The following is a 60,948-nucleotide window of genomic DNA, read 5'->3' as shown; positions in this document are numbered from 1 at the left end:
GTTTTTGGGATCAAAGCTATATTGGTATGATTGATTTGTTTTAACAATTTACCACTCCTAAAGAAATTCTGCACTGCTTCCACCACCTCCTTTTTTATAATACTCCAGTAAAGCCGATAAAAAAGTGTTGTCATACCATCTGGGCCTGGTGCTTTGTGGTTCGGAATTTGTTTCAAAGCACTGTGAATTTCTTCCTCATTGGGTACTGCTTGGAGTTTCTCATTATCTTGGTCTGTAATTTGTTTCTCAAATAAATTCTCCAAATTTTCTGGGAAGCTTGGGTTTGTTGAAGTGTATATGGATCGAAAGTGGTTAATGAAAGCAGATTCAATAAGAATAGGATCCATAGACCAGTTACCTGGGCCCAACTTAATGGTGTCGATTGAGTTTCTCCTTCTTCTGATCGTTGTTGATAAGTGGAAAAATTTGGTGTTGAGATCTGTTGAAGTGAGCCACTTTATCCTTGATTTTTGACGCCACAATGATTCTTCATATTCTCTTTGTTTGTGAAGGTTGTGTTGTAGATATTTTTCCCTTTCCTGATTGAATTCGTCCATTGGCCTACTCTGAACCTCTAGCAGCTCTGCTTCCAGGTTTTGGATATTTTTTTGAATGTGCCCAAAGTGATTTTTATTCCACAGCTTAAGAGCTTTTTTTGTTTCTTGAATTTTCCGACAAAGTATATATGCAGGATTGCCTTGAAAATATTTGCTCCATGCTTCTCGGATGATATTCTGACTGAGCGGCTCATGAATCCAAAATTCTTCAAATTTGAAGGATGAAACTGGTTTCTGGTTGTTGGTCGTGTATAGCATGAGTGGGTGATGATCCGAGGCTGACGACGCCAAATGCTGTAACGAGGCATCAGGAAAGAGTAGTCTCCAGTCTTGATTTGCTATCACTCTATCTAGTCTTTCTCTGATTAGTGCCAGTCCATTTCTATTATTCGACCATGTGTATTGTGGTCCAGAATAACCAATATCTATGAGACCATGTCTATTCATTAGAGCTTTGAGTCCTCGGTTGTGGTTATTCAGAATTGGACGTCCACCATGCTTCTCTTGTTGGTTTAGCACATCATTGAAATCCCCCATACATATCCAAGGACCTTTAAAAGCTTGTTGTACTGAGTCCAGATGACTCCAAAAGTTTTCTTTGAGACTTTGTTGCATAGGTGCATAGACATAGGTAATTAACCATGGATGGTGGGAAGGATCCGAATACAACAAAATAGAAATTGCATTCATATTAATATGAACCGGTTCCATATCTATACCCGGTCTCCACATTAGTAAAAGTCCCCCTTTTTTACAGACTGCTGGAAAGCTTACAAAATGGTGGAAACCTATTCTATTTACAATAGCTATAGTGTGTTCATCCGACACCATGGTTTCCGACAAAAAAACTACATCCGGGTTAAACTTTTTAATATTAGCCCTTATATTTCTGATTGCTTTGGGGCGGGCTATACCCCTGCAATTCCAAGCCATTGTCCTCATTTGAATGGGGGAGGCATCTTGAAGCTTGCCTCTTCAGCTTGTTTGGACTTCCCAGGAAGGAGGGGTGTTGGTCTGCTGTAAGGAGTCTTGCGTGCTTTGCTTTTATTTTTGGATTTTCCCAATTTGCCAGACTGCATTTCCAATAGGGTAGTAGCCTTCGATGATTCTTCCACAGTTAATTCAACAATCTGTTCATCTTCTTTTTCCATCATTTCAATTTTAACTGTAACTTCCAGATTCTTTTTCTTAGGGGGCTGAGAATATTTCTCAATGATCAGATCACAACACCTCTTTTTTGAGCTTCTTTCTTTCCCAGTTAGAGTTAAGGATTTGCTAGTTTCCTTCTGACTATCAGACTGATTTCCAGGTAATGGGAGTGTTTTCAGATTTGGATAACTGGTTTGTGGCTCCACTGGTTTGGCTTGAGAGATGATGGGAGAGATAGATTGCAGGATTTGAGTTGGAGTTGTGGTGAAATATCTGAGAGAATTTTCCTGCATGGTTACGGTAACGCCAGTAGATGGTTCCTGTATGGTAGAGATGAGTTCACTCTGTGGTAAGGTTTCAATTGAAATTTGTGTGGATGAGGAACCTGTTGGATGGCTTCTCTGGAATTTGCCCCCCTCATTAACCTCATGGAGGGAGAGACCGGTTGTTGTGACTTTGTATTGATCTGGGAGATTTAAGAGTGAGTCTGGGCTAATTTCGTGAGGAATGTGATTCGGGGGAGGGGCCCAATTACTAGTAAATCCATGAGAGGAAGGCTGTTGAGATATTAAAGGGGAAAATTTGGAATTGGGCTCACCTAGTTGGGCCGCCAAAATTCTGCTGCATTCAGTTGAGGTTGTGGGCCCAAGTTTGCTGCTTTGAGTCTTAAATCCTTGCATGGCAGTGTATATTTGTCTCCATTGTGCTTTCCATGGAGTATACTGGCGTGCTGCTTGTGAACTAGATGATCTGTAGCTTGGAATTGACTGTTTGATACTTGCTGACTGATCAGAGATTTTATTCTCAAATCCTAAGGAAGTGAGTTTGGAGTTATTACTGCCAGCTTGTTGTGACACTTCTGAGTTGGAGGTTGGTTGTACAGTGTTTGCAATTAAAAAGGTTGGTGTCGACTGCAATAATTCCTTGGAACTGTAGCTGAACAGTGATGAGGATCGGAACCGCTGAGTTTCTGAAGATTGGCTCACCTGAGTTGGTTTCGACGGTGGAAAAAACTGATGGAGAGAGGGTGCATTTGCTTCTATGTCTTCGTTTCCCTTGCAGGTGAAATCACTTGGGTTTGAAAATTTGACTTTGTAGTTTTTCTGTTGAGCGTCGTCATAGATCATCAGCTCTTTTCCTTTTGTATTTTGCTCTGTGGATGTTGAGTCTGTGTTGGGATCATCTCCTTGTTTTCTGACATGTTCATGTTGACCAGCTGTTTGACAAAAGTTCTGAAAGGGATCCAGGCCAATGTATTCAGCCCTTAACCATGGCCCAAACACTAACTTAGTTGGGGGATGAACTTGAAAGCTACAAAAAATCTGGGAGTGTCCCAACCTCCCGCATGCATAACAAAAGTCAGATAATCGTTCGTATTTCAGGGCAATCCAAGTCTCTGTGTTAGCCCATCTGGGCATCATGAAGCCTTGTTTTAGTGGATATGTAACATCTATTTCTACCTTTAATCTGATGAATTTACGCCAGGCTACACCAAACATAGGATCTTCTTCTACATGTATCAATTTTCCAAGTGCATTTCCTAAATTGGTGGCATTTTTAACAGTCATATGATCTAGTGGAAGACCATGAATTTGCACATTGAAAGTAGAGTGTTTTAAGCTAACTTCTTGTAGTGTAGATCCAGGAGACCATGTTTTGAGAATAAGAAGATGACCTCTGAAATTCCAGGGAGCCTGATGCATAACTCTGAGCTTGTCTTGTGGAGTTTGGAATGTGAAGAGGAATGTGTTAACCTCGATATCTTCGATGATGAAAGTTTTAACAAAACTCCATGCTGATTTAATGTTTGCGTGAAAGGCTTGCTTGTTTAATGGTCTGTCTGCCACCAGTCTTCCTACAAGTACTGTTTCTGAAACTTTCTTTGCTGTTTCTGGTTCGGATTCCATATCCAAATCCTCCCAGTTTAATGCTTCTGTTTGCTTGATAAGAGTTTCCATGTCCATTTTCTTGCTTTGTAATCTGCACCTGTCTTGGATTTTGCTTGAAGATCAATCTAGCGATGTTTGATGACGGAGAGTGGAGGTTGGAGATGAAGTTTTGAGACGGAGAGACACTATATCGCGTGGAGAGACACTATATCACGTGGAGGTTGGTTTTGTCTCAATTTGATTGGCAATAAGCAGGAACTTCTGCTCTTTATGTTCTTTCTATTCAATAGCACTATATTTACAAAACTTAGATTCCATATGATTATCTCTGTAAGTTAATTTTCATGTTTTTATTTTCAAATTGGTAATCTATTGATATTGAAAAGTTTTTAAAATGTCAAAATTAGTGTCTGTTTTTCAAAATTAATTTTCATTCTTAACTATTCATAAGACAAAAACAGAAGAAAAAAAAAAAGAGATACTCATAAAAGTTGCCTATTTTTGAAATAGAATGAAGAGCAGTTCCATATAATTATTTTATTCTACCTATTCAATAGCACTGTATTGACAAGCAAAAAGTCTCAATCTTGGGATAAATAAAATGTATATAGTGTTATTTATTTCTTTTACTATACTTTAATATAAAAGATACTCAATATTTTTCTAGAGCATCTCATTTGTGAGAATGAAACAAATATACAATTAAAAGTGATGTTCTGTGCAATTCTTACCGTATTTTCTTCTAGTACATGGCGGACATCTTCATAAAACCATAATCTACTGCGTTTGCCAGGTTCTTTAGGTGATTCTTCGCGAACAAGTTCCCTACCCATTTCTTGCAGCAAGTCATGCATCTCCAATATGTTATGCTTATCAATAGTTATGAGGCACTTATCCACAAGTTTTCCTAAACCAATATCAGGAGAGAAACCACAATTGTCTAATATTTTAATGACATAATCTGCACGCTCTCCTTTGAAGAAACATGCAATATCAAGAAAAATATTCTTCTCATTCTCATGCAACCCATCATAACTTGTTCTTAATATTTTTTGAATATCTTGATGAGGAACCCTTCTGTAGTCATTCAAAGCACTTATCCATTCAGGTATACTTCTACCATATAGATCTGACCCGAGCACTTTTAAAGCTAGTGGAAGGCCTCCAGAATAATGTATAATATGTTTTGCAAGGTCTGCATATTCATCATTTGGTTTGTTTCTTTTGAAAGCATTCCAGCTAAAGAGCTCACAAGCTTCTTTTCGATCCAATCTCTTCATCTCATATGTTGAATCAACTTTATGATTAGTCAATAAACTCTGATCTCTTGTTGTTATGATGATTCTGCTTCCTAAACCAAACCAATCATGATCTCCAACTAATTTTTCCAATTGCTCCAATTGATCCACATCATCAATAACTAAAAGAATCCTTTTACATTGAAACCTCTCTTTTATCACATTGATGCCTTGGTCATCAGTGCTAACATTCAAACTTGAACCTCCTAAGATCTTAGAAAGAAGTGTCTCTTGCAGTCGGAGTAGACCGCGTTTACGATTTGAAGTTTCTCTAACATTTGGAAGAAAACAACTTGTTTCAAACTGATAAGCATTTAGATTATAGACTGCTTTGGCGATGGTAGTCTTCCCAATTCCACCAACTCCAAATATCCCTACCATGCGTATGTCCTTGATCTCAATACTTAATAGCAAATTGATATCTTGTACACGAGACTCTATTCCAACTGGATATTTGGCAACGTGCAACTCAGTATGATATATAATTTTTGAGTCCACCCATTGAACGATTTCATGAATAAATCTTGATTCATTCCTTTGAATAAAAACTTTAGCTGAGTTAGACATAATAAAAGCCATAGAAGCCATAGTCTAATAAAGAGTTTCTATTTTTTCTGTAATAAAATAACATTGGTAGGATACGAGATAGGTTAGGAATTAGCTTTCCACTTCCCAATCCTTTTATGGTTTGTTCACAATTCTTCTCATATTTTTCAATCAATTTCTATGCATTATTAACTTTATAAACGTTTTTATAATCCCATTCTCGAATCTAGTTATCCTCTTAATTGTTTTATAATCATTGCCTCATTTGCTTTCACAACTCCTCTAAACTCATCCCTCCTCTATCTCATCTAATTATTACAATTTTTCTAAATTTTCACACAAAATAAAATAAACAATTCAACTTTTTTCAAATCCAAAAAATAAAAAATAATATTAAAAAAATATGAAAAAAGATATTTGCAATCGTGATTTGTGCAACTGCCGCGTAATCACTTTGAAAAAAGTGAATAAAAACATGAGACTTATATGAAAAAATTAATTTTTTAATAATAAACCCTTCTCTTTTTCAAAGTGATTATGCGACGTTTATGCACTTCACAGTTATATGTGGAATTACTCAAAAAATATATTCTAACAATATTTTATTTAACTTTTAACTTTAATCTCAATTCATCTCATCTGCGAAAATAAATTACCAAAAACTAGATGTATTTCGGATTTTAATTTGTTTTTTTTTAAAGATGGGATTAATTGTCCCTTCTCACGAGCTTAATGTAGAGATCAGAAACTATATTTTAGTACCAAACCAAATTATAACTTGACCATAAACATGCGAGATAGTGTTGAATTGTGAAGATTCTTGAATGAAAGGCACAAGAGTTAGAAATACAGTACCCTTTAAAGAGAAACGAACACAAGCTGTTTGACACGATGTCTCACAAAGCGTGAGAGCATATTGAGAGCCTTTCACTATATATAATTACCGTACATATGTGTGAATTTAGAAATTATAGAGTAACGTTACAAATGAGGAAGAATAGGAAAGTATATGAGTTTCCATCTTTGTATTTAGCCGTTGGGTATCTTTGTTTCCATGTGTGGTTTTGTAGCCATTGGGTGACTTGTGTATGACTGGGTTTCCATGTGTGGCTGGGTTTCCATGTAAGGCTTAGTAGCCGTTGGTTTCTGAGTATTTTCAATAGTCTCCAGCAAACTGTGCCGAGATAGAAGGCCAAGTTTGGTGCGTAAAGGATAAAGCGCATGACGTTCAAGAGGCTTGGTGAAAATGTCTGCAAGTTGAGAAGAGGCCGGAATGTGCCGGGTATGAAGAAGACCAAGAGCAACACGTTCTCTTACATAGTGATAATCAATCTCAATATGCTTGCTTCGGGCATGGAAAACTGGATTGGCAGTCATATGTAGAGCACTGAGATTATCACAGAACAAAATAGGTGCCGCTGGAAGTGTAACACCAAGATCACGTAATAGAAATGAAATCCAAGTAATTTCTGCAGTGGTGCTCGCCATGGCTCGATATTCTGCTTCAGAGCTAGATCGGGATACGGTATTTTGTTTCCATGTGTGGTTTTGTAGCCGTTGGGTGACTTGTGTATGACTGGGTTTCCATGTGTGGCTGGGTTTCCATGTAAGGCTTAGTAGCCGTTGGTTTCTGAGTATTTTCAATACCCTTCCTTCTTTAAATGAAATCCAGACAACTTGGCCACTTCTTTTAGGGATTCCTTCCATTTCTGCATCTTCATATGATCATCCTTAAATCTGTCTTCATGTTTAGTCAATGCTTGTCCAAAACTCTTTCTCTGATGCCATACCTTCGACGGATCTACGAGGTAAAATATCGGTATAACAATTTGTTGTCTTGTTCTCTTACACTCAAGGATCTTCTTAAGCTCGGCCAAGCACCAAGTGGACGATGCATAATTTTCCGATAGCACAAGAATGGAAATCTTCGACTCTTCAATGGCTTTGAAAAGTGCTGGTGAAATTTCCTCTCCCCTTCTAAGCTGCTCATCTAAGTAGGTATTGATTCCCCTTTGATTCAAAGCATTGTGAAGGTGTGCAGTAAAGTTGTTGTGAGTATCTTCTCCTCTAAAACTCAAGAATACATCGTAAGTTGAAGGGGACGAGGAGGCGGCTCCGGAGGTGGCCATACATGGAAAAAAGGTCCTTGTGTATGTAAATCTGATTACTAGTTATTGGAGAAGGAATCTCCTTAAACCTTGAAGTCAATGCCGCGTTCCCCACAACACCTGTAATAGGAGATGAAAGTTGTAATACTATAGTGAATGCATTCCCATTTGCAATATTATATTAAAGGATTACACTTTGGTCAAAGAAAGCAGAGAAGCTTCTTGCCTTGCCTTGCCTTGTTACAAGAACATGCTGTCATGTGTAGGGAGCCCGTGGCACTTCTTTGGATTTCAGTACTTTATACTTGGAGTGCTGAAAGGGTGAAGGCAAAATTTTCTTTTTTAATATTTTTATTCATATTTTTTTAATATTTTTAAAAAATATATAAAAAAAATCGTTACATTAATAGTCACTTATTTAATCAGTAAGTAAAAAAATATATATATAAGAAAAAATTAAATACATGAACAGTCAAAATGAAGGGATAAAATGAGGCGACATAGTAGCATTAGTCTTATATTTATATGAATAATGTTAACTAAAGTCTTAAGAATGTGCAAGTTCTACGTACTTATTTTGAAAAAAAGTAAGATCTATTATTAAGAAAATGATTTTTCATATAAGTATTATATTTATTACTTTTTTCAAAAAAATTGCTCGAAATTTATATACTATAAAACTGTAAATATTATTTCTCCTTTCTAATATGCTCATGAATATAAATTGATAAATTGATTCCTATATATGTATCTTTATTTTATTACCATACCATGTTGATCTCTTCTTTGGCCAATCCATCGTCTGTGTTAGTGGGATTTCACAGTTGGAGTCCAAGTCTTGAAGAGGAATACAAGCAAGTTTGTTTGATCTTGTCTCCATAATGTGCTTCTCGTACAGCTAGAACTTAATTTTAAGAGTTGGTTTGTTTTCGTAGATGAGATTAGATGAGTTGAAATTAAAGTTAAAAAGTTGAATAAAATATTGTTAGAATATATTTTTTAATATTATTTTTATTTTTGAGATTTCAAAAAATTGAATTGTTTATTTTATTTTATATTAAAAATTAAAAAAATTATAATAATTAAATAAGATAAAATCACATAAAATAAGATATTTTTTAAAAACAAACTAGCCATAACTTGTTTTTTCTTCTAATGTATGAAAATGATGTGGCAGTACTGGGCCCGTGTGAAAATTGGCCCCTTTTAGATGAACATGTTTGACTGTTCTTTTAAATGTGGGGTATTCCTATTTCAGGGTTGTTTTTAAATGAACTCTGTTCCTAATATATAAACATTTGAAGCTTTTGGCCTCTATTTATACAATCCCTACCAATTCTGGGATAAATAGGGATTCTGAGAGTTTTAGACCTTAAGAACAATGTTATCTATTCCGTTTCTGTATTATTCTGGTTTAAGCATTAGAATAGAATATTTCGATCATGTGTTCTGGTTGCATGCTAAAAGTGTAAAACTCTTGTAAATTTATGTAATTTGATATGATTCGTCAGATTGTAAAATTATTTTTTTATAAAGTAAATATAACATATCAGATGAAGTCATGTCAATTTGTGAGATTATTTTTATATAATTCTTTTGTAAATGTAGCAGTATTTTTTTAAAAATAGTTTGCTTGTCTCAATTTATATATAATAGAGAGTGATATTTGTAGTCATAGAGTATGCAAGTGTCGTGCACTCATTTTAAAAAAACTAAGTAATTATGGGGCATGTATAAAAAAATTAATTTTTTAATAATAGACTCTATTATTTTTTAAAAGGAATGTGCGACGCTTGCATAATCTAAAACCGCTCTCAGCTCCTGCTGAGAGTTACCGTTAGTTGTATTAGCATTTTTTTTGTTTTTTTTACATGTATTTTTTAACATTTTTAAATATTTTTTAAAAAAAAATTAAAATATCACAATATTATTAAAAAAATACTTCCTTAATCACTAAATAAAAAAAATTAAAAATTAAAATAAAAATCCCAACCGGAGCTACCAGGGATAGACTCCAGCGAAAAGAGTAGCTTTTTCCATAATCCATAAAGTAACTAGCATTACTCTATATATTATGAGTAATTCTACGTACAATCGTGAAGTGCGTAAATACTACGTAATCGTTTTGAAAAAAAGTATTGTATACTATTAAAAAATTAATTTTTTTCAATATAGGTCCTATATTTTATTTATTTTTTTTAAAATGATTATGCAGTTATTACACAATTCATGATTACAAATATATTTTCTCCTGTATTATTACTTGGATTGGAACACGTGGAATCGGTAGAAAAACCTCATTTCTACTTCCGAGGGGTCGACGGGCTTAACCCAGTTTCTTTCAGAGCAAGATGGTCATACTTGGGGTTGGAATTTAGGCCCAACTTGTCTGATTCATGATAAGCTCAATTGGAGCGACTGCTGTAGCCCGGCCCACTATGCAGATCCGTAGACTAGGGATCATTTCTTATATAGCAGCGAGATACAGATTCCAGGGTCTCCGTTCTTCGTGGTCGAAATTGAGGTCGAGCCAAACAATCCCGCCTGGCAACGTAAGCGTTTCAAACCCTTTCTTTAATCTCTTTTCCTTTTATTTTCTGTGCTATTAATTTTTTGATCCATTTGGTTCTCATTGTTGATTCTGCGGTTGCCTAGATCTGACATCTAAAAATAGGGTGCCTAGATCTTACATTTTTTTGTAATTTGACTAATTTCCTTGATCCATTTTGGGCTTCAAAATTTATGGTTTGCATTTTTTTGTTAGATTTTGGTCTGGGAACCTGTAATCTGAGCTGCTTTTCCCGGTAATCTGTAAAATTAATTACAGTTAATTCCGGAAAAGAAAATCACAGTTTTAACTTCGGTTTTGTTTGAATTCCAGTCCTTGAACTGTTTTTATGAATCGTAAATTTGCTCTTTCTGCGCTGGAATGGGTATCTTGTAAGGTGCCTGATTGGGTGGCTGCTTATATAAGGGAAAAGTGATGGAAATGGGGATAGAAGGCTACTGCGTTGGAAATGCAGTATGCATGCGATGCGTTTGACAAAATGTAAAAAAGATGAACACAGGGAAGAAGATGATGAAAATATGGAAATAGTATTAGATAGTCACGCTGGAATTCTTCGAGGGAATTCCTTCCTCCAGACAAACAAAACAAACTTAGATTCTTCTAGATTTCCCATCCCTCCACTACCACCCCCTCCCCTGTAAATATACTAGAAGACGCCCCTTCATTCAACAACTACCAGCAAAAGGCCATGGGCCACTTATCTAGACCTGTGGGCCACTAACAACTCTAACAATCAATTAAAATAAAAGATAACAAGTAGGAGGCCCATCAAGCCCAGCCCAAATTAATTGGGTTCACAACAAATTCCCCCTTTAAGCAACCTTATCCTCAAGGTTGGAGCATTAATAATGCCCCTTCTGAGTAGATTTACAAGCTTGGACATCTCCCATCCTAGAAAGATCACGTAATGATGCCTACAGCTTATCATTTATCACTAAGCATTGATTTATGATATTTCGGACCTGCTGAATGGCTGCTTGCACCTCATCCCACTGCACTTTTCCAATTAAAATGGAGAAGCCTTGGAGATTGACAAATCCACATGCATGTACACAATGCATATCCACACTCGGAGATATAACCTTGGCACTCAGATCTACAGCAACACAATTACTGGTGGCCTCTCGAATAAACTTCACCACTAGGCCAATCGCTTCTTCATCAGTAGCCTTATCATCAAAACAAAAAAAAAAGAATTTGATAGGCAACTGAACTTCTAAGTTGCTTACTGCGAGTATCGTATCCTGAAATATGCATTCCACAACTTGCAAGCAGTCCCTAGGAACTCTGCAAGCAAGTGATTTTGCTATCTTGTTACAGCTGTTCTTCCATTCTTTCTCTGTGAAGTAACTGATAAGTGATTGTATACATTCGTATAAAAGCACCGCCAGACCATGAAGCTGGTGATCTAAGGACAGAAAAATAATGACTTCAACTAACTCTTCGGCTTTTGAGGTTGAAAGGATAGAGAGTTTATTCCTTACATGACTACAATCAACAGCAAATCTGACCCAAGATCAAATATTTTGAGGTGGCCCTCCACAGTTAGAACCAGCATGCAAAGAGTCTCTGTTGAATGAAAACTTATATTGCAATCCTATAAACTTATCAAAAAAATAAACTTATATTGCAATCCATAAATTTCAAGAGCCCCTTTTAATTCAAAATAGCTAGGAAGCCAATCAATCAGTACAGGCTCATCTTTTGATGACAAAACAGCACTCGGTCCCCCATGAACTTGAAGGCTAAGGTCCATTTTTTTTGGACCCAAACATTCAGGTGTAACCTACCCAGACAGTGTGCAAATATATAGTGTAAAACCCATTGTCTCAACCATTTTTAATCCACAGCTTGCTTCAGCTTCAGTATCAACACAACCCATCTTGTAAAGATCTTCATCATCCTTTATCACCACAATTAAGATTGAAAACATTCTAACACCCTCTCAAGCAATTCATCAGACATGTTAAAAACAACCCAGGAGTTTTTTAAATAAATCTCATAGCCTCATTTCCATAAGAAAATCCCATAATATGGTAATCTGCTTACTACTTTCCAGGATATCAACCCAACAAATAGCAAAATTACCACATGTAGAGATAGTCTTCTGGAAGTTTTTTTTTTTTTGATAAGTGAGATAGTCTTCTGGAAGTTCCCAGCTCGATGGGTGTGGACTCCTGTGGCAATCACGACTGCTTCTATTTCACCCTCTTCACATGTGGCAGCAAGGGATTCAAAAGCATTGTGGTTTGCAAAATCTTCAAACTGAATGAGGACTTTTTTTCCATAATTCTGCTTCACTGCGGTCATGAAATCATGAAGAAGTTCAGCATATTCCTGCCCAGTAGCCTTCTTTGCCTAGTGCAGTGTATAAGGAAATTGTTTTTAGATGACAGCTCCTCCACGGCATTCTTGCTAAGTCCACTCATCAAACTCATCTTTGCATTCCACACCGTATTTCCCCATTTTGTGGTTTCTTTAGCCAAATGCTGAGCAGACGATCCTTTCAGCTCGGTTAGCCTCTCTTCTTCAACAAAATCATGCTCAAAACTGACAGGTGAATGGATATGAAGTGTAAGATCCTCCTTTGGCCAGTTCACAACAACCTTGGAAAATTCTGGGGACACAAAGAATCTAGGATATCTTTTAGCAAAAAATTTCTTACTCTTAAAATTTTCAACACTCTCAACCATGCGAGCCTTTTCATCACTCTTCATCAAACCAAATGTTGGGGTACACTTTTCATCCCTTTTAGAATTGCCTACACGACAACCATGCTGTTCATCAGGGGCAGTGTCCTCAATATTAGTTGACTGCATTGCAACCTTTTCAATCTCCTCTCCCGCACCCGTAAATGCATCAACTAGGTAATCTCTTCCTCTATCAAAATGTTCAAAAACCACTTCAAGTGGCAATATATCAAACAGAGAGTGAGCAAATAGTTTCTTACCCATCAGATTTTCAGGCTGTTGCAGGTTGGCAGTGAGCTTGGCCCACATCTTGGATCCAAGGAAGGCGTCGCTGAAGAGATTTTTGGAATGTGAAGAGGGTTGGGCTTGTGATTTATTGGGATGGTGGGGTTTCTGAGATGCGAGTGATTTTTGGGGATGGTGAGGTTTCTGAGAAGTGAGTGATTTTTTGGGATGGCCATGAGTTTTGTTTTTCTCTTTCTCGCTTCGTCTCTCTCCAAATCTCTTCTCCACTTTGATTGCCTCTTCTTTTCCTTCGTCTACAAGTTCATCTTCATCTGTCGATTCATTTGCCATCTGCAGTACTGAGTTTTGTATTTCTTTGGTTGAATCCGTAGCTTCCTTTTCTACTCCCTCAAATTTTTTTGAGCCGAATTCTTCCCTCATACCCAGAAGAAGATACCCAGTTCTCAGTATTTTTGTGTCTGTTAACTCAACCTCATCTTCCAGAAGAACATCTCCATTCTTCAATATTTGTTGTTCCAATGGATAGATATGTCTTCCATGTGCATATTCAATGTTCAGCTTCACATAATAAATCGTAAAGGAAGGTTCAACTAAGATTTTTAAATTTTTTCCATTTTAACATTTCACTGTAAGGACCATTTGTCCAGGATCTCTATACAATTCATCATAGAGTGCACGGTGATAATTTTGAAAACATACTTGAAGTTCTGCATTACTCAGCTCCATGGCAAGATCGTGGGCTCTAGATACCACTTGTAAGGGGCCTGATTGGGTGGCTGCTTGTATCAAGGGAAAAGTGATGGAAATGGGGATAGAAGGCTACTGCGTTGGAAATGCAATATGCATGCGATGTGTTTGACAAAATATGGAAATATGGAAATGGTATTGGATGGTTATGCTGGAATTCTTTGAGGGAATTCCTTCCTCCAGATAAACAAAACAAACTTAGAATCTTCTAGATTTCCCATCCCTCCACCACCACCCCCTCCCCTATAAATATACTAGAAGATGCCCCTTCATTCAACAACTACCAGCAAAAGGCCATGGGCCACTTATCTAGACCCGTGGGCCACTAACAACTCTAACAATCAATTAAAATAAAAGATAACAAGTTGGAGGCCCATCAAGCCCAGCCCAAATTAATTGGGTTCATAACAGTAATTTGACTAATTTCCTTTTTCCATTTTGGGCTTCAAAATTTATGGATTGCACTTTTTTGTTAAATTTTGGTCTGGGAACCTGTAATCTGAGCTGCTTTTCCTGGTAATCCGTAAAATTACTTACAGTTAATTCCGGAAAGAAAATCACAGTTTTAACTTCGGTTTTGTTTGAATTCCGATCCTTGATCTGTTTTTATGAATTGTAAATTTGCTCTTTCTGTGCTGTAATGGGTATCTTGTACGGCCATGGGGACGGGTTTAAGTCCGTAACTGGGTAAGAAATTGACTTTCTAGAAAGCGTTCATTTTTAATTTGTCACTTATATTCGAGGGAAATTATAGTTTGAGCTTGAGTTCACTTTGATATGGCCTCTATTAATGTTTCTTGTTTACTTCTGGGAATTCCTTTTTAACAAGAATGAGAAAGGGCATTGCAATATTCCGGCTGGTTCCTGGTACTAATTTGCTATTTTTTGCATATTTTTTTAACAGATGTTTGATGATCAAGACCTCGGCTTCTTTGCCAATTTTCTTGGCGTCTTCATTTTTGCACTGGTGATAGCATACCATTATGTGATGGCTGACCCAAAATATGAAGGGAACTGAGGTTTTGTCGTATTTTGATGTGTTCACAATAGAGATGTTGAACTATTTTGTAGACTGAGCTGTTTCATGAGTGGATATAACTTGTAGTCAAAGTCTTTGCTTTACAACAATGAATGCATCCTTTAAATCTTTGCGTACAATAGTTGCGGTGCTTCTATAGAGCTCCCTTACACTTGCAAGTTTAATTCGATAGAATCTTTATCTATTCAGTAGCATATTTTTGCTTTGCATTTGTGTTTTAACAAATGCATTAATTTTGGTGAGACTTGATTTTGATTGTTGAGATAATCTGTCTCCAAGTGCATGTTGTTGACTGGCGGTGGCAGTGTGGTGAAGGAGGTGCCAATAATGTCATGTAGGAAATCCAGGTATAGCCATAGGGATCAGAATGACCTGTCATTGAGGAACTTTGGAGTATACACTTACTTTTTCTATGAGCAACATTAGGAGATTTGAGCTCCAATTTCTACATTCGCTCAAATTCCTGGGGTTATCATGTTGGACTCATTGAATGCTCTACTATTTCTTATGGATGCCATATATGTTCCTTGATATCAAGATGTCCAAGAACTTGGGTTTGCCATATCACTCCTCTTACACGTGCTTGCATGATTGTCAATTTTACCCACTCCTAAATGTTTCTAGGTTGTGGTGCTGTTGGAGTTGGATTTTACTAGCATACTCCTGAATGTTGCTCGGAGGGTTTGGTATTAGACATTGTGTAGGCAGAGCATTGTCTTTACAGGAAATCTTGCTCAAGTTTTTGTGCTTGAAGGATTCTTTCATTTGACTAGTTCTTTTCCTTCTCTTGTTTCTTTCATCAGAGTATTGATGATGAACCCTAGAACACACCGACAAAGAATCATCTCATATTTTAGCTTTGTTCTCACCTTGTTGGCACAAATTGTCATCCACTTTCTTTGATTGTTGGAGAAGGGATCTTACAAAGTTCTCACCAACATTTTCATCTGTACTTGGAACCCTAATTGCAATTGCATTTGTTGATTTCTCCAACCCAATGCCATGAGATACCTCTTTGTTTTGCAACTCCTTTCCAACCGCTGCAATATACTTGATTTTTAACCCACACATTCCAGGCATTTCAATTTAGGGTTCCCTTCTTTCTTAGAAAGCTCAAAATCATTGTTCATGCGTTCTTGGAACTCCTCCAAAGCAACGACAACTCTCGGTGATACCCTTAGAGATTTCTAAATTATAAGTCATAAATAGTATATGATCCATCATTTCATATCTATAGGAGTTTATTTTAACAGACACCCTATAACGATGAAAACCAGAAATCCGGTTCCAACTCTGCTTCTGCAATAAACTTTTCTAGCTTTTAGTTTGAAGAGCCCATGTTCTCTTCAACCTGAAGAACCATGGCTTCGAGGCAGTCGTGAAGCGCCCTAAGCCTACTGATGGTTTAGTTTGACTGGAGTTGCTGCTTGTGCTGGATGCACGAGTATTTCCACTACTGATGGTTTAGTATGTGATTCGAGCATTCGCAAACTCGGGAGGAGGGTCATAATTTTTCCTACCCAATATTGATAGTGTTCCTATAACTGCCGACATCCTAACAAAATGATCGAAAGTAGAAGAGATCAAGCACACATGTCGTCCCTTTCCTAAACTAATGGCGATTGAGAAACCTGTCCAGTATCCATTTTCTTTGTTTATGCATCGAACCAAACAACACAGAAATCTGAAAATACTGAGCATTTGGACGCAAAAACCAAATATTGTATCACTTGTTTCCTTACGTTCTGATGTTTTGAGAGTCAATTTCTATAATACAGTGAGGATTTTGGGTATTGAATCATCTAGGAGTTCCATGCAATCGAAGAAGAACGAAGCTGGCAGCAGATCTTCAGGGGTCATGATTCATGAAACGGGTTTTAAGGTTCGGTTATAAAGCATCTGAAAAATTTCCTGTTTTTGTCCCATCAAGGGAACAGGCCTTTTATTTACAGCTCTGAACTGTTACATGCAGTTGCATGATTACAAATGTGTTATTTTATCGTGCTTAAAATCGACAAATTTAAGTTGGAATTGAGTCACTATGGAAAATGTTCTTCTTGATTCTAAATCTTGTTATCGCTAATGACACTTGCTAATGTAGCAGATTTTAAGTGGTTATTCCATTTAAACAGTTTATATATGAAATTATTTAAAATGTGTCACCGGTATAATTATGGATGACAAAATTTATAATAATAATAAAAAACAAGAGTGTCAGCAGGCCAACTGGTGGGGATCGAAGGCATCTTCACTTTCCTTGGGTGTCTTGCTTGCCAGTCTGGGGCCTAATGGGTCACCGATGGGAAGGGAATCCCCCTCTCCATGATGGGTGGCGAAGAAAAGTTATCCCACTCATTTTTTAAAACTTTTTTATTTTTTTTATTTCTCTTTTTCAATTATTTTAGAACTTTTGTAAATTTTCTTTTTTGAATGAAAAAATTGGTGGATTTTCTAAATTTTTTTATTACGGTTATTGTAAATATTTAAATGTTTTAAGAGTTTTTCTTTTTTAATCATTTAATTAGCTCATAAATGTTTGTTCATTTTATTTATATTTTTCATTTTTTGGATTTTTTTTAATTTGTTTCTTTTTAATTTAGTAGGTAGGGATATTTTGTCTTTTTTTTTTTTTTTGTAGGTTTTACATAAATAATTTTATGCTTCTAAGTGGAAAAGTAAGTAGTTGAAATTTTTTGTAGTATGAGGAGAACATTGTCGAACTTGAAAGTTTGTTCACTAATCATAGAGTACTTCTTTTCTAATCATAAAATTCATTTTGGAGAGAATAATAAAAAATCATATGATCATGATTCATGACTTCTATCCAAACTTAAAGAGATCAGTGAGAGAAATAGATTATCGATATATTAAGTGGATCTTGCAATATTTATTGTTGTCTGTATAAATTTTTTTTAGCAGCATCAAATAATCAATAAATATTGTAAAACGAATTTCATATATTTAAGTCTTCTATTTGAGACCTTCAATTTCAAATAACAATTTAAAAGATCCTTTTTAATCTAAATTGTAAATATAATTCCATGTGTTTCATCCACATATATAAATTGTGGCCAAGAAAACAAACTGAAAAAATTGCCATTTCCCTTATTTCCTTGTATATACTCTTAGGTGATTTGCAACCACAACCACCAATTGCCCTAGAAATTCACTTTTAAGCTACAGAATATGCCCCCACTTGAGAGAGGCCTTTAATTCCACCAATTAGGGAGGCTTGGATGATCAATTTCCTTTTACACTATATAATTCGAGTTTAACCATTGTGTGTGTCACCCGTCCCTGATTAACCAAACCCGAAACTGGTTCAGACGAAAATGGGTATTTCGATCTATGTTTTTTTTTTTTTTTTTTCCTTCTTCTTCTACTTCTTTAGGGGGGGATTGCATGTAAGATTCTTGCAGCAGGAGAGAGAGAGAGAGAGATTTACACAAGAATGAGCTTCAAGACTTCCCATTACAGTGGAGCAAAAGAAATATCTTTGCATATTTGATGATACTTTTTTCTACAGTTTTGATGACTCACCAACTCCAAGCACTTGATCATTCTAGATTTAATTGGAGGGACCATCTGCAGGATGCAATTTGAGCCATGACCAAAACATTTTCCATTCTGTTGCCCACAATGGAAAGCACGACTATAATCACTCAACAAAATATATTTACAGAGTGCCACAACTTTGAGATCTTGAACTTTCAAAACCCATTGTCGAAACTTTAAGATCTTGAAGAACCTTCGAGGGCCTTGGGTCGATCTTTTGACTTCAAGAGCCTTGGCTTGATCTTTCGACTTTGAGAGAAACTGGAAGATGAAATAAGAGAGAAGATAGAGCCAGTGAGAAGAGAAATTAGTAAAGAAAAGATCAAGAGATAACAGAAGAGGAAGAAACGAGAAGAAAAAGTGAGAATAAATCACTGGGAGGTGGAAGTGTGATTGTGTGAGTCTGTGAGAGCTTAGAGAGGTGAAGAATAAAATGAGGGAGTTAGGGTTTTTTAGCTTTTATATCTCAGTGTAGACTGTATAGTGGACAAGCGGCTTAATGTGCGGGTATCAGGTAATTACCCCACCCTAACCGTTTAAATTTGAAAACGAGGAAAAAAATTTCCGAAAACCGAAACAATCAAACTGTTTGGTTATTTTATTAGGGTCGGGTCGGAAAATTGGGTCAGCTCAGGCCCACGGGTATTTTGAACAGCCTACTCCTTAGGGGAGAGCACTTTTATGCTCCACGATGCTCACCTGATAGGCGATCACTTTTGCTTTCCTTAGGATGTTGTAATGGAGCATCATATTCCTTAAAATACAGTCATAACTTCTCAAGTGGTTCCCAAGTTTCATCAACAAAAGAAAAACAATATTTAAAAACAATATCAGTAATTCCATCCTTCCATCATAATCGGACTCGTCTTGCTTTTAGTACTTCACGGCTCCCCATATAAACCGTGTGTACCTACTAGTTATCTTCACCACACGACAGGTAGCACCTACCTATGGGTTCATCTCAAGAATATTTAGGCTCTACGAAATATCTTTCACCATAAGTACTCTAGCGCCTCCACCATCTAGAAGACGCTTACACTTGCTTTGGGGCTGTACTATTCTATTCAAGATCAGTGGTTGTTAATTATCAACCTAGGGGATTCCACTCGATAATACTCACTTTAGAGTGGATATAATAGTTTCATTAAAATAATCCCTCATCCTAGCATTGAGGTCGTGAAAAAATAATTTTTTTCCAAAACATGACATGTGGTCCATTGCATGTATACATGAGGATGTCATCTAATCATGACATGACATATGAATAGCTTATAACAAATAAGACATATACAATGATCTTGAAACACTTTCATATAACCATATTCATCTTATCTAAGTGTTAGTAGAAGCTAACTTACAAACTCCTTATCTAAATAAGTATTGATATGTGCTGCAAATGAGTGATACTAGCATTAGAATTTCTTCAAATAAAACATGAAGAAGTACAAAGATTATGAGTTTCCAAAACTTTGCAAAATTGCACTTTAACCTCTAAACTTCCAATAATTGTAATATGCCCCCAAAACTTATAAAAATTTGCAAAATGCATATAACTTTTATGTTAAATCCCTCAACATTATTTTTCATACAACAAGTCAAAGATAAATACCAACTTTGAATCCTTGAGTATAAACATTTCGATTTAAACCTAAGCTCATAATTTCAAAAACTTAAATTGAAAATAAATACTTGATTGTACTCTAAAACAGAAATCTAAACATGCTTACACTCTTGATGCATGCAATGTATGTTCAGATTTAAAAAAAAGATCAACTAACATGTATGTGAACATCAACACCCAAAACTGAGACTTAATCAAGTTGGTCTTGCTCTTATTGTGCTTTTAATGCATAGATCACTAAAGCAACTAAAAGCTCTAAATATAAACATGCTCAAAATAGTTTCTTGAAGATAATAACTCCAAGTAAACATATAAACTAAGGGTAGGTTTGGGGGGTGAGATGAAAATTTTGTGTTTTGTTTTGAAATTTAAAATATTAAGTTTTAATATTATTATTGTTTTGGGATTTGAAAAAGGTGTATTGAGATTTGAAAAAATTGAATTGTTTATTATATTTTGTATGGGGATTTGAAAAAGGTGTAATGATGAGATGAGATGAGATGAGAATTTTGTGTTTGATTTGAGGTCCCAAACCTGCCCTAAAACATATTTTGAAAGGAAACCATATACACAAACTAAGGCTCAAAACCGAGACATGTACTTAGACAACTCTTGAATATATATCTCATCTACTTGTATTTTGAAGGCTTTTTAAACATCTAAACCATGCACATCATTTACAAGCCTAGTCTGAGTCCTTAACATCATGTTATTCATAAAAATCCAACATTTGTGAAGATCGAACTCGAAATCAACCACTTGGAACATCAAGATACTCACTGAGACATGTATCAACTCTAAGTGGCATTCTAAACTCTTATACATTGAATCTCATGCAAGGATCATACATCCAAATAATATATTTCATTTAAAAACTCAAGCAAAGTTCTGTACACACCATTTAAGTCATAAAAATCCATCATTTGCAAAGTTCAAACTCAAACAAACAACTCTAACCACATTAATGCTAACCGAGACTTTCAACCAACGCCTACCTCAAATATTCAACATAAGCTTCCATAAAATGTTTCAAACCACTTCTTAATATAATAATCTAACAAGTTCTGAAATAGAGAGAGAATGTATGTAACTCATCGAAGCTCAAATCTTAGAGCAAATTTGATTCCCTCTACACTAAGCACTAACAAACCCTATCTCGGTTACTCAAAGACTTTGGTGATTGCGAGCTACGATTTTTTGTAAAGTAACTGAAGTTGGTGTGTGAGTGAAGTGAAGTAGAAAGGGGATGGCAAGGGACAAGGTAACTCTAGCTATGTAGAAGGAAAATAGGAAATGAGTTGCTGGTTTAAAGTTAAACCTGCTTAAGCTCTCTCTTATTTAAGCTTTAATGCTAAATGGATGGTCTTAGATCTTCTAATGATTGTGCTAACCTTGAGGCTCTCTAGAGACTAAGTTGCTGAATGTTGGACAGGTGGTCAATTTTTACAGAAGAAAATGATGATAAAGAACTGAAGGGGAGGCTTGACCACATCCCTTATCCTTGCTTCAAGTTTTCTAGCTTTTGTGTGACAATGAATGGCCTGAAGTTTCAATGAGTATGTTGTTCATAAATTATTGAAATAACATACTCATTAAAATTGGTCAACCAAAATGAGTGAATATTATTAGTGGTGATGGGTGGCACACATCAAGAGCACGGGGAAAACAAAATCTAAAAAGAGAAGGCTTGGTATAGACTACTAGTTCCATCTCATTCTCTCTCTTAAGAACCTTTTTGCCAAGTATATATGTCAAGATGATGAAATGAAGGGAGATGACTCAACCATGTGTTTGGGGCTGCAAAGTTTACTTTTCAGGTGGTGCTAGATGGAGGAACCATTGTTGGTGAGGTGGCAAAGTGGGCTGCCATGTGTCAAGCTCGGATTTGGCCACATGGCACCATGTCGTCACAAAATATTTTTTGTAACACCAAAATTCTTAAAACAAATTCTAATTAGAGCAATGATACCAATCTTTTGTTTAATTATGATCCTAAGTTTTTCAAATAAATCCTAGAAGCTCCAGTTTACTTAAGGATCATACTTGATCTTGGGCCTTAAAGGTAAAATGTTTTACTAGCCCAACCCATGGCCTCTTATAATTGTCATCAGATCAATGGTCGAAAGTTTTCATGCAAATCATTTTATCTATATTTTCCTTACGGGTGTCACATCCTGGGCCGAGCACTTTCGCTCTCCCTACTGCTCACCATGGGGTGAGCACTTTGCTTTTCCACGTTGTTTGTTGAGGTGGCGAGCTTCATGCTCCTTACCGTTGCTCGCTTGTGTACGAATACTTTCATTTTCTATGAAGCTTGCCTAAGTGGGGAGCTTCAAGCGAGCAACATGGGGAGAAAAAGTACTTGCAAACTCGGCTAGCATTGTGCAAAGGAAAGTGCTCACCACCTTGGCGAGCAAGACTGCTTAAGATTGTATAGCATTGCCTATCGCACAACGAGCACCACGACTAACACCTGAGCAACTAGCATGCAAATATTTACGGGGCAAGCATCGTGCTTGTCCTCGAGATAATCCTAAGTAAGAGCATTGTGCTCTCCCTTTGCTCAGTTATCCCGAGTAAGGTCTTGTGAAGATCGGCCATACTCGAAAATCCTAGGCAAGAGCATTGGCATTACTTGGTGATCCCGAGCAAAGAAATATTTTCTTCCTCGACTCGATTATCCTGAACAGCTTCTTGTGACGATCGGCCTTGCTTGGTAATCCCGAGCAAGAGTATACTTTCTTCTTGCTTTGTGATCTCGAGCAGGGTCTTGTGGAAATAGACATTGCTCGTGAATCCCAAGCAAGAGCATTGCCTTCCTCAGTGATCCTAAGTAGCTTATTGTGAAGATCGATGTTGCTCGGTTTAAAAAAAAAAAATTTCCTAAATCAAGTAAATAAAGAATGGAAAAGAAAAAAATGACTCTTTATTCCCATACCAGAAGGAGACAAACTGAAGCTAGGCCTTGAAGCTAGGGTAGCCAAGAAGCACTTGATGTCCAAGGCCAATGACCTTTGCGAACAAATCAAACCTTAGTGATGTAGTAAACCACCAAAAATAGAAACCAAAATTCAAATAAGGTAAACAAGGTTAATTAAAAATAAAAACTCAAAAATTAAGACAAGAAGCCATCATTCCCAACCCTGAAGAAAGAAACACTAGAACAAATCCTTGAGGGTAGGGTTTAGTGTAATGCCTGTCCTTGTGGTGGGATTTTAGAAAATAATTTAAGAAATTGAGACGAGAATTACTAACATTTTTGAAGTTTTCCTCTTTCCTTCCCAGGATATAAAATATTATATATTTAGAGTTAAAACATGTTCTATAAATTAAAATAGAGTTAGCAGAAATCATTATCTTGAATTAAAAGGCCTTTTACCAAAAAAAAGTTTACTTTCATACATTACAAAAAACGTGACTAGGCTTCTGTCACTCTTTCATTGGGCCATGTCGGTCTTGATACTTCTTACTCATTTTGTTCATGAAATGGGGAGGGACATATATGAAAATAAAATGAGTCAAATATTCAATAAGCATTACTTCATACTATAAAAATATACTAACATAGGTTTTCATTTATGTATTTGATATTCATCTACACACTTTACTTAAAGCATTCACTTCATTTGAAAACATTACAAGGTGAAGTTTTTCTTTAAAAATGTTTTCATTTCTTATAAAACATTTCCTACACTTGTACATTCATTCATAAATGAACTAAATCATTCATAACATTCAATTAACTCTTTTCACTTTTTCTCTGGCCGGTACACACTGTTACGTTCCGTATGTTGGGGTTAGCAGTCTTTTGGACCTGGATTCCGCCCATGACCATAGGTTGAAAATCCCTTTCTGTCAGGGGGTGGCACTGGGTGCATTACCAGTACTACTTATCCGGCATTGCAATGTGTCAAGTCCATTGGTACCATTATTCATTCATTCAGTCATGACCGTTACGTATTTTCATACATTAAACATTTATTTATTTCATTTCCTTTCCTTCCAATCATTCATTCATTTCAATAATTTCTTTTTCATTTCTTTCATTCAGTAGTCCATTTCATTTCATAAACATCATTTAAAAGTATAAACATAAACATCATCATCATTTAAACATAATTTCATAGCATATATATTAAACATTCTTTTCATAGTATCATTTAAACTTCCTTTCATAGCATCATTTAAATACATTTTCATCGCATCATTTAAAAATCATTTCTTAGTATCAACCATAAACCTCAAAATTTCATTTCATGGAAAATAAAGATAATAACTACTACATATAACATCTATTCACATGTATACAACTATTACTATGTGTGTATAAATTGGGGCTGCCAAAGAATGTCTTTACAAACATATATCTTTAAATATTAATAGTTAGCATGCTTTCATAAAATATCATTTCATTCTCTTTCATTGCATAAAAGAATATTTTTCATAAAAATTCTTCATTTTCATTTCATATCATTAAGAAAACTCCATAAGAGTGAACATAATACTTATCTCAAATCCATGCTATTTACATTTCATACAGTCCATTCATATGCATGTCAGATGACAACCTACATGCATACATAACTTTACATAATTCATTTTTCTCAAGTGCATAAACAACTAAAACTTAGAGATGCATAAAACTACCATTGACTTAGACTTTATTCATTTAGACATAATCTACTATCCAATTTCATCATTCATACTTTCCTTTACTACTCTTCTCTAAATTCTCAAACTCGTAGCTTGGAACCCACTCGAGGTCACCTTTCCAACACATCATTCTACTTCAAGTTCTTATCCTTTAAAGCAAACCTCATTGATTCACTTTAAAGGTTAAGACATACTATCACTTTCATCACACTCTTCCTACTAAACTATCACTTCCGATGCATAAGTTGAACTAACCAAGTTATACATTTCAATCCTAGTCAATACATACATCTCTTCCTCCATTCATGCATAATCTAATCAACACTTCATCATAATCCAAACCCAGCATAATACACAACTTTAAACTAACCTTGAGGCTTAAACATCATGTACTCATACTTAGGACAGACTATCCATTACATATGGTAAATCTGTCAGGCACATATGTCTAACCAGTTGACACATGCACCTCACCCTTTTTATCACCTAAGATCAACATATAGTTTACCCACACGTCCACTTGTTTTTACAAGCTTCCTACCAACCAATACAATCTCAACCGACACATAATTTCACACCGCACATCCGAACTACATCGCTTTTCCCAACACTTCACACGACATACACAACATACAACCACATCGCCCACTACTCAACATCCCATCCTGTCACATGGTTTACAATCACCTTCCAAACTACACAATGATCCCATCACTTCACATGACATTCGCCCACTTCACAAACCACATAGTGATCCATTACTTCACATTCACAGTTCACTACACAGAGCACATTACAATAGTCCTGCCACTTCACAAACCACAAATCCACCACAATCACACCACAACTTCGTATTCAATCCCAATACTTCATAACATTCTGCCATGTCACCAACTACATCACAATCATACAATAATCCTTACACTTCACTCACATTACTTACAACTACAACACAACTATACAATAATGCCAATCACTTCAATTACACAACCACATCACAAACTACTCAGTTCACAGCTCACAACACAGTGCATTCCACAATACACATATTCCAACGCTTCACATTATACCAACAATTACAACTACAAAATCTCATTTTCACAAACATTGTAAATTATCGAGGGAAAGAGATAGAAATTATACTATGGTGAGAGGTTGAATTGTTGCGTCGCTTGCTATCCGACAAGGTCTCGTGGTGGTGGCTACGTACGTGCAAGGAGGAGTTGTGTGTGGCGTTGCCAAGGTGGTCACTACCGTGATCTTAAAAACAGGGGCTAAGAGGTGGCTGGGCAGTGAGCCATGTGTGGAGGGTGGGTGCTTCATGGTGCTGGCTGGCTGAGTATGGTGAAGACAAAGAGTGTGTTGTCCTTGTAGTGTGGCAGAGCATGGTGTAGAGAAAGACAGAGAGGGAGAGGTGTGTGTGGAGGCTGATTGAGGGAGGAGGGGAAAATGGGAGGTGATCTGCCGTGAGGGGTGTTGAGGGCCTCCAATGGGTGGCACTATGGCTTATGGAGTAGTGGGGGCGTGGGTGATGGAAATGGGCTAATTGGCATGATTTTTGCAGGGTCATGGTAGAGGGAAAAATTGATGTTGGGCTGTGGTTGCTTCTACCGTGAAAATGAGGTGGTTGATAGTTGCTAGAACAGAGGGGCCAATGGCTCATAGAGATGATGTCGCGAACGGTTTTGGGCGGAGCAGTGGTGCACGGAAGAGCTTGCAGTGGTGCTGTTGTGGCTAAGGAGATCGAGAAGGGAGTTGGAGAGGGGTGGTCGTGGTGGCGCTGGGACTTATGAACAGAGGAGGACAAGAGAAAGGGATCTCGGGTTGGCACAGAGGAGCAAAAGACTTCGGTGGAGGGGCTGGTGGCAGCCTTGCTGCCTTGGGTTGCTACGCTGGCAGCTTGTAGTGGTGCATCTAAGCAAATAGAGTTTTTAACATAAAATAAAATAATGAATATTAAATAATATTTCTAAAGAAATATGCTTTGCTAAAACTATATTATTTTCGGGGTTCCAAAAAAAAAAAAAAAACTTACTTTAAAATTTAGGCTTGGTCCAATAATACTAAAAACATCTCATTTAAAATAATTTTGGACATTCAAAATATTTCGAGGGTTTTAAAATACTCGGCTCGCTTTAAAAATCATTGCTAAATTTAAAACACAAATTTGAGATTTAAAACGCAAAAGCGAGACTCGTGATCAATTGAGAGATAAATGAGTGATTGGTCACATTTAGGGTGGGTTTGGATACACAAACCTATCTCATCTAATATATCTCATCATTACAACTTTCTCAAATTTTCATACAAAAATATAATAAACATTCAACTTTTTAAAATCTCAAAATAAAAATAATACTAAAAAATTATATTTAACAATATTTTATCAAACTTTCAACAAAACATCTCATTTCATCTGAACTATCTATCCAAACCCACCCTAGAGTACCAGAACAATGGTGGACCGAGAACCTTAAAGACAAATTGAACTGTAGATAAGAACGCATAGGAGAAGAAAATGAGCAACAAAAAATATAAAGGTGTAGAGGTACTGAAACACACCGAAGCAGACCATAAAGGCAACACATTTTGTTGAGTGAGAAACTGATGCTAGGTAAGGAGTTTGGATGCCTTCTTCCAAATAAAAACTAAAGATACGAGGTTTCATGATCAATACGATGAAGAAAAAATTTCCTTAGAAACAATAGGCCAAAGATTGGATTTAGAATTGACACTAAACAATAAAGGGTTCTTCAATGATGGAAAGAAAGAGGGAGGGGGCTGACCTTTTTAGGCAGAAAATAAAAGACATAGATAAGTTCTTTGAGGAAGACACATGTAGAAGGTATTAAAAGATCTGGAGAGAGAAGATACGGAGATGCACAAAGACATCTGCAGCAAACCTGAAATGTCATGCCTTCGTCAGAAGGAAATCTTCTTGGGATAGTGAGAGAGAGGATTCCGTCCATAGAAAATCTGAAAATGTCATGACTTTGGGAAATGCAATGTTTGGGATGGCCATGTCGAGGCCATCCCATGCAGACAATGTAATAGATAACCAAATATACGCGTGGAGATTTGCTGGCCGATTTGCTAGTTCTTGCCAGCGCTCAAATGGAAGGAAGAAAGGGCTTTCCTTAGGAATCGACAGAATACTAATTTGCACAAAATCAACTATTGACAGACACCATGATTTTAGGAATTAGTCATTGATTTGTAAATATCAATTCTTTCCATACATTTATTTGTTTCCATACTTAGCTTAGCTCTATGTATCTATTTAATTGTCAATCCTTTCATTGTAAAAATCAAGTTCAGAAAATAAAAAGTGTCTTTATTTTACAATCTTAACATGCTATTCGCCTAAACATGATCCCCACCAGAGCCCTCCAAGGCTGCTTCTTCCAACGTCCCCTCTCCATATCATCTTCATCCCTTTGATTCTCCTAGTCTCCTTGTTTATGGACTCTTTACAGGAGACAATTTCCCAAAATGGCAAAAAACCATGAGCCGAGCCCTCAATGCCAAAAAACAACTCAGTTTTGTTGATGACGCTCTTCAACCTCCCGATATCGACTCTCCCAAATACACACAATGGAATCAAACAAAGGACATGGTCCTTTCCTGGATTCTGAACTCCATCAGCCCATCCCTTGCAAACTCTCTTGAATATCACACAGATCCACGAGTGAAGTCTAGATCGACCTCCAATCTCGATTCTGCCACATCAATAATGCCTTTCTTTATCACCTCAAGCATGAGCTTTCCTCTCTGCAAAAAAACACCCATTCTTTTCAAAAGTATTACAACTAGATTAAAAAAATTTGGGATGAACTCAGTCATCTACAAACTAGCAATGATCTCAAAGATTTGCAATAACAAGTAGAGGATGAACGGGTTTTTCAATTCTATTTTGCCTCAATATCTCTTTTTCCCAACTCAGATCCCAAATCCTAGCCATGGAACCCCTTCCCCCCATTACCAATATTTTTTCTATTCTATTTCAGGAAAGCAACAGCGCCTCCTCCACGTGCGGCTAACACTTGCAGACTCCATAGCCTTCGTAGCTCACTCCGACAGCTCCACCAGTCACTCAAAAATCCCTCTCCGATGCACAGAATTTGGCAAGATTGGCCATCTTCGCAACCGTTGTTGGCGGCTCATTGATACCCACTTGGCCGTGAGCCTTGCCCTAGTCAACATCCTTCTCTTCTCGACAAACCACCATCTGGGGTGGCACCGGTAGCCCATTAAGCTTTGCTTTCCTCTAATTCGTCACCGGTACCAAGACTGTCGCCGGATCTCTACCAGAAGTTACTAGACCTCCTCACTCCAACCTCTTCCTCGGCTAATTTTTTCGGTAACACCACTTCCTCTCCTCCCTATTTTGATAGTCATTGTGAATGGGTCGTGGACAACAGCCCTAGTGCCAACATGTGCCATGACCGAAATGCTTTTTACGATTTGAGGAAGACCTCTTCTCTACAATTCGTAAAACTCGCTAATGGCCACACTCTCTATATCGAGGGTGTCGACACATATATTTCGTCCTCAACCCTAACTCTTTAAAATGTCTATTTTATCCCCTCTTTTATTTTAATTTATTATCTGTCCCTCAGCTTACTAATACCACCTCTTGTTTTGTTTTTTTTTTCTTCCATAAATTTTTCCTTCTAGGACCCACACTTGACGAGGCTAATTGGAGCGGGTGAGTTCTGCAATGGGCTTTATGTGTACCGACCCAACACCGTTATGGCCCTTTCTGTGCAATCTATCATTACTAAAAATTTATAGTACCAACGCCTAGGTCACCATTCCCGTCTTCTTATTCCTCAGTTTCTAATTGTGATTGTCATTTCTGATTGTGATGTTTGTGCTCATTCTAAGCACACAAGATTGCCTTTTTCTTCTACTGCTAATAAAAGTTCACTTGCTTTCAATCGATTTTTTTGTGATATTTGGAGTGGTTATCATATTTCTTCAATTTGTGGTGCTCATTATTTTCTTACTATTGTTGATGATTTTTTCCGCACTACTTGGATCTATCTCATGGTTATAAATATGAGGCTTATACAAATCTCATGCATTTTTTGCCTTCATCCAAAATTAGTTCAACACCATGATTAAAATAATTCGAACTGATAATATACAAAATTTCTTTCACATAAATTTCAAACCTATCTTCATAATTATGGCATTATTCATGAACGTATTTGTGTTGAAACTCCACAACAAAATGATATTGTGGAAGGTAAACACCGGCACCTATTGAATATTGCTCACAGTCTTCGTTTTCAAACTCACTTACTTTTAAAATTTTGGGGTGAATGCGTACTCACTACTGCATATCTCATAAATCGCACACCAAGTCGCATTCTTCAAAATAAATCTCCTTTTGAACTACTCTTCAACACCATGCCCAACTACAATCATCCTCATGTCTTCGGTTGTCTTTGTTATGTCCAAACCCTTCGTGCTTCTTGTGATAAATTTTCTCCTCGTGCCTTAAAATGTATCTTTCTTGGCTACCCTAGCACTCATAAAGCACACAAGCTTTATAATATCGACACTCAAGCCATTTTATGTTCTCGCGATGTCACCTTCCATGAATACCAGTTTCCATTTTAGGAAATTCCCGATCTTTCAGACACATCGCTTCCCATTCTTCCTCTCCCCATTCCTAAGCCTATCTTACCATCCACTACTTCCACTATTTCCATTAGTTCCTCTGATCCCTCCTCTCCCTTCCTCCCCTCACGTACCTTCCATCCCAAGATTATGTCTCTCTGACCCTACACATGGAGCCCACGGCATCCTCACCTACTACACAGACCTCAGGTACTACTTACCATTTATCTGCTTTTCTTTCCTATTCTCATTTTTCATCTTCTTACCTTAATTTTTTACATGCTCTTACTACTTATGTTGAACCTTCTTGCTATTCTAATGCTTTTCGCCATTCCCATTGGTGCGAAGCTATGTCTACTGAACTACATGCTCTTGAAGCCAATTCCACTTGGACACTTGAGCCACTCCCTCTTGATAAGAAACCCATTGTTTGCAAATGGGTATTCAAAACTAATCTCAAGGCAGATGGTTCCATCGAAAGATATAAAACTCGGCTGGTAGTCAAAGGCTATACTCAAGTTAAAGGCCTAGACTATCATGAGATTTTTGCTCCCGTTTGCAAAATGTCTACTGTTCGGTGTTTATTGGTTGTCGCTGCTACCCAGCAATGGATTATTCATCAACTTGACATCAACAATGCCTTCTTACACGGCAATCTTGATGAGGAAGTCTACATGACACCACCTCTCGGTTATTGTCCCAAAGGGGAGACCCGTGTCTATCGTCTTCGCAAATCCCTTTATGACTTTAAACAAGCATCTCATAACTGGTTTTTTAAACTAACTGTTGTGCTTCTTGATACAGATTTTACCCAATTTCAAGTGGATCACTCTCTATTCACCTTGGTCATTTCCACAAGTATTACCATTATTCTTGTCTATGTTGATGACATTCTGGTTGCTGGTAATGATCTCTCTCAGATTAAGTTTTTAAAAGAAATTCTCTCCACGCACTTCAAAATCAAAGACCTTGGTTCCTTCAAATATTTTCTTAGTCTCGAAGTTGCTCGTTCACAAAAAAGGCATATTCCTCAATCAGCGAAAAATATGCTCTTAACATTCTAAATGATAGTGGATTGCTCACTTTCCCATGGAACAAAACTTGAAGCTCACTAATCAAGATGGCAACATTGTCTTTGCAATGAACATCCTCAGTCAGTTTATGCATGCCCCTCATGTTCCTCACATGCAAGCAGCCACTCGTGTTCTTCGCTACATCAAAGGAAGTCCCAGACAAGACATTTTATTCTCCTCCTTTAGCAGTTTACATGTTACTGCCTACACTGATTCGGATTGGGCCAACTGTCCCACTACTCGTCGCTCCACCATAGGATACTTCATCTAGCTCGGCGCGAGTCCTATTTCCTGGCAGACAAAAAAACAAACGATAGTGGCTTGTTCATCTGCTGAAGCTGAATATCGTGCCATGGTCATCACCACTTGTGAGCTCACCTGCCTGAAACAACTCCTCACTGATCTTGGCATCTCTCATTCTGAGCATTTCAGCTTACATTGTGACAATCAATCTGCTCTCCACATTGCTCACAATCTAGTGTTTGATGAATGCACCAAACATATTGAGATTGACTGTCAGATTATTCGAGATAAGATTCGGTCCGATCTCCTTACAGTCGTGCACACTTCTTCCCATGAGCAAGTTGCCGACATCTTCACTAAAGCCTTAGGATGGGAACTTTTTCACCATTTCTCACGCAAGTTGGGCATTACGGATCTCCATGCGCCAACTTGAGGGGGAGTATTGACAGAATCCTAATTTGCACAAAATCAGCTACTGACAGACACCATGATTTTAGGAATTAGTCATTGATTTGTAAATATCAATTTTTTCCATACATTTATTTGTTTCCATACTTAGCTTAGCTCCATGTATCTATTTAATTGTCAATCCTTTCATTGTAAAAATCAAGTTAAAAAAATAAAAAGTGTCTCTATTTTACAATCTTAACATTAGGCGTGATTTCTCGGGACCTTTGATCCTTAACCATCTAAGAACAACGGGTAATTACCGAAAGGGTAATCGAATAAGCTGAAGCTAGACTGTCACACATTGGAGGATATTTTCATCCATTCAAATGTCTAAGAAAAAAGTTCAAACTCTCTCTTTATCTATAGTGAATAGATATATACACACACACAGATATTATCTGTTCAAAATATTGATTTTACAGGAAATTTCGTTCAAATTTACATGGCTCGAGGGATTCTCCCATTTCATAAGTTCTTTTACTTCTTTCTCGATCTCCATTGTCTCTCTCATCAAATTACCGATGCAAAAGCCCAGGCCACTCAGACAAAGAACTATTTGGCTCTTAAGCTTCTTCTCACATTCGTTAGCATAAATCTTGTCAGTTTCTTCATTCAAGTGTTGAAGGAAAGAACTGAGAATGCCATCAACCTCTTCTTCATCTGTACACAACAGCCTCAGTGCATTTGCTGATTTTCCCAACTCAGCGTCATGAGACACGATTTTCTTTTGCAACTCTTTTTCCAGTGCTACGAGGGACGGGATTGAAGTCAACTTTTTCAGGCATTTCAATGAAGACCCAACCTTTTTCTTGAATAGCTGTAGATCATCATCTATGCTTTCCCAGAGCTCCTTAATATCAACTCCAAAGATCTTCGGTACTTGTGAGAGGAATTCTATTTGATAGGCCACGATGGTTAGAAGGTCCGTCATCTTTGACAAAGATGCAAGGAGCTTACCATAGCAAGAACCATGAAAAGGCAAGAACCAGAAATTAGGCTCCAATTCTGCCTCTGCAATGAACTTTTCTAATTGCTTGACATTGGTCTTCAGCTTGTTCTGCTTCTCTCTAAGTGCCAGAAAAGTTGAAACTCGCATGTTCTTCTGGCTATGACAGGGAATCATTTTGCTGAACCAATCTTGAAGTGCCTCCAAGCTCCCTGAAAGTTCAGATTTTGCCAGAGTTGCTGCTCTTTCTGGATTCAAGAGAATCTCTACAACGAGGAAACAAATTAACCCAATGCATGCCTCTGTGATTCTGGCTATGGCAAATTCACTTGGGCGGCCATAATTTTTCCTACCTAAGATTAATAATGCCCCTATAACTGCTGAAATTCCACCGCCTTGGCCATACATTCTGCTATGCATTAGAAAACTGGTGAAAACAATCCAAGGTATAAGTGGTAAGAGCCTTAAATCCTCGAATCTTTGGAAAATATAGCTACATAGGATTCCATAGACTGATCCCATAGCTGTGCCTTGTGCTCGAGCATTTGTAACAGCAAATGTGGGCTGTCTTCCTGTTGCAAAACAGATGGCAATCGTGAGACCCGACCAATATCCATTTTCTTTGTCGTACATCAAACCGAACAAAACAGCAAAACCAAGAGAAATCGAACACTTGAAAGCAAAAACCAAACTCTGGCTGGTCGGTAACATGTCAAGAATTGTCCAGGTCCTTTTGAAACTAAGCATTAATTCTTGCTTTTCTAAATCGGTGGATTCTTCAGTGTCAGGGATTTGAGCATTGGTCGAGCCATGGAGGAGGAGTCCCGCACAGTACAGGAAGAACAGAATTGGCAACTCTTCTTGGGTTATGGGATTGCTTTGGAACTTCCAGAGGTACTTGTCTAAATGTTCTTCCATTGTCTCTGTAGCTGTCGTTGAGTCAAAAGGGACAGAGCCCTTTGCTTGCTCGAATTTTTGGCCTAATTGTACTTTCAAACATCCTAAAACTTCTCTGAGCTCTTCATTCATCATGCTGTCGGTGTCGGTACTGTTAGCTAAGGCCATTTCCATCCCTCTTATAGGAATTTCCATGAGCTGCAACTTTTCTACTGGGTCAATGCAACTGCGTTTTAAGAATTTCCTCTGAGGTCTTTCCCATAACACGCCTTCCTGTTCACAAGGAAATAAATGATTTCTAGAAATTAACAATTGAAATGCTTCCATCTGAGATGCATGCTACCTATGAAAATTGGCTTACCTTATTGTCTTGGATTCTTTGAAGTAGCTTGGCTCCTGTTTTAGAAAGGAACTTGGCTTGAGAAATGATCGGGTCAAGCATAGCTGCGTTGTTTTGGGCAAAGAAAGCGTCCAACAAGTTTTTTAACCTCTCCAAACCATTTTCAGCATATAACAGCCTTGTTTTCCTTTCCTGTCATAAAAAAAAAATATATATATATATATTAGGAGCTAAATTGAATATATATATATATATATAGTGTTAATACTTTGATTTATACTATTTTTAAATATTTTGTTTGAACTCCCTCTAATATTACTAATCGTATTAGCGATTATTTAAATAATTTAAAATGATATCAAATGTCTGATTATAGATAGGATCAATATGTTTCTTTCTCTAGAGTCATGCTTAGATACGGTAGCCACAAGTAGAAAGATGCCAACAACTAAAGATTGTATTTCACATATTGTTTGCAAGTAAAAATAACTATAAAAAACAGTAAAAGAGAATTCACATATTCCCGAGTATGTATTATTATAAAGTGCATGAATTATTGAAGAGACGAACAAGATCTAAAAAACCCGTAACAAAGATATAGTCTTATAGAGGCGGTGATGCTTTCATGCTCTCTGCTTTTTTTTTTTTTTCTTTTCAAAGCTCAAAAGAATCAGTAATATGAGCTTTTGTTCATGCGCTTGTTGTTTAGCTTAATATACACAACCGACAGCTATTGTCGGTGGACCCAGAATCCCAGATTATATGGCAGCAAGAGAATGGGTGACATCAATTTCCACGAACCCCATGGTCAACCTGCACTGTTTGACTCAGAAAAAAAGAAGCCATCCATTTTTCTTTTGGCTGTGTACGTAGTATTTAGTATTTGTTCTCTTACTGGGCATCTATACTATCCGACTTTGGACATGTTGATCAGAAAGCTGGGATCATGATCACCTGTTTGTTGTATTTGGACCAATATATAATCAGCCGTATATATGAGTTTCAGAATCCCATTCGCATGCATGTTTTTGTTCTCAACATCGCTGCCAAACTATCTGGATAAATGAATCTCGGAACCTAGCTAGCTGCATGCTTAATCTACATGATGAATGATTCGTTTAACTCTCAATTTCAAGACCAATTCAAATTACTTTTATAAAGTCTAAAAAAAATTGAATTATATCACCTGCCGGTATAATTAACTGGGAATTGGATTCCTTACGTCCTGGGTTGCGTCAGCTGTTTCGGTCATCTTACGATGGAACTAAGCCAGGGATCTCCTCTTTAGAAAATATTTCCACAAAATGGTAAACTAACCCAAATATAATAATAACAAAGGTAAAACCCTTTAATCAAACATTGGAAAATGTTTAGGCTGCATGTTTAGCATTTATATATCTCATATTATATATGTATGATTCTATAAACATAATTTGATGAATCCTTCTTCGGTTTTTTCACTGGCAAGAAAAAGGAAATTACCACGAAGTAGGCTAGGTGGGGATAGGGAAACAGCATCGCCAGGACGGAAGCCAAGGCTCCAAGTGCAGTACTCGACGCGACATGAACCGGGTGCATGAAAGATCCAGTTTGTGCGCCTTGAACGACAGCACCTACGTACACAATCACAATCTGCCCAAATGCGATCCGCTTAGAGATCAAGGGTGTCGACTCGGGCACTGCCACCAAAAATGCATTGATCGCCACAGCCACCGCCGCTAGCCCGTTGGTGAACCGAGCAGGTCCGACTATCCACAGGCTGAGTACAGAGAGGATCAAAACCTGAACAGTAGCGAAGAGAGCATGCCAAAAACCTCGGAGAGCATCCCCGAGCGTTGCGTCCGACACGATTAGGATGGTTGTTACGTAGGAAAAGGCAGGATATGTAAGTAAGTGCCTAAGAGGTGCTGGGCCATACAGGGTGGTGCAGGCCACTATGGTGCATGCTAGAATGGTCCTTAACGCCGAGCCAAGGCGCACACGCCACAACGCTTGTGTTCGGTCCCTTCTCGGCGCTGCTGCCAGTGGCATTTTCCGATATGTAAGTTTAATTTGCAGTGCCGTATAAATATGGGGTACTCTTATAGGCAAGCTTGATCGATTCTAAGAGCTGGGAGGTAAGGAGCTTGCTTTGCAAAAGAAGATCGAGTACAAACACGCGTCAAGTTCGACAGTTTGAGATTGTGGGTTCGGCGAAACACATGTACAACATCTGTGTGATCGCATGGAATATCAAGTCTGTTTACGGAGGACGTAATTTATAGTGTGTTATGAACCTTTAACGTCGTAGCGTCCAGCGGTATTTAGACAAGATAACGTGATTAATACGTGTTAGTGGCCAGTGGGATAGACATTCTAAGCAGGGGGCTGAACAAGGAAAGACATCTAGTTGAGAGCATCTTTATTAGCTTGGCCAAAATTCAATGATGGCTAAACTTTAGTCAATATGTGCCAACAAATACCACATTAGATTGGATATCTCTATAAAATTTTAGACTTCTGCTAGAGTGATTCTCCAAATTTGTTGGTGAACAGTAGGTTAGCCAAACATTAAAATATTCAATTCTCACTTCTCTCACAAAATATGTAGGTATTTTTTATCATTAAGAAATTTGGTTCATTTATTATTATTAAATATAAAATGTGATAAAAATAAATTAATTAGCTAATATTAATTAGAATATTAATTATTAAGTTTATTATAATGATAAGTTAATTATAATATAATTATTATTAATATTAAATTGGTAGAATTATAAAATGTGATACAAATAAATTAAATAAAAAATTATTAAATTAATAATATTTTATTATTATATAGAGAGTAAATGGCTAATTCAATGTAGAGATTGAATTTAAATAAAATATGCAAATATAAAAAAATGTGAAATTGACTAAATTTTGAAGATGTAAAAAAGTGGAATGGGAAAATATAAATGGGGACTAGAACAGTTTTTTTTTTTTAGAGAGAGGAAGACATATAAAGTAAATTGTACAACATTTATAAAAAATTTTAAGTTGTATTAAAATTTACACTGACAATAGTAAATATTGTCCAACTTATTTTCTATATTTATCTTTCATTTTTAAGATTCTCAAATTTGAGCAGAAGTAGGGATCTCAAGTTGGTTTTCTTTATGCAAAGCCTGATTTTGTTTGTGTGCGGTCTAGTTTGATGACCTAATTCGATAAAAATTCGTTGCGATCTTTTGATGGATTTTTTAATGAAATTTCCGACCTAATCCGTTAATTAGGATTTACTACGTATCGTATTAAACTCTTATATAACTGTTGCATTGTATTTCTGATTTTCTTCTTAATAAAATCATCTATAGTTTTGTTGACGTAAGCACGTTGCCAAATTATATAAACCTTGTGTCGTGCGTCATTGATTCTACCTTTTTATTTTATTTTCTCTCTTATTGTTCCTACCATCGTCTAGTCATGTTTTGAAATTAATCATTAATGATTTATATGGCAGGAGAAAAAAAAAAAAGTTAAAAATAGCATGAACATGCGGCCGTCTCCCTAATAGGGAATAATTAACCAAAAAAAAAAATTAATTAAATAAAACTCGAGGACCGAGGTATTATGTTGGACCACTTACCCCTTTTAATTTCTCATTCTGAATGTGACCAATGATGCAGGCAGTAAAAACATGAACATCCTCACGATGTAATTAGCCTTGGACCATTTATTTTATTTTATTTTTTAAAAAAGAATTAAAGCTTCAAATGTCTTTTAAGGGAGTTAATTTGATCGTTGACTCTCTCTCTCTCTCTTTCTCTTTTGTCGTTTTGTTTTTGTAAGTTGATAGAGAGTTCTCAATAATTGCTAATTCTTTCTTATTTTTACTTTTTTAAAATATCACAAACATCCAAAATCTTAGGAACTGCATTATTTATATCCAAAGAAAATAATATTCTGATTGACACCACGAAATTCCAGAAAAACTTGGCTCTCCCGATCTCGCAATATGAATAGTCAATTAAAGAATTATATAAAAATAATAATTTTATTTGATTCATTAAATCTATTTTATAATAAAAATAATTTTATAATCTGACGAATTATATCACGTCATATCAATTTATAAAATTAATTTTCTGTAATCACTTTATAATTAGAATATGAAATTAGAATATTTCTCATATGAATAAGAATCATCCAACAAGTACGGGATTTTTGCACCTCCCTAATTATGTCGAAGTTGGCAGAAGAATTAATCCCAGCCACTATATATGATTTAGAATCAAATTCCACTCCCTTTTCTAGGAAATTGCACGTACACTTGCTAAGGGTGGAAAGGAGAAGAGACAAAACAGAAGAAAACAAGTGAACCAAAACCTCCTCAAGTTGCTAACCAATGCTAATTGCTCACCATATAATATGCTGATCATCAGCAACTAGCTAGCTAGGTACGCCTAATAAAATTAGCATGAGCGAGGAAGGATGGTCGGTCAATCATTTTCTTAACAAAGTTCCTAACACTTTGAATATAACATCTGCTTAATATTATTGACGTAATAGATATTGATATGTTTGTCATATCAATTTTTATAAATGATATGAGCGGTGATATATATGATGCGTTAGCAATATGTCAATTGATATACATAATAATAAAAAAAAGAAATCAATCAGTAATATCATATAATGACGATATGTTAAAAGGAAACTGAAAGAAAATGAATGATACAAATTAAGTTAATGTCGGATTATAAATACAAAATATTTTAAAACTTCACGGTCACATCGAAACTAATCCAAATCATGAAAAGAAAAAACTAATTTAAGAATCACATCATGTTGAAATTAAATAAAAGGAAGAAACTATATGAAAGAGGGAGTATCTTTATGTTGAAGGACAATCTCACTATGTTCTACTTCATAAACATTTTCTTTAAAATCCATACCTGCATAAATTATAATGCATGCATGGCGCCCATTGTTTTGGGATTTATAAACATGTAATTGGCTGGTGGATAGGGGGAAAGGGATAGGGATAGGGATAGGGATAGGGATATTCTGCATTGAATCAAGGTGACTAGTACTGTTACAGGAATTCAGTAATTAACATGACATGATGGGGTACCCCACAAACATAAGATAAATTTGTTCAGCAGGCATGCACGGTGGATGGAGCTCCCTCTGCCCGAGGGTGAGGGGCGCTAATTGTGGCTGAGTGGCACTAACCAGAATGCCTGCAGGGTGGTTTACTGGTTTGCTGACTAGGTCTCTTCCAAGCCATTCATTTTATTCTAGCATTAAATGTAAGGAGACTGCAGGAATGATCGAGTAAATAGGCTTATTAATAAGCTTGTAATTTAGTGGATTTTTTTTTTTTTTTTCAAATGGAAAAATGTACTTTGAGATTTAATCAATTTGGATGTAACGTTATGAATAATTATTAGATAGTTTTGAAATCCGTAGATATAGTAATCTCAATATATCCTATTACAAGATGACACGCCATTAAGAATTGAGAAATGTCATAGATTGTTGTATTATTAAAATTATTTACACAAGTACTAATTTTTAAGCCACGTCAATCGGATATACAGTCTACGAGTAATAAATTACTCATAATGAAAATAATTTTACAATCTAACATACCACATCAAGCCAAGTCAAATTATAGGTTTATTTTTTTATAAAATATCTTTGTAACTAAAACAAGATAAAGATTGAGAAGAATGTTGAGAAAATCAAGTCTTAGAGACCACAGCTCTCGGCGGTGACGGTAGGTCCCTTTGCTATCAGGCACCTCCGCAAAGTCCCCGCCGACGTCGTTGGGTGTCTCCATCCCGTACTGTTCCTCCATTTGCGAGCGCCTACAATGAGACCGACATAGTGACTGGAAGTGATGAAGCCATTAAAAATCATTGACATGAAAAGCAGAGAGGTTTGCCATTTTTAGGGCTGCAAACGGGCCGGTCCGGTCCGGCGATGGACCGAAAATTTTCGGTCCATTATTTTTCCGGACCGGACCGGACCGAACACCCAAAGGGACCGGACCAGATCGATAGCTATCTGTCCGGTCCGGTCCAGTCGGTCCGCCCTCTTTTTTTTTTTTTTTAATAATTAATAAAAAAATTTATTTAAAATACTAAATTAAACTTAGTGACTTATTAATGTGGATTATGTAACAAACTCAATAAAAAAATATTTTATATGGTCAATGATAATAAATTAGATGAAAATTATATTATTAATTTATATAATTACTATATAATTAACTAATTGATATTATATATTTATTAATTCATAGAATATTAACAAGTGTTAATAGTATATTTAAAATTTTATATTGTTAATAGTGATAGGTTAAATGAAGATATATATAAAATATTGTTAATTTATAGAATATTAACAAGTATTAATAATATATTTAAAAATTTATATTGTTAATTGTACAATTATTATATATAAAATATATATAAAAAATATATTTTTTTTAATTTTTCATTCGGTCCGGTCCGGTCCGAAAAAACTGTGGACCGTGGACCGGACCGAATAATTTCGGTCCTCTAAAATATGGACCAGACCGGACCGGTCTAAGTCTCGGTCCGGTCTGGTCCGGACCGAAACGGTCGGTCCGACCGGACCGTTAATCACCCCTAGTTTGCATAAACGAAATCCATAAGAGAAGGCTAAGCAGCTTCAGGATTACTTTAAGCAGAAGAAGCTTGAAGATGCAAATCAAGGTCCATTCTTTGGGCTCGGTGCTCAGAAACAAGCTCTAGCCTCTCGCCAGTCACCGTAGTCACATCGACAGAGGTAAGGACATCAGGTACGCGTTGAATCTATAATTTCTCTCAGACTGCCCTTCTCTCTGTTCTCTTCTCTCATTTCCATCACTCCCTCTGATGGCTGTTACTGCCGATGATCTCGTCGTAGCCACCCCCACAGCTGGCACCGCCTCCCGTGCCAGAGAAGAAAGCGTTTTGCCCTCTGATGCACTGCTCTTCCCACCACTTTTCTCTCTTTGGAAAGGCTGGAAAGCAACTCGGTTCATCCTGCAAAAAATCCATAAAAAGCTTCAATCTTTCCCATCCTTTCCCTCAAGTTTACTCAGCAACCAAACAACACTTCAAATAAAAAGGATTTTTTTTTCGCTCTGCTAGGGTTTTGGTATCGTTGTTGCTGCGTTTACGTTTTGCAGCCTCTGCATGGCGGCCATTGATGCCTTGCCAGACTCGGCAGGCCATCAACAGTCGTTCTCTAAACTATTCTCCACAGTTCTGCAACCACTTCCTGAGATGGACGTTGCTTTTCATCAGCCGAAGCTGATCGATAAGGAGCTATGCTTCCTTTTTCTGCGAAAGAGTTGGATCGCACAAAACCGACCTTTTAGATTCTCATTAGTCTTGGAATTCTTGCGGCAGAGGCCTTCTCTAGATGCCATTCGTGGCTTCATCCGAAGTTGGTGGGGATTGACTAGTGCTCTTATGGTGTCATCGATGCAAAACTCAAGAAACATATTTGTCCGAATGTCCAATGAAGCAGACTTCCATAAAGCTCTCTCCAGAGAGTCATGTGACGTTAATGGTTTTCCCTACCAGCAGTTTGCATGGATGCCAGATTTTGATGAAGAAAGTAAACTAGCATGCGTTCCAGTATGGGTCCTTTTGCCTGATCTTCCTCCTAATTTTTATCATACATTGATATTGAAAACGCTTACGGCATCGATTGGACGGTTTATTCAATGTGATAATCCAACTCTTTGTGCAACAAGAACGGATGGGATAAGAGTTTGTCTTGAGATAGATGCATCAAAAGAGCCCATCTCTTATTTTGGATCGGTATTCCTCGAATGCCAAGGGGTAGAAGACAAGAGATTATTTACGAGACACTATTGGCTTATTGTCGGACATGTAGATCACAGGGACATAATGAAAGGACCTGCAGAATGGGTAGAGACACCAAGAAGAATCAATCCAAGGGAGGGCAGGTCTGGGTAAAAAAATTTGAGAAGCCAGCAGTGGAAGTTAAGGCTGAAGGAGGCACTCTGATCGTGGAGCATGGTGAGTAGCCAATGTTGGGTCTTGAGGGTCAAGGTGTTTTGCAGGAAAATGGTGGAGTTATGGGTGAGGAAGAGGCCGTTGAACTTGATAAGGTGGTAGGGACAGGTGGCTTGGAGGCTTTAAAGGAAGGTATTGATGTCCCTGTGCAACTTATTATATTGGTTCCATGCAACATGCTTAATATGGAACCTTCGACATCCAAAAGAGATGGTGGTGGTGGAGGTTCATCATCTTGTGTTACGGGGTGTGATATGGAAGCAGCACCATGTGTTACTTTGAAGGAGACCATACAACTAGTGCCAGTTGAACAAAATTCTGAGTATGTAGGCATGGTACCAATGGGTCAATCTTTGGCTGAGGGTTTTGTTGTTCAAAGCAAGAAGGAATTGACCAGGCACACTATGGAAGAAACTCAGTTTGACAATGAAGTTGATAGGGACACGATGCGGGTTGATATGCAAAAAGATTACTACACGGATTTAGAAGCCCTAAAAGATTTTTCCGGTAAGGTAAAGACTAGAAGCTCTACTAGGTTGGTAATACGTCCCTCCAAACTTAATTTATGATTAATCATATTATTTTCTAGAATATAAGGGGAATTGGTACATCCCAGTTGCATTTGAAAAATCTTATTAATACTTATAGACCTAATATCATTGCTCTTACTGAACCTTTTTTACTTGAGAATATAAATCCTAGTTTTTTTAGTAGGTTTAATTGTGATTCTTATTTTACTAATGAAGTGCATGAAGGTAAAATTTGGTTGTTGTGGAATTCGGCAGTTTCAATGCAATGGTTGGCAAGTTCTAGTCAGTTTATGACTGTGAAGGTTGAGGAGCATGGTCATGCCTTCATCCTTATTGTTGTGTATGCCAAGTGTAATCGGGTTGGGAAGAAAGTTCTTTGGGAGGATTTGGAAGCGATTGGTAGTGGTAGTTTTCCATGGGTTCTTTGTGGTGATTTTAATATTATTAAAGATGATTCGGAAAGAAAAGGTGGGCATCGTAGCTAGTTTTCTACGATGGAGGAGTTTAACCTCTGCTTACAAAATTGTGGTTTGTTGGATATGTGTTTTAAAGGCCCGAGGATGACTTGGTGCAATAGCCAGGGTGGTTTGGCGCGGAGTTGGGCTAGGTTAGATAAATGCTTTATTAACTCTAATTTTCTAAATGGTTTTTCGAATGTCTATTATCATGTCTTGGCTCAGTCCACTTCGGATCATTCTCCTATGGTGATTTAAATGGGAGATGACTCTTTTAAATATGGCCCTAGTCCCTTTCACTTTTAGTATATGTGGACTGATCATACGGATTTTCTCAGCTTTGTGGAGGGGGTTTGGAAACAGGAGGGGATTGGTTTTGGGTTTCATAAATTATCCTCTTAATTGAAAAGGGTTAAGGTGGCCTTAAGGAAGTGGAATCAGCATGTGTTTTATAGAACTAATGTTACTATCAAAGATCTTGAACACCGCATTGAGAGTTTAGATATAGTCTCCAAGTTTGTTTTAATGCTGAGGTCGACTATGATCTTATGGTGTCTAAATTAGAGTTATCTACTTGGAAGAATAGAGAGGAGATGAGACTTTCGCATATGGCTAAGAAAATTTGGCTGAAAGATGGGGACCAAAATTTTAAATTTTTCCATGCTATTCTGAATTCTAAGAAGCATAAAAGGGTCAGTGACATGTGTCTTGCTGATGGAACTATGTTACATTCTTTGCTTAAAATTCATCAGGCTTCTGTTGAGTACTTTTCATCAATGTTTGGGCCAAAATCGTAGACAAGATTTGTCAGATTTGAGTGACTTAGGCTGTGTTTGGGTACTAGAGTATCCTCAACACTTTCCAAGTCTTCTCGTACTTTTGAAAATATTTCACATGTCAAACAATTTAAAATACTTTCAATGGGACCCACAAACCAACTTCAATCTCTACTCATAACTATTCACAAACATTCTATAATACTTATCACTATTACATATAAATAAAAAATAAAATCACTATAATATATAAATAAAAAATAAAATCACTATAATAAAATAACTATAATATATAAATAAAAAATATTTATCACTATTATATATAAATAAAAAATAAAATCACTAAAATATACAAATAAAAAATAAAATCGCTATAATATATAAATAAAAAATAAAATCACTATAATATATAAATAAAAAATATTTATCACTATTATATATAAATAAAAAATAAAATCACTATAATATAGAAATAAAAAATAAAATCACTATAATATATAAATAAAAAATATTTATCACTATTATATATAAATAAAAAATAAAATCACTATGATATATAAATAAAAAATAAAATCACTATAATATATAAATAAAAAATAAAATCACTATAATATATAAATAAAAAAATAAAATCACTATAATATATAATAAATAAAAAATAAAATCATTATAATATATAAATAAAAAATAAAATCACTATAATATATAAATAAAAAATAAAAACACTAAAATATATAAATAAAAATAAAATCACTATTATATATAAATAAAAAATAAAATACTATAATATTTATCACTATTATATATAAATTAAAAATAAAATCACTATAATATATAAATAAAAAATAACATTACTATAATATTTATCACTATTATATATATATATATATATATATATAAATAAAATCATTATAATATTTATCACTATTATATATAAATTAAAAATTAAAATCATTATAATATTTATCATTATTATATATAAATTAAAAATAAAATCATTATAATATTTATCATTATTATATATAAAAGTAAAATAAAATCACTACAATATTTATTAATATTAAAAAATTACTATAATAAAATCATTATAATATTTATTATTAAAAATCAAATCACTATAATATTTATGGGACCAACACATTTTTCAACTTTCTACTCAAAAGTCAACAACTCAACATACTTCACACATCCAAACAATTCAAAATACTCTCAATGGGACCCACAAACTCACTCCAATCTCTACTCATAACTATTCACAAACATTCTCAACACTTCTCAACACTTTTCAACACCCAAACGTACCCTTAGTTTCTCCTGTGATCACTGAAAAGGAAAACCTCTATCTATAAAGATCCTTCGATGGATGAACTAAAAGATGCTCTCTTCAGTATCCCCATTGACAGTAGTCCTGGCCCTGATGATTTTGGTTCTGACTTCTTTATAGTGTGTTGGGATTTTCTTAAGGTTAATTTATTAGAAGCCATTTCTGATTTTTTTTTTTCCATACAAAGTCTTTTCCTAGGTTCTATACGGCTTCTTACATTATTTTGATTCCTAAGGTAGAAAAGCCTACTGGTTTTGATAACTTTAGGTCTATTAGTCTTTGCTCGGTTATTTAAAAAATCAGCTCTAAGATTATTATGGCCCGCTTGACGAATTTACTTTAAAAAATGATCTCTCAGGAGCAAAGGGCGTTTATCCATGGTCATAATATTTTTAAAATATTAGTTTAACTCATGAGATGCTCCATTCTCTCCACAAAAAATCCAATGGGGGTAATGTATTGATTAAACTTGATATGTCCAAGGCGTATGACATGGTTGATTGGTGTTTCTTACTTCATGCCTTGTATGCTTTTGGGTTTTCTCCTCAAGTTTGTGATCTGATTAAGGTGTGTATTTTCCTATCTTGGTATTCCATTATGATGAATGGCACTCCTATAGGGCTCTTCAAAGGTGAATGTGGTCTGTGGCAAGGTGATCCTATTTTGCCTTACTTGTTTATCATTATTCAAGAAGTACTTTCTCGTCTGCTCAATCATTACTTTGATCAAGGAAAAATGCTTTAGTTCTCTCAAGCTAGAGGTACTCCACTTGTTACCCATCTCATGTATGCTGATGATATTGTTATATTTGCTAATGGTGATAAAAGATCTATGCAAGGTTTGAATCAGGCTTTGAAGATTTATGAGGACTGGTCGGGTCAAGTCATTAGTAAAGATAAAAGTGCTATTTATTTTTCTAAACTTATTCTGACTTTCAGAAAGAGTTCGCTCCTTCACATTACTGGCTTTTATGAAGGGTATTTTCCTTTCAAGTATTTGGGTGTTCCTATTGTGACTGGTAGATTGAAAACCTCTGATTTAGGGGAGTTACTTGGGAAAGTTGAAAAGAAAATTGCAAGTTGGAAGATGAAATTGCTTTCTACAGGTGGTAGAACTATTCCTTTGAGGCATGTTTTATCAAGCATGGCAACTCATTTTCTTGTTGTTTTACATGTCCCTAAAGTGGTTCTCTTGGCGTTGAATAGGCTTTTGAGCTTTTTCTTTTAGAGTGATTCAGAGGATAAAGGTAAGAGGAAATGTGTGGCTTGGAAAAATATTTGTAAACCCATTGAAGAAGGTGGGGTGGGTATTCTGGATTTTGGGGATATCCAAATGGCTCTTATTATGAAGCTTGCTTCGAGATTGATTTCGGGGCATTTGTTGTGGGCGGATTTCTTTAGAGGCAAGTATGTTAAAGGTAATCATTTACCTCTGGTGGATCCTTCAAAGGGTACTCGATTTTGGAAGGCTATTGTTAATAGTATGTCGTATGTCTTAAATAATTCTAAGTGGCTAGAGAGATGGAAACATCTCTTTCTAGTATGATAACTGGAATGAGGGTGACCCTCTTCATGACCAGTACCCGATGACTGAGAAGCTTTTGTTGAAGATAAAAGAGTATCATATTGAGAATGAGTGGGATATTCCACTCTTGGAAAGGCTTGCGGATTTCCAAAAAGCTAATGATTTGGTTCATTTCTTGGCTAGGCACAAATAGAGGGAGGATGTTCTTATTTGAAAGAGTGAAAATGATGATAATTTTAATACTAAAAGTGCTTGGGCCCTGTATCAGGGTTCGGGCGCCTTCTTTACCTTAGGCTCAATGGATTGGGCATGCTAACCTCCCTTCTCCATTATGATATGGAAAGCTACCAATAACTATTTCAATGTGGATGAGAAGATTAAAATGGTTGGCATTCTTATGGTATCTAAATGTAATTGTTGCTATGCGGGTCATCTTGAGGATCTTAATCACATTTTTTGTACGGGTGATTTTGCTAGACAAATATGGTGTTTGGTAGTGGTTCAATTAGGTGTGCATATGGGTCTTTTCCGCACCTAGTAGGAGCAAGTTAGTTTCTGGTTTCGTCGTTCTGAGCATTCCTCTCACATTCGTACAGTCTTTGGTCTACTCTCGTCTATTGTTTCTTGGAAGCTATGAGATAAACGTTGCAAAACCCAGTATGAGGGTAAGGTTGATACAGTTGAGTTGGTTTGGCATATTACTAAATTCTGAATTCGTCGCGTTATTCAAGTGTCTATGAAATCTTTGAGGCTCCCTATGCAGGATGTTGTTATTTTAAAGAGGTTAGATATTCCGATTTTAACTCCTAAAGCTAAGAAGGTTACTATGGTGAAGTGGATTCGGCCTCAGCGTGATTGGGTGAAGCTTAATATTGATGGCAGTAGTTTGGGTAATCTAGGTCTGGCTGGTGCCGGGGTGTTATTCGGGATGCTAGTGATAAGTTACGTGTGGCTTACTCTGTGTTCTTAGGGTAGGGCTCTAATAATTTTGTTAAAATGAGAAGTTTACTGGAATGAGTTAGGAGGTGCTGTCAGCTTGGCTTTTATCGGGTTCATATTGAGACAGACTCTCAACTTCTAGTCAGCTGGGTTACTAGGGGTATTTGTAATATTTTGTATCTTGAGGATTTTTGGGATGAGATCCAAAGTTGCCTTTTTTGTAATATTATGTCTGATTTTCTTGTTAAGCATGGTGCTAGAGGTTTAAATACGAACTGGATTGATGATAGAGATACTTTATCTAGTCAATTAAAAGGTTTTCTTCAAATGGACAAAATTGATTTTCCTTATTTGAGGTTATCAAAGTGAGATACTTGGTTTTTACTTCTCGTTTCTTTATTATTTTCTTATATGTGTGATCTGTTCCTTTTCTTGCCGGTTGGTTTCTTAGGTTTGTTCTTTCTATTTGGTTTGTAATTTTTTCGCTTTCTTAATTTGTGGTTGGATCTTTTGGTTTTTTATACTTGACTTTGTCTTTATGCTTATTTGTAATTTCAAGTGTATGATTGTAATAACAATTTTCCTCTATTAAAAGTGAGGGCTATTAATAAAATTTGAGTACCGTCTTCTTCTTAGCAAAAAAGAGAGAGAGAGAGAGAGAGAGAGAGAGAGATAAAGATTGAGAATACATGCATTAGTTAATGATTTTTGTAAAGTTATCGAAATATATGAAATGAAAGGATTAAAAGCAGTTTTTTTTTTTTTTCTCTTTAGTATTATTTTTTAAAGAAGGTAATAACCTCCCTAAAACTGATGAGAAAAAGGAGTGGGTTTTGCTACACAACCTCCACTACACTCCACACTCCACCATTTTTTTAATTTTTAAAATTTTTAATATTTTTTTAAATTTTTTTTTGAGTTTATTTTTTTAAAATTATTTTAAATTTTCTATTTATTACTCATATAATAAATATTTAATAAAAGAAAAAAAATAAAAAATAAAAATAATGTGGAGTGTGGAGTGTTAGGAGGTTGAGAAGATTTATTCAAAAGGAGTGGGTGAAATCAAAATCGTTAAAACCATTTCGATATGCATTGCTTTATAATATGAATCAAGGTCAGATTTTCTTTGAACTAGTTTATTTATTTACTATTTTAAATGACAAAAGCATATTTTATTCCATAAACAGTACCGAAGAAATCATAGCGAGTAAATAATAAAAAAGAAAAAGTTTGGATTTTGTTAATTTAAAGGTAAAAAAGGATACTAATGATACACGTGAACAGTATGTCATTCTCATCTCATCTTATTTAATCATTATAATTTATTCAAATTTTCATACAAAATAAAATAAATAATTAAAATTTTTTAAATATCAAAATAAAAATAATATTAAAATATATATATATTATTAATATTTTATTCAACTTTTAATTTTTATTCCTTCTGCGAAAACAAAATAGACCTTATTTAAGGCCCCGCAAACCAAACCTAATTGTTGAGTTTTTTTTTAAATGGTAAAGCTACTTATCATCATTTTATTTATGATTATCTCGTCATCTCTTGATATGATATTAAATAATTAAAAAATTATTTTTTAAATTTTACTTGTCCATAAATCATTTAATATTACTTTAAAAAATGTTGAAAAGATGATGATTAAAATGATGATGAATAAAATTTTTATTTTTTAAGGTCCAAACCCCCAAACCCAAGTCCCAAAATTATTTAAGCAAGAGTTAGCTGTTATTTCAACTTGACCCGACTCGTTCTGAAAAGAATATAGGGGTGCTGCCCGCCCCCTACGGGGCGGGGGCACCCCTTCCCCGCACCCCGCCCCGCATGGGGCGGGGGGGGGGATTTTTACGTGTGGGGCGGATTCTCAATCCGCCCCGCCTATTTTCATTTAAAAAAAAAATACTACTTTTATTTTATTTAAAAATTATTTATAAGTGTAAAAGTAATTAAAAATACATTTTTAGATCCAAATTATAAATTTAAATTTTGTAAATATGACTATAATTTAAAAATTATGTAATTTTTAAATTTGTTAGTGCATATTTTGTGTAAATTGTAGTATATTAGTTTTTGAACTATGTAGTTTTTAAATTTATCAATGCATATTTTGTGTAAATTGTAGTATATTAATTTTTAAATTATGTAGTTTTTAAATTTGTCAATGCATATTCTGTGAACAAGTCTAACAAATTGTAATATATATTTATATATACACAAATTTTAAAATATAAATATATATTTAATAATATATATATAAAAAAATGGGGGCAGGGGCGGGATTGGGCCCTCCCTGCGACCCACCCCCGCTAGGGGCCCTAGATGAGGGGGGCGGGGGGCCCCGCCCCTACATGGGCGGAGCGGGGTTGCCCGCCCTGCCATACGGGGGCGGGGCAGCCCCCGCCCCCGCTGCCCACCCCTAAGAGAATATGCATTGCTTCTGTTAGGGAGTCTCTCATCATCATCATTATTATTATTATTATTATTATTATTATTATTATTGTTAAATCATGTTTTTCTAGTGTTAGTTTTTTTCTTCTTTCATTTCTCTAATTTTAAGCAAAATCTAATATCTAAACACTCAATTCTTGAATCACTAAATTTATCTCAATTCAAAATCTCTTTACATATGAAACTCACAACCTTTTTAAACTCAACACTTCTTTATACGTGAGATTTACAACTTTTTTCAACTTCTTATAAATACATCTATACTCATCTTAACATCCAAACACATCTAAAATCTTCTTAAGTGAATTCTATAAAACTCACTCCACAATCTTAACTCACTATTATTCATAAACAACTCAACTCATATCAATTCAGCTAAATATCCAAACTCACTTAAGTTATAAAATTATATAATGAAAGAAGATTGGTGAACCTAGCTAGTTTTACGTACCGACCAAGGCAAGGCTGGCCAAAGGGTGAGGCAACTCAAGGCAGCAATGCCTATTACCTAATACTGCCTCCCCGAACAGGGCCTCTGATTGCGATCTTTGTTACTCTTAAAAGAAAAGACTAAAAGGTAGCAACTTCAAAAGAGAAATGAAACCTAACCCAAACTTAATCGAGTTCATGACAATCCTATCCCCTTACGAAAGTCTCTTTGTATGGGAGAACTGGTGAGTGTACACGTACTTGAATATGACTACAACTGAATTCAAACAATTCAGGAAAAGCCGAAAAGATATGCAATGATGGGATTCGTAGTGGGTTGGAATTTCATCGTATTTACTCAACACTTCTCAAACTCCTAATTCTTAATTTTCTCCTAAAGATACTGCCATTTCCTTTCCACCATAAGTTTCAAAGCGTACATGACTTGAATACGATTAGTGGTGTTGCCTCTAATATGGGAATTAACGAGTGTTGGTAGATCCTATGCCCAAGCTCATTATCTCTCTTCATGATCCTGAGTTGCTGCTGCCCAACTCAAGTCGTCCCGCGCAGTAACCCGTTCGCCATGCCCAGGTACCAAATTAGTATAAGAGGTTTGGGAATCCATTTTTTAAAAAGGTTAAGGGAATGGACAAAGAGACTTAGAGACCATCCTTTACAATAGGTTGGATGAAGTGTAAAGATAATGACTATTTAGAGGGTTTAGGACCTCATCATTTTTCCTTTACAATCAATCGCACCTCCAAAACTGGACAAAGAGACCATCCCTCTGATTCAGCTTGCCCTACGAAATGTGCCAGCACATGAGCGTACGTTGATATTTGGCTATGATAATGACCTGTCGAGCTAACCATGCACTAACTTTGCATTAAAATCGCAAATAAAGGAAAATGGTCTGAAGATCCCCAATAAAAACCTCGATATTCCAATTAATTAAGCAAAGCAAGATAAGGAAAAGAAAATGAAAAAAGGACGCTGACGCGGATACAAACACCGGTCAGAAGCAAGGATGCATGCACCTTGGACAAACCAATATTGGAAGCTGTAGCACAACATTGCAAAAAACTGATCATGGGGTGCATCAGATGAATGAAATATATTTCACTCCTCATATTATGGTTAGTGTTGGGTCACGGTAAAAGTTGAGTTCCTGTGTCAGTTTATTTTTGTTGATTATTGTGTTTTGTGTTAAGAATAAGTCGAGTCCAATAGAGGCATAATTCAAGCTCCATTTTTCAGCTGAGTCCAATAAGGTTTGGTGGGCATTTTCATATTCTAAAGGGTAATTATATCCTTACACCTCATTTACTACTGATTTGCTATCCAGCTTTTATTTTTTTCCTTTTGCTATTTGAATTTATCTGGATTAGGACTCGTTTGGATACAAAAACGGTTTTATCTTCTCTTGTCTCATCATTACGACTTTTTTAAATTTTCACACAAAATATAATAAACAATTCAACATTTTCAAATCTCAAAACAATAATAATATTAAAAAATCAATATTCTAACAATATTTTATTCAACTTTCATATAAGACTATCTCATCTCACTATCCAAATGGGGCCTAAGAATCTCAAAATATATATATATATATATATATTATAACAATGGACCACATTTCATTCATAATAGAGGACATACAAATTTGACTTAAAAAACAAGTCAGTTACAAACGTTAATAGATTTCCAACATACTTCCATAACTGTCATGGTCTAATTCAGACGGCAGATCTCTATAGACCTAAGTCTAAGAGATATGTCATGCAAAACTCTATCCATGACAGAGTTAACAAAACCCCATACCCGACTAAGCGGAGTATGGAGCAACAACCCCACCATAAGCACCTCCAAGCAAGGGGGACCACTCCACTCGGACTAAGGTCCGAAGACACTATTTATTTTTATTTTTATTTTTCTAAAAAGTAAAGACAGGACACAAAATAAAATACAATGGGGAATACTGCGCAAAACCGAAAAAACAGTGCACCAAGAGGCTGTTGTGGCGCGTGCTCTGGGACAAAAACCGACGGCCGATCTTGGAAGTCATGAACTCACGGGCTCCAGATGCACAGTGCGTGGCGTCGGCAAAGGGCTTCCTGGTGGCGCATGAGAGTCACATGCCAAACATCTCCGAAAACTTCAACCTGCACGTGCGAGCCACACGCCGCTCTGCTTGGCATTGTATTCGGTGGTCTTGAAGATCGACGGTGGGACAACACCATGGAGGGGCGCATGCTAGTCCGTGGTCGTCAAAAACTTCAAGATCTGCGATTCTCTCTTATTTGGCCTGAAAAACTACAAAAACACAAAACAAACCACTACATAGAGGAGGAGGGAGGTGGAAGGGAGTCGAAGCTCCCACCCCCTCTAGTTGGATCTGTGGAGAGAGTTTAGGGAGAAGGGAGAGAGTTTTTTCTAGAGAGAGAAAGGAAAATGATGAAATCAAGAATTCCATAATATGACTTTCTTGCATAATCTAAAAGAAAATAAATTTAATCAACCAATATAATTTGAATTAGTATTTTGCAAAGTCTATTGATAGATATCCATTATTTATTATATAAGCAGTATACTATGTTATTATCCTATTATTATTATTTTTTGTTAATTAATATGACATAATTAATATTATTAATTATGAGATTAATTACTTTATAATTTCTAGTTGTAATCACACTGATTGTTGTGCAGTACCACTGCGTATATAAACCACACAAAGCATCGATATTGAGATTATCAAGCTATTCTCGATATCTTATTTCTTACAACAAAGACATGCATCATGATCACTATCTTCTTCAAACACACGCAAGCCCCGATCTCCAATCTATTTTACTATACTAATTAGTTTCTCTCTATTTCTTTTTGTTTTGCTTTTGTTGCGACGTGTAGTACTATGACATTGGGTATGGATCCGGTGGTATTAGAGGGTTTATAAGGACCTTATGTATATGAGTTCTGCTAGAGCTACCGAAAAAGTAGTTCAAATTAGGTTATCAAATAGTGCATTTCACTATTTTTATTTTATTATTTTTTTTTCATGTATTTTTTTAATCATCATAAATATTTTAAAAAAATAAAAAAATTCACAATATTATTAAAAAATATTTTCTTAATCACTAAATAAAATAAAATAAAAAGTCATTCGGAACCCAAAGTATTTCTCTATGTATATTTACAATAGGTTGGCAAGTGTAAATATAATGACTATTTCGAGGGTGTTGGACCTCCAATTTTCATACAAAATAGAAACGCATCGAATAGAGATTTTGTGCTAGACGAAGTTTTTTTTATCAAAGCAAATATAATTGCCATATATGGTTATTTTTCTTGCAAAGACTTGTATACGTACGAGCCTTGTGTTGCTACTATATATGAATATCTCATAACAGCAGTACCCTTTCATTTGGGTTTGGGGTCAAAGTGAGCGCCACTAACAGAGCTTCCAAAATATATAGGAAACAGATATTACCAAAAGGAATTTCATGGCTGGAATCTCAATCAGTGCCCCCACAATTTTCATTTTGTAATCTTACAGGGGTTACTAATCTCACAATAAATCCTAATGACCGGTATAAGGCACTCTGAATTTGCATTAAAATTTAAGCCTCGAAAAAAAAAAAAAAAAAAAAAGTAAAGAAGAGCGCACTCCATGGATCAATAGTTCATGTACGTTAATTTTCAAGTTAGACCCATTATAAACTCCATACAATCCGTGCATCATAAAATCCAGAATAAATTTTCATCTTGCATATTCACAGATCCAGAGATGACATCAATCCCTGCAGTGCATTCCTCCTGATGCTCAGCATGGAGCTGAGCAACCAACTCGCCACTGTCCAAACCAGCATTGTCACATTGTTAGCAATGATAGGACGGACCGGACCGCCTAGATCTGACCACTGCGCGACCAGTGACAAAGATAGAAATATAGATAAACAACTAGAAACATGTTCACTTTTGCACTAGAGACCCACAATGCTACCATTGCGCTGGGTATGAGATGGAGATTTTTTGCTGGTATTTGTGATCTCGGCTTTGGTTCTAAGGTGGAGATTTCTGGTGAAGATTTCTACGTGCATTTGATAGGATACTATTGGCGATATGCTACATTTACATTCTTGGAAGCCGAGCACCCATGTAATCCAACGAACTTGATCGGGAGCCGAGCTCCCACAAAAGCAGTAGATCCAGTTGTGCTATTACGAAATGCCCGAACATGTAATGCGAGCACTTTTTGTCCAACCTCAAAGTCGCAAGCATTGTTGCTCTCCCTGGGCTGCAAGCACTTCTTGAGTGTTGTCACTCACCTGAGGTTATAACGATTTAGTCTCCCCCCAGGTGCGACCACTTTTGCAGCCACCAGGGGTGAGCTTCATTACTCTGTCCTGCTATGATGTTCCCGCTCTATGTCCATTTCTTCGTTCTACCTTCATATTTCCATTCGAGCTCATTTAATTCGAGCAATGTAATCGGGAGTCGAGCTATCACGTCATCTGACATCTCACGCAATCTAAGGTACATGGGTGTTCAGCTCCTAACCATGTCCACTAATCAAATTGGAGTACCCAATCATAGGAGCTAGGCTCCAGATCAAATTTCTCAGATTACGTTGATGCTCGGCTTCCAATCACTTTGCTTGGATTATGTGGGTGCTCAAAAAAAATACTAACAAAATGAGGAGAGATTTCGAAAGTATGGGTAATTTCGAAAATATACTTTTGCTCCTTTCTGGGTGCGAGCAGTCAGGGGGCAAGCACACTTTTACTCACCCTAGGTGCTGCTTGGCCCCGAGTTCAAGTAATGTCCTCGCCCTTTGGGATGCAAGCATGTATGCTTGCTCCTGAGAGCACTTTGCTCTCCAAGTGGTGATATGCTACTACTCACTCTCCTACCTTCATTGTCGCTCACTCTTGGGATGAATACTTTTTCTTGCCACTCCATCAGGTGAGCACTTTTAGCACTCTTTCACAGTGCTCACCTCAGGGTTCGACTTGAGGTCTGAGCACTCTTTATTCGCCTTGCTCGAGCACCGTTACTTGCCTTATGTGGGAGCTATTGTTGCTCGTGTTGGGGTTCGGGAACTCCTTGGTCCCCCTAGTTCTGAGCCTAGTTTCCTTGCATGGGGTGTGTAAATACACTCATGAAAGTGCTCCTTGCTCACCCTGGACTCGAGCAGTTTTGCTCACACCGGGACATGAATGTATGTGCCGAGCAAAGTGCTCGCCCGACATGTGCGAGATGTTGCTCACCCTAAACGTCGAGTACTTTTGACTTTTGAGCCCAAGGACAAGCACTTTACTTGCCCCAAGGTGCCAGCTATTGTATCTCGCTCCGGGGTATGAGCTGTTCTTGCTTGCCCAAGGTACAAGCATTTTTGCTCACTCTTCATGTTGCAAGCATTTCTTGCTCACCCTGGGGTGCAAGCATTTCTTTAGCGATGTCACTCAACTTGATTGAGGGTCGTATACGTGCTCAGTAGCAAAGCTCCCACGTAATCCGATTTATTTCATCGCAGGTTGGGTTTTGTGCTCGGGAGCTGAGCTCCCACATCATCCAATTTATTTCACCGGAGGTCAAATCTTGAGCCAAGTTCCAACATGATCCGATCAATTTAATTTGTGGTTGAATCACGTACTCAAGAACCAAGTATCAAGTAATCTAACCTATTTGCACTATCAGAACACTTCACCAAACTCCCCCTTTACAAATTCAATATTGGTTGCAGTGTTCTTTTTTTTTTTTAATAAAAGTCTCATCACATTCATCAACTGATTCAAAATACAAATTGAAGATAGTGGGGAGTTTCCTCCAAATCCACTATACAGTTTGTAACATGCGAAGCATGTTTACCTAGTGTATGTGCAACAACATTTCCTTCTCTATAGACGTGATTAGTAAAACAAACATCAAAACATTGTAATTTCTGTTTGATATCTTCTATTATCATCCCAAAGTAGCTCTCATCTTCTATCTATTTCTGAATGGCTATGACAACTCTTTTTGAATCCCCTTCAAGCACTACCCGTTTCATACCCATTTGAATACCAAATTCTGTTTTCATAAGTGCACCTTTTGCCTCTGCTATAGATGGATTATGACTATAACTTCCCTTCTTTCTCATTGTAGCCAAAAATTGACATTCCTCATATCTGACTGCTATGTCAATTCCTAACATACAATGTTTTTTTATCAATAACTACATCCCAATTAATTTTACAAAAACCTAGTGGTGGGCAATTCTATGTGACAGTCCTTCGAATATTGTACTCATTCTGGGCCATGGTCCTGACTTGTGAATCTTCTATTTCTTGTTTCATATTATTAACCCTGCACATCACTGACTTGGGGTCAATTAATATGTTTTTAAAAACATATTCATTCCTCCACCACAGATTCGAAAGGACTAAAGCCAATTCTTCCATGTCTTCCTTCGCCAGTATATTGACCATATCTTCTATAAATGCTTTGATGTTCTTGCATAATGCTTTACTTTTTTGGATTCTCCTTGAGACTTGCCCGCGAGTATCAAAAGCTGATATGCAATCCCATAAAATATGTTTATAGTTTCTGGCTCTACCAGGCATAATGGACAGGTTTGATCAGTTAGAATCTTCCTCTTGCATAGATTGACTTTTGTTAGTAGGATGTCAAGACGTGCTCTCCATAAAAAAAATTTTGAAGCTGGTGGAATGTTGAGTTTCGAGATCCTTGTTCAGTCTTCTTGTTTCTATGATTTGTGGGAGCACTGACCTTTGTTCCTCTCTTGAATATCACCATACATGAAATAAGCACTTCTAATTGTGAAAAGACCATTGGTTGTTCCTCTCCAAATCAACTTGTCCTGTATGTTGGTTCTGTTGAGAGGGATTTGACAAATTAATTCTGCCTCTTCCTGAGAGAAGATTTCTCTGATAAGATTTGTTTTTCATTGCTTAGTTTCCTGGTCAATCAACTCCTCAACTCTCATGTCTGCTCTGAAGGAATTGTGTCCACTTTGAAGAGTGAAAGTAGTAGGTGTTGGTAGCCATTTGTCTAACCATATCTTTATAGTTTTCTCGTTTGCAACCCTCCATATTAGCCCTTCTTTAAGCAACGATCTAACATATAAAAAACTTTTCCAAATATATGATGGATTGGTACCCAATTTTGCATAGAGAAAATCAGTTTGGGGAAAATACTTGTGCTGCATTACTTGTGAAGGTAATGAATGTAGAAATTGAATCATCCTCCAAAACTGCTTTACTAATAGAGCCTTACTAAAATTTTTAAAGTTTCTAAACCCCAATCCCCCTTCATTCTTTGATTTCCCCATTTGAGTCCAATTAATCCAACTCAATCTTTTCTCCTGATTGATCTATCCCCACCAATAGCCTTTCATCAGTTTATTCAAACCCTTCAATAAACCTTTAGGAAGCCTAAATACCCCCATAGAGTAAGTTGGAATGGCTTGAACAATTGATTTGAGTAGGATTTCTTCACCTGCCTTGGATAAGAATTTCATTTTCCAGTTTTGCATTTTGCCTTTGACTTTGTCCAGGATATTATTAAAATATTTTATTCTTGTTCTCTCAACTAAGGCTGGTAACCCGAGATAGTTCTCATAGGTAGAAGTTAATCTGATTCCTGCAACACTAAGGATGCTATCTCTTGTAGAGGCTTGTGTATTGTTATTGAAAAATATAGAAGATTTTCCTTTGTTCAGTCTCTGACCAGAGGCAGTTTCATACATAGAAATCAAGTGCATCATCCTACTCCAATGTATTGAGGAAGCTTGACAGAAGAGAATACTATCATCTGCAAAAAATAGATGATTTATAGTAAGATGTCCTTTATGCATAGGAAAACCAGAAATAACTCTTTGTCTTTCTGCCTTGTTGAGGAGTTGAGAGAATGCTTCTGAGCACAAAATAAAAAGTAAAGATATCACCCTGTCTTATACGGTTATACCCCTCGAAGGTAGAAAAAATGGTTGTGAATTCTCATTTAGTAAAATAGAATAAGATATTGTTCTAATACAATTTAGGGTCAAGTCTATCAATCTCTTGGCAAATCCCATTCTTTCCATAGCAGCTGCAATAAAACACAATTCCAGTCTATCATATAATTTGTTCATGTCCAACTTGAGTACCATATACCCAGTTTTCCCTCTCATTTTGCACTTCATAGAATGTAGGACTTCAAATGCAACAATGAGGTTGTCAGTTATTACTCTACCTGGCACAAATGCACTCTGAGTAGTGAATATCAGATAAGGCAGAATTGTTTTAAACCTATTGGCCAGTACTTTGGAAATGGCTTTGTATATTACATTACACAAGCTAATTGGTCGATATTCAGTGACCTAATTTGTACTTCTGATCTTTGGAATGAGAACTATATAGGTTTCATTTATACTTCTGTCCCAACAGTTAATGTTCAAAGTCTTTGTCATAGATTCACATATTTCATTACCTACTGTATACCAATATTGCTAATAAAACCCTGCAGAGAATCCATATGGGCCTAGAGAGCTCACTGGATTCATGCTAAACACTGCCTCTTGCACCTCTATGAAAGTGAAATCTTGAAGCAACCAGTTGTTCATGTCTTCGGTTACCAGTGAGTGCATAGGTTCTAGACACTCTCTTTGTCCAGTGGGGTTCGAGGTTAAAAATAGATTATTAAAAAAGCATTGAAACTCCTGGTTTATGCCATGAGGGGTGTTTAACATTGACCCTCTTCATCCTTAATGCTGCTAATCTGATTAGCTTTTTTTCTTTGAGATGCACATATATGAAAAAACCTAGTGTTTTTGTCCTCTTTTGAAACCAACTTTGTTTTGCTCTTTGTTTCCACTTTAAGTTCTCTCCTCTAGTATCATTGACACATTTTTGTTCAGTTCTTGAATTTCTTCCAAGTCATATCTTGTGTTTCTTTGTTGAAGCTGTTGTAGTCTTGTTTTCTTGTTCTCAATTTCTCCCTTTAACTGCTTTCATTGGATTCTGCACCAGTTCAGTAGCTTGTTCTTGCAGCTGCTTAGCTTATTGGATATTGTTGTTATAGTACTAACATTTCTGTTATTTTCATGCCAAGCATTGTCAATTAGGTCCTGACATTCCTTTTGTTGCCCCCAATTAAACTCATATCTAAACATTCTTTTGTTTCTTCTGTCATACTGAGCTTGTGTATTCAGAGTTATGATAATAGGATTGTGATCAGAAGTACATGCAACAGCTACATATATCTAGATGTCTTGATACAAATTGATGAATTGGGGATTTGCCACAAATCGATCTAGCCTTTCTTTTGTGAACTCAATGTCTTCTCTAGTGTTTGTCCAAGTGTATTTAAGACCACTGTATCATAAATCACTTAGTTCAGTGTCTTGTAAGGCTTTACTGAAAGAAGCCATCTGGGTATTGGCTCCCCTCTCATGTTGTGAAGAATTTCATTAAAATTACACTTGCAGATCCATGGTTTATTGTCACCTGATTTCAACCTTATCAGCAACTGCCAACTCCATTCCCTAAATGTTGTACAAGGATTTCCATAAAATCCAGTAAGATACCATTCCTTCCCATTTTGAGGCTTTATAACTTTGACAAATATATGAAAGTTTGTATAGGATTCCAACTCTACAGAAATAAGAGAATTCCACATAAAAGCAATTCCTCTACTGAATCCTCTACTGTCAATAATGAAACTCCTATCAAACCCAAGTTTATTTCTAATTCTTTCCATCCTTTCTCTCTTATTGTTTGTTTCAATAAGAAAAATGATGTTTGGGCACTTTTACTTCACTAAGCAATGAAGCTTTTGAACTGTGCGAGGGTTTCCAAGCCCCCGACAGTTCCAACTTATACATTTCATTGATGATGGTGGGGCTACTCAGCAACCTCCACCTTTTTCTCCTGAGTTAAGCGCCTTATAGGATTGAGCATATCCCTTGGTTTCTTGAAATGAGTCTGTTGAACACCACTTTCAGTGTCTGTGTTCTCTCTTTTCCTACTACTTGTTTCACTTCCACTAGTTGTTTCAATCTGCATATCATATTCTATTCATATCAGCTTGTCTTGCTCTCTTTTCCAGCCAATCTGTTTTTTCCTAGTTTCCTCACCTTTTGCCATTTTCACAATTGAATTCACAGGTTTGGTAACTGAATTTGATAGATTAATAGAGGTGACAGGAGAATTTGTTATTGAACTGCTTTGTGCCCTTGTCATGACCCCC

The 60,948-nt window shown here is 36.3% G+C and overlaps 3 protein-coding genes across 4 annotated transcripts; 1 reads left to right on the top strand and 2 right to left on the bottom strand.

Moving 5' to 3' along the window:
* Nucleotides 1-7,079: 7,079 nt before the first annotated feature.
* On the bottom strand, nucleotides 7,080-7,568 carry LOC109006741 (disease resistance protein RPV1-like). Its single transcript, XM_018986117.1, has one exon. It carries the CDS (start codon nucleotides 7,566-7,568, stop codon nucleotides 7,080-7,082), a length of 489 nt encoding a protein of 162 aa, XP_018841662.1.
* A 2,431-nt stretch (nucleotides 7,569-9,999) lies between these two features.
* On the top strand, nucleotides 10,000-15,044 carry LOC109006790 (dolichyl-diphosphooligosaccharide--protein glycosyltransferase subunit 4A). Its single transcript, XM_018986175.2, has 2 exons — nucleotides 10,000-10,099; nucleotides 14,704-15,044. The coding sequence occupies exon 2, from the start codon at nucleotides 14,704-14,706 to the stop codon at nucleotides 14,815-14,817; it is 114 nt and encodes a 37-aa protein (XP_018841720.2). The 5' UTR covers nucleotides 10,000-10,099; the 3' UTR covers nucleotides 14,818-15,044.
* Nucleotides 15,045-32,403: 17,359 nt separating this feature from the next.
* LOC109006791 lies at nucleotides 32,404-36,485 on the bottom strand. Of its 2 annotated transcripts, XM_035689094.1 has the most exons (4): nucleotides 35,727-36,485; nucleotides 34,266-34,436; nucleotides 33,700-34,177; nucleotides 32,404-33,579 (listed from the first exon to the last, which is right to left on the bottom strand). In XM_035689094.1, the coding sequence occupies exons 1-4, from the start codon at nucleotides 36,273-36,275 to the stop codon at nucleotides 32,456-32,458; spliced, it is 2,322 nt and encodes a 773-aa protein (XP_035544987.1). In that variant the 5' UTR covers nucleotides 36,276-36,485; the 3' UTR covers nucleotides 32,404-32,455. The 2 variants fall into 2 exon arrangements, with proteins under 2 accessions (XP_035544987.1, XP_018841721.1); XM_018986176.2 differs by having other exon boundaries at nucleotides 32,404-34,177.
* Nucleotides 36,486-60,948: the final 24,463 nt, after the last annotated feature.

The sequence above is a fragment of the Juglans regia genome, chromosome 4 (assembly GCF_001411555.2).
Source record: "Juglans regia cultivar Chandler chromosome 4, Walnut 2.0, whole genome shotgun sequence".
Taxonomy (NCBI): domain Eukaryota; kingdom Viridiplantae; phylum Streptophyta; class Magnoliopsida; order Fagales; family Juglandaceae; genus Juglans; species Juglans regia.
The sequence above is the reverse complement of the archived record's forward strand: the minus strand, read 5'-3'. Positions and strand labels throughout refer to the sequence as shown.

Bases quoted from the DNA above. Each gene is read 5' to 3' on its own strand.
- LOC109006741 (XM_018986117.1), bottom strand. From the start codon at position 7,568: ATGGCCACCTCCGGAGCCGCCTCCTCGTCCCCTTCAACTTACGATGTA.
- LOC109006790 (XM_018986175.2), top strand. From the start codon at position 14,704: ATGTTTGATGATCAAGACCTCGGCTTCTTTGCCAATTTTCTTGGCGTC.
- LOC109006791 (XM_018986176.2), bottom strand. From the start codon at position 36,275: ATGCCACTGGCAGCAGCGCCGAGAAGGGACCGAACACAAGCGTTGTGG. The intron at 34,437-35,726 runs GTAATTTCCTTT...TTTTTATGACAG, and splicing joins CCCACCTAGCCTACTTCGTG to GAAAGGAAAACAAGGCTGTT. The intron at 34,178-34,265 runs GTAAGCCAATTT...CCTTGTGAACAG, and splicing joins AAAGAATCCAAGACAATAAG to GAAGGCGTGTTATGGGAAAG.